The sequence below is a fragment of the Aotus nancymaae genome, unplaced genomic scaffold (assembly GCF_030222135.1).
Source record: "Aotus nancymaae isolate 86718 unplaced genomic scaffold, 86718_ANA_hifiasm-v0.15.2.pri h1tg000014l, whole genome shotgun sequence".
NCBI classification, from domain to species: domain Eukaryota; kingdom Metazoa; phylum Chordata; class Mammalia; order Primates; family Aotidae; genus Aotus; species Aotus nancymaae.
In genome coordinates this window covers 70,221,651-70,293,739 of record NW_026988425.1, presented here as the reverse complement: position 1 = coordinate 70,293,739, position 72,089 = coordinate 70,221,651, and positions in this window count along the sequence as shown.

Below are 72,089 nucleotides of genomic sequence, written 5' to 3'. Positions count from 1 at the left end.
GAAACTTGGTGTGGTGGATACGAGGTGCACCACTCTGAGCCCCTGTTTAAGACCAAGGCATTGATTCCTAGAACTGCTGGAAGTGTTGCTTGCTGAAAGCTCTTAGCAAAATCTCTCTCCAGGAATTGTCCTATGCCAATGAGAGCTGCATTGCCAAAAGTGACATTCCCTTCCGGGAGTCAGCCTGCATCCAGTGGCTGTCAAAGGGAAAGCAACTGCTGGATCATCCCGGCTCCTGAGCTCTCTGTAGACCAGCTGAGGTGACCGCAAGCTCTCAACTTCTTCCACCCATTCCTGTTTTCTGCCCTCCCTGTTCAGGGGTAACTCCAAGAGCACCCTCCAGTAAACCTCTTACAAGAAATCTTCATTTCAGAGCCTATTTCCTGGGAAGCCTGACCTACAACTCTCAGACTAAAAATGATAGAAATAATATGAAGCAGCATAAAGTGAGAGTTTTTTTTTTTTTACTCCTAGTAATAATATAATAATTTGGTTAAAATACAATGAAGAACTTTGAAGTGATGAAGAACTTTGGGATATCAGTTGCAAAATAGAAAAAGATATTAAAGCATCTGAAAATGATGTCAACAAATGAGAAATGCATTTTAGAACGTTCTTTTTTAAGAAATTCTGAAACAGAGCTGTTTTAGTACCTTGATGTTTTTACCATTGTTTTAAAGGAGTGAATTGCTCAATTCTTGTAATAAATGCTTAATTATTAAAGCAGCTACCTACCATGGTCAGTGAGAATAGGGGATGAAGGAAGAAGAAATCAGCTTCCAATGAGACAACTAAGGCACCGAGAGAGGTTTGTTTTAACAGTTTGCTCCCCATGCACACCTTATCAGGACTGTAATTTTTCAAACTTGTTTTCAAGTAGTTTATTATAGCAACATTCAATGATGACTATCTTATTCAACACACAGTTATAACAAAAGTAATCACGACTGATGTCTTTTTAGGCACAATGTATGTATCAAGATAGGGAATAGGCCTCTTTTTTCCTTAAAAACAAACCTTTACTGGAACTCTTTGAAAATTAATTTACCTAGTTATATCTCAAACATTATGATAATAATGTTATTATATATATATATATATATATATATATATATATATATATATATTTTTTTTTTTTTGAGATGGAGTTTCGCTCTTGTTGCCCGGGCTGGAGTGCAATGGTGCGATCTCGGCTCACTGCAACCTCCGTCTCCTGGGTTCAAGCAATTCTCCTGGCTCAGCCTCCTGAGTAGTGGAGACTACAGGCGTGCGCCACCATGCCCCGCTAATTTTTGTATTTTTAGTAGAGATGGGGTTTCACCATGTTGATCAGGATGATCTTGATCTCTTGACCTCGTGATCCACCTGCCTCAGCCTCCCAAAGTGCTGGGATTACAGGCGTGAGCCACCATGCCCGGCCCAATATTATATTATTATAATAAATAAAAATCAAACAACACCAGAGTATATAAACAGTTAAAATACCCTCCTCAGAGGTAATCACTGTCCTGTTCATTTTCAGATCCTTTCTTATGGGGTCATGGTTATTCTGGGATATATATATATATATATAGCATGTCTTTCATTTTGTTTTTTCATGTACTTTTACATTAATAGGACCATACTATTGTATTGTAACTTGTATTGTTAACTTGTTTTTATTAATATTCTTTTTAACCTATTCAAAATCACACTGTGATATTCCTAACTACTATATTAAAATTAAATTTGATGCTACATTGACCCTAGAGATGTTAACTGTTTTGAAGAATCAAACTGCTTATCTAAGTGAAACAAATTAACTATTTCAGTTTTCTAATATAAATTATAATTTTCTCAAATTGCAGAGAATTACATTTTCCCTTTTCAGACTGATTCAGTTATGCCTGACATCAAAACTAATTATTTTTTAAAATATCCAAGCAAAATTAAATCCAGTTCTAATCCTATTCTCAAAATGATCTTAATATATGTTTGTTTCTTTTTTTGCCTTGATATTACCCTGCCTCCTCCATAGATATGTGTTAAAGGAAGACTGGGAGGGAAAAAACTAGTTTCAACCACTCAATTTTTGCTTATATTTGTTTTCCAATCCAAGCAGTCTTTCTTTTTCAGTAGCAAAGGTCCTCTCTCCTGCTCCATCACTGGTCTGTAAAGTAAATTGCAAAAAGCTACCAAAGTCTGGCTACATCCTCATAGCAACTGTTTAAACCCATTACTTTCTCTTTTAATCAAATCACTGTTGTGTCAAAATATACGATTCTCGCCATGAATCTCCCCAGCTTGTTACAGGTCACCGGTTGCACCTTGAAAATGTTTGCTCTCCTAAGCGTCTTCTCTCCAGCCTCCGGCTAAATTGCTCCACACCAAGCCTGATCATTTTTCTATACACATAGGCCTCTAATTAATATAAACATAATGGCAATGAGAACCTGTACTTTACAAAGAGAGGAAGGGAAAATACCTGGCCAGTAGGTACGTGAAGCATCATTTGGATGATGGCAAATGGGCATTTAGGCAGATATAAGCATTCAAATCATATTAATAAAAAAAAAGCAACCCCTGAAAATTCCTTATCTCTGAATTACTGAGAGATTTCAGCCTTTATTCTTTTCTGCTTTAAGAAATGTTTTACATAAAGCCGCCAGAGGGCCAGTAAGGAAAATAGTAATTATGTTTAAACAGCCAACACTTCACTAACATAAAATATTTGTACAGGCTCTTAAACATGAAGTTAAGTGCCAGAGGCTATTTTCATTGTTTAATGTATTAAGTAAATAAAAATGTATCTAAGATGTGGACACGCAATTAGTTTTGAGTTATTTATCCTGGAGTTTGTATGGTTTAGAAAAACTCCATCTTCTTGGCTGCTGCTGTCCTAATGCATTTAACTTCAGCCATCAGCTATGATTAAACACCTGCTGTTGTGGGGAAACAAAGCACACTAATCCAATATGTATTTCTGACATCTTAAATATCACCCAGTCCCCTGACATCAGGCACAGCTTTTCAGCGGGATGGAATTCCAGAGCATATTTTTCTAATTTATGGATGGACAATAAATCAAAATTAAGCCTTGGGCAATGAAATATACATCAGTGCAGAATGAACTGACTGCAAACGAGGACCCGGCACAACCGAGGGGAAAAGGATATATTAATGGAATCCTAAGCTGCAAACACCGAAGTGAAAATTAAGGAAGTTTATTTCACATTTTATCCTTATGAAAACAAAAGACAGAAAATGAAAAGTTTTCTATTTTTTCATGTGCAGCACCAGAGGAGCACATTTACATTTTTTCAAAAGTGTTTTCAAATGCTGGTATGTGAGTGATTAAAAAATCTCCTCTACTCTTTTCTAATTTTCAATATTTAAGAGAGTTTGAAGGGCTTAATATGGCTTTGGTTTTGCGTTTCTGGAAGAATGAACAAAGGCCATTGTTGACAGTCGTCAGCTTCTCCTGAGAATGATCAAGAGGGCGGACAGCCTTCCATTCAGCAGGACTGGCTGGGCTGAGAGCTGTCCAGTGCTGAATGAATCTTCCTTGGACTGACCTCCAGCTATCCTGGAACCTGGAGACAAGAGGTGACTTGATAGTTTTGTTCTTATCAAAGGCCCTCAGGAACCTCATGTGTGGGGCCACTACTCTGCTCTGGCCGCCTGGCTCTGTCCACCCCAGACTCTGGACTGAGGTCACATTGAAGCTGCAGAGGTGGCTTATCCTTCTCGCCCTTGATGCTGCCAATCACCATATGTCTTCAACAGGCCTGCCAGGGCAACAATCATCATCTTTATCAGGGATAATGTTTTATGTTTATGAGCATGTCATGGCTCTTAACAAATATTATCTCTTGAATCCTCACAGCATCTCTGTTAATGGAATAAGTGGCAAATACTTATGTAATTGTTAGAGACAGGGATACACAGCCATAGCAAAATTGAGAGCTTTGTCTTGGGCTGTATGAAAAATGGAATTGGTGAAAGGATCCCTACTGATTGGTTTCCAGTGCTAGGTCTCACCTAGACGGCAACCCTACCCCCAGATGACAGAAGTATCTTCAGGTTATTTTCCCTAAGGCACTTGCATCTATAGAACCATTATTTCTGTAGATTCCTATGTTACTGGTTTACTGACATACAGTATCTATTTATGAATAATTATATAGAATTGTGTTATTGATAACATTTTAAATTATTAAAATTAATATTAAAGGAAACAATGTAATTTGGGAATTAATTTTTTCATGTATCTCAGAAAGAATATGAGTTTCCTGATCTTACATTCAAAACTTCTAAGTGGAAGAATGAGTGATGTTTTAAAATTGGTGTCCTTTGGGGTCAGTGATTACTGGCGCCAATATCTGTAGCTGCTATGAAGCATAAACATGAAGTGCATATTCCCTCCACCATTCCACCATTGTGGTTTTCATTTTTGCATTAAAGCCTCTTTCTTTCTTTCTTTCTTTTTTCTTTCTTTCTTTTTCTTTCTTTCTTTCTTTCTTTTTCTTTCTTTCTTTCTCTCTCTCTTTCTTTCTGTTGGCCAGGCTGGTCTTGAACTCCTGAGAACTCTCTCTCTTTTTTCTTTCTTTGTTTCTTTTTTCTTTCTTCTTTCTTTCTCCTTCCTTCCTTCTCCCTCTCTCTCTTCCTTCCTCCTTCCTTTTTCTTTCTTTTTGTTCTTTTTCTCCTTCCTTCCTTCCTTCTTTCCTTCCTTCCTTCCTTTCTTTTTGTTCTTTTTCTTTTTCTTTCAAGACAGGGTCTTGCAATGTTGCTCAGACTGGAGTGTAGAATCTATTCAGAGGCACGATCATAGTGCACTATAGCCTTAAATTCCTTGGCTCAAGCAGTCCTTCTTCCTCAGCTTCCCAAGTAACTGGGACTGACTTTTCTTTCTAGTTCAAATCCTTGAAATAATTCCTTATGGGAAATATTCATAAGCCTGGCAGGAAATTCTTTTTATAAAAACATACCTTAATGTTAATCAACTTACCAGTTTTTGAGGAAAATATTTGTACTTCAAAGAAAGTTTTTTGTTTGTTTTTGTTTTGACAGAGTTTTGCTCTTTCACCCAGGCTGGAGTGAAGTGGCGTGATCGCGGCTCACTGCAACCTCCGCCTCCTGGGTTCAAGCAATTCTCCTGCCTCACCCTCCCAAGTAGCTGGAATAATAGGTGCCCACCACTAAGCCTGGCTGATTTTTGTATTTTTAGTAGAGACAGGGTTTCGCCATGTTGGCCAGGCTGGTCTCGAACTCCTGACCTTAGGTGATCCACTTGCGTCAGCCTCCCAAAGTGCTGTGATTACAGGCGTGAGCCACAGTACCCAGCCAAGAAACAGTTTCTAAAAGACCTCTTTTCCATTTAATTATCACAGGGTTACAAAGTAATCTTGGTAGTAGTAACACAAATGGTTGACGTTAGTTGACAGCCCTGTTTTGGATGCCTTAGGTGAATTACTTCTAGGTGTGTGTAATTCTGTTCTTCATCATTGGAAAAATATGTTATGAGAAAAGTTGGATAGCATGAAGAACGAAGAAATGTTCCTGACTTAAGTAAGAACTTTATTTTGGCATTGTAATCCACATAAAATTTCCTAGAAAAATAGTCTTAACATTCTTTGATATCTACTTTTCTACATGTCAGCATTTTTATTTCTAGGCCTGCAGACTCCTAGCTCCTGCTCATTATAGTTTCTTGTCAAGGATGTGCCTGGAGGATAGTTAGCCAATCTGTTCCTCTAGATCTGTTTTTTCCTACTCTGTTTCTTGGCTGAGACTCTTGTCCTCATGAACAGCCTGTGGGGTCAGTACTGTTGTCATCCTTCTTGAAGGCTGAGGACATGAGTCCAGAGGATCAGACACTTGCCAGAGGTCACATGGTGATGAGTGGAGAAGAGAAACAAGCTCTGGCAGTCTGTTTGCAGAGCCTGCCTTCCAAGTACATTGTTATTCTAAAAATGTTTAAAAGCCACAATTTAATCTTCTATTTAGTCTCTCCTTGAAAATAGGTATATACATAAAGGAAAGTTTGATTTTTACATGTTTTAACTTTTAAACTCTCCAGGCTAGTTTAACCTATCTCCTCTAGATGCAGGATTTTTCTTTTATAAATCACTAAAGGGATGACTGGCTATTGTTTATAGTCACTGCCACATAATGACAAGTAGAATTATAATATTAAAAATTGCATCCTCAAGGTTCAGGTAGTAACTCTATCCACATTGTAAGCTAAAAAATTTCTTAGGTCACGCCTGTAATCCCAGCACTTTGGGAGGCCAAAGCAGGCCGATCATGAGGTCAAGAGTTCGAGACCAGCCTAGCCAACATGCTGAAACCCCATCTCTACTAAGAATACAAAAATTAGCTGAGCATGGTGGCGGGTGCCTGTAGTCCCAGCTATTCGGGAGGGTGGGGCAGAAGAAATGCTTGAACCTGGGAGGCGGAGGTTGCAGTGAGCTGAGATCACACCACTGCACTCCAGCCTGGGAGACAGAGCAAGACTCCATTGGGGAGAGAGAAAACGGGGGTGGGGGGAAGAAAAAAAATTCTAAGGCTGGGCATGGTGGCTCACACTTGTAATCCCACCACTTTGGGAGGCTGAGGCGGATCACAAGGTCAAGAGATTGAGACCATCCTGGCCAACATGGTGAAACCTTATCTCTACTAAAAATATAAAAACTAGCTGGGCGTCGTGGCACACACCTGTAGTCCCAGATTAGTCTCGAACTCCTGAAGCTCAAGTGATCTGCCCACCTCAGCCTCCCACAGTGCTGGGATTTCAGGTGTGAGCCACCATGCCCAGCCGTATTCTTCTTCTTTTTTTTTTAATTGGGGTGAAATTCACATAACATAAAATTAACCATTTAAAGTGAACAATTCAGTGGCATTTAATATATTTACAATATTGTACAACTACCACCTCTATCTAGTTCCAAAACATTTTTATTACCCCCTCAAAAAAGCCCATACATTTTAAGCAGTAACTTCTCCTTTTTTTCCCCTCCTCCCAGCCCCTGATGACCACCAATCTGCTTTCTATATGGATTAATCTGTTCTGGATATTTCATATAAATGGAGTTATATAATATGTGACTTTGTGTATCTGACTCCTTTTATTTAGCATGATGTTTTTTAGATTCATTCACATCATAGCATGTATCAGTAATTCACTCCTTTTTATGATGGAATAATATTCTATTGTATAGATATACCACAATTTGTTTATCCATTTATCCACTGATGGACATTTAGGTTGTTTTAACCTTTGGTTATCATAAATACTGCTTGTTATGAACATTCACATATAAGCATTTATTTGAATATCTGTTTTCAATTCTTTGGATCATATTTTTTCTTTTAAAATAATCTTTTTGTTTTGGAATAGTGTTAGATTTAAAGAATAGCTGCAAAGATAACACAGAGAATTCGCATATACCCATCATCCAGTTTCCCCTCTTCCTGTTTTACATACCCATGGTACATTTGCCAAAAATAAGAAACTAACATTAGTACAATATTATTTACTAAACACCAGACTTCTTTCGGATTTCAATCGCTTTTCTAGTAGCATCCTTTTTTTTTTTTTTTTTAAATTCTGAGATCCCATCCAGGATTCCACATTACATTTAGTCTCCCTAGTCTCCTCTGGTCTGTGACAGTTTCTTGGTCTTCCCTTGTTTTTCATGATCTTGAGAGTTTTAAGAACTACTGGTCAGGTATTTTGCAGAATGTCCCTCAATTTGGGTTTGTCTAATTTTCTTCTCATGACTAAATTGGAGTTTGGGGAAGAATACCACGGAGGAGATGTGCCCTTTTCATCACATTACGTGAGGGGATAACTGCTACCACCATGCTCATCACTGGAGATGTTAACCTCGATTGCCTGGCTGAGGTGGTGTTCGCTGGGTTTCTCCGCTGCAACGGTACTTCCCACTGCCCTTTGTCTATTCTGTTCTTTGGAAGCAAGTCACTAGATTCAGCCACAGCCAAGATGGGGGTGAGTTGGGGGTGCTAGAATCGATCTCCACCTCCTGGAGGGATGAATATCTATGATAAGTTATTTGGAATTCTTCTATAAGGAAGTTTTATCTCTTTCTGCTGTTTATTTTTACTTTAATAGCTTCAGAGGGCACAACTGCAGTTTTGTTAAGTGGAGATATTGTGTAGTGGCTTTTAGCATATTTATCACCCAAATAGTGATAAATCTATTTCTTGGCTTTTAGTGTATTTATCACCTGAATAGTGAACATTGTAGCCAATAGGTAATTTTTCAACCCTCACCACCCTCCTATCCTCCTATTTATTTGATTATGTATTCACATCAGTGTGAACTCATGGATATTTATTTTGTAGTTCATATTTTTTAAAAGTCTTGTCACCAATATCTGTCAGTAAAGTGATAGATGAAGAGTGAGTGCAGTTTAGAGTGCTTTGAAGGCAGGGAGATCTTGAGTTTACTAAAAGATACAGTAGCACAGAACAAGATGAGGTAACTCATATACAATTCCTGTAGGATAGGAGCTTTGAAGACATTTACTAAGTACAAATATAACACATTTTGGTGCAAGCCTTTTAATGGAGGCTACTTTTTTTTTTTTTTTTTTCTTTGCAGGGCTTCTTTGGTTAGGACCTAAGTTTTCTGATTCGTTGTTCTGTGTTATTTTCATAAATAGGTATTCCATAGAGACAGAAAGAAGAACTCTGTTATTGTTTTCAAGAATTGAGATACTTAGTATAAAATTAGGTCTCAAATAGGAGGCATTTAAAGAACTGACCTTTAGATACATTGTAATGAAACTGTAAAACACCAAAGACAAAGAGAAAATATTTAATGCATTCAGAGTAAAGAAGATAGGTAATTTATAAAGGAACTACATTTAGACTTGCTGATTTCTTTATAGCAAGAATAAAAACCGTAAGACAATGAATAACATAGTGAAAGTCCTCGGAAAAGTAACTGCCAACCAAGAACTGTGCATTCAGCTAAGTTACCATACAAGAGTGAGAAAAAAATGAAAATGTTTTTAGACAAACCTTGAGAGCATATGTTACTAATGGATGCTCAGTGAATAAGAAAATTGAATCCAGAAGGAAAAATTGAGATGAAAGAATAGGAAGCAAATAAGTATGTGAATGAGTCCAAAGAAGAACTGACATAAAGCAATAATAACAGTAATTTACTGGGGATTAAAAAAAACCTAAATCTAAAATACTGAGCAACAGGCATATGGAAAGCAGGAGGGGATTATTTGAAGTCAAAGTGTCCCTCGGCTTTTTTTTTTTTTTGAGACAGAGTCTTACTCTGTTGCCCATGCTGGAGGGCAATGATGCCATCTTGGCTCACTGCAACCTCTGCCTTTTGGGTTTTTTGGGTTCAAGTGATTCTCCTACCTTAGCCTCCTGAGTAGCTGGGGCTACAGGTTCATGCCACCACGTCTGGCTAATTTTTGTATTTTTAGTAGAGATGAGTTCCACTGTGTTTGCCAGGCTGGTCTCAAACTCCTGAACTCAGGTGATCTGCTTGTCTCAGCCTCCCAAAGTGCTGGGATTACAGACGTGAGCCACTGCGTCCAGCCTGAAGGTAAAGTGTTCTAAGCTCCATGACTTGTTGAGAAGGCAGAATAGATATTGATTAACTTTAGATTTTGTTAAGCACATGGGCCAAATTTTAAGAATAATAATTATTCTTAAAGTTAACTATTCTTAAAGTTGGTTTAGATTTTGTTATATATTCATGTTATTCAACATTTTGAAAAAGTAACCTCTATAAATGGCTACTGACACTGATACAACTTCCAAAACCAGGGCAGTTGGGGAAGAGAAGGAAGGCAGGCAAAGAAAAGTCAATCAATTTGCTAGAAGGCAGGAAAGAAAAAAAGAAAGAGAAGAAAAAATAGAATAAAAGAGTGTAGAATTAGATGGTAGAAATAATTTCTAACATATTAGTAACATGTGTATGTAATTTGCCTAAACTTGCCAGTTCAAAGAAATTATTAAACTGAATTTTTAAAATCTAGCTATATTTTGCTTATAAGAGACAAATCAAAATTATTAGGAAACAAGACTAAAAGACTGGAAAAAAAAAGTTGGTAGCTACATTATTACCAAACAAAATAGACTTCAAGGCAAAAAGCAGAGAGAGGAGACATATGGACACAGTGTGTGGAACCAGACATTTGAAAAGCTGTTGTATCATATGAAAGACAGATTCTGCATCAAAAACACACGTGATTTTGTATGGCTCAAAAGGACAGAACAAAAGGTAGAAATTATAGAGTGGCGGGTATTGACTCAATGTATTGGAAGGAACTTTCTGACAATTAGCTCTCTGCAATGAAAGTTCCTGTTTCTGAAGGTGTTTAGGTTGTGGCTGTGGATGCATGAACAGAGCTAGACAGCTTGTGTCCAAATTTGTGCATTCGAATCACCTGGAGAGCCTTTTAGAAACCTATATCAGGGCTTCTTTCTAGACTTAATGAGAAGATTCTACACGCTAGGGATCTGCCTTTGAAATGCACCCCAGGTGATTTTGATGTAGCCAACTCAGAACTGACCCATGGAATAGCATTTGGGAATGCTGGTCAGATGAATCCTAAAGATCCCACTAACTGTGATGTTTAGTAATTGAGTAATCCCTTGCTAGACATTTACCTGTGAACTAGAGGGACTACTAGAAATGGCAGAGATGGCATTGAGGTTTTCAGTGTACAGAATAATGAAGGCGAAGAATATCTGTGCAATTTGTTGTATCTGGGAGAACAGCCCATGTGCTTTCTCCACTGTTCATAAGCTTTTCAGAGATGTTAGTAAAGATGATGGAAATTAACAGTCTACTCAGAACAAATGGCCTAAGAGGCCCCACATGACTTAACTGTTCACATCTCCGACACCCTCAGATTTCATTATGGAGAGACTCTGTTACGTGTCTAGTGGCCCAGAGCACTGTGCCTCAAACTTTTCCTAAGCACACGGATCACCTGAGAATCTTGATAAAATGCAGATTCTGCTTCAGTTGGACTAGGGATAGATATTCATCTCTAACAAAGCTTTCTATCTTCTCAATTTACTGCTCAATATTCAGGAAACTTCTTTTTCTTTAGACAAGATAAAGAGAGAAGGTCTCTGGTCTTCCAACGACACTTTCCCTCCTTATTTCAAATGATCATTTTGTCTTTCCTTTTGCTGTGAGTTGATAAGTGGAAGAGGCTGGAAATGGCTCCATGGGGACTGGATTTTACAAGAGATATGGGAGTCAGAACAAAAGTTCAAGAGCTGAGAATTGCGACATCTTAAGTGCTTAGACTTCTATTCCTACCAGAACAGGGTAGAAACCCTTCCTGGCCTGTCAAAAGACTGGCATCCTCATCTAAGAATAAATTTCTTCGTTTCGGCCGGGCGCGGTGGCTCAAGCCTGTAATCCCAGCACTTTGGGAGGCCGAGGCGGGTGGATCACGAGGTCAAGAGATCGAGACCATCCTGGTCAACATGGTGAAACCCCGTCTCTACTAATACAAAAAATTAGCTGGGCAAGGTGGCGCGTGCCTGTAATCCCAGCTACTCAGGAGGCTGAGGCAGGAGAATTGCCTGAACCCAGGAGGCGGAGATTGCGGTGAGCCGAGATCGCGCCATTGCGCTCCAGCCTGGGTATCAAGAGCGAAACTCCGTCTCAAAAAAAAAAAAAAAAAAAAAAAAAAAAAAAATTTCTTCGTTTCATTTTGAAAGTTTTTGTGCTATTTTTTTTTTTAGTTGGAATATTGACCTTGTTGTCCAAGCTGGAGTGCAATGGCGCAATCTCAGCTCACCACAACCTCCACCTCCCAAGTTCAAGTGATTCTCCTGCCTCAGCCTCCCCAGTAGCTGGGATTACAGGCATGCGCCACCGCGCCCGGCTAGAAAGTGTTTGTTCTTTCATAAGTCCCTTAATCTTCCTGAGCCTTTTGTCCCTGAGATATGCTAATTAGGATTTTCATGTGCTTTCTAATTTATTATTTTTTTATTAAGGTAAAATTCATATAACAAAATTTACCTCTTTTAAAGTGCCCAATTCAGTGGCATTTAGTACATTTACAATGTTGGGCAGGGCCACCTCTAACAAATTCCAAAACATTTTAATCACCGCAGAAGAAAACCCTGTAGGAAGCAGTCACTCCCTCTTCCTGCTTCTTCCTATCCTCTGGCAACCACCAATCTGCTTTCTGTCTCTATGGATTGACCTATTTTGAGTATTTCATATAAATGGGATCATATAATATGTAATCTTGTGTCTCGCTTCTTTCACTTTGCGTAATGTTTTCTGTGTTCATCCACACTGTAGCATGTTTCAATACTTCATTCTTCTTTTCTTTTTTTGAGATGGAGTCTCACTTTGTTGCCCAGGCTGCAGTGCAGTGGCACAATGTCAGCTCATTGCAACCTCCACATTTTGGGTTCAAATGACTCTCCTGCCTCAGCCTCCCAGTAGCTGGGACTGCAGTTACACGCCACCAAACCCAGCTAATTTTTATATTTTTTAGCAGAGACAGAATTTTGCCATATTGACCAGGTTGGTCTCAAACTCCTAACCTCAAATGATCTCCCGGCCTCAGCCTCTCAAAATGCTGAAATTACAGGCATGAGCCACTGTGCCCGGCTCATTCCTCTTTACGGTTGACAAATATCCTATTGTGTGTGTGTACTACATGTTGTTTATTCATTCATCTGTTGGCAGACATTTTGGGTTATTTCACCTTTTGGTTATTGTGAATAGTACTGATAGAAACATTCATGTACAATTATTAGTTTGAGTAACTGTCTTAATAATTTATTATTATTTATTTATTTTTATTTTTTATTTATTTTTTGAGACAGAGTCTTGCTTTGTTGTCCAGGCTGGAGTGCAGTGGTGTGATCTCAGCTCACCACTACCTCCACCTCCCAGGTTCAAGTGATTCTCCTGCTTCAGTTTCCCAAGTAGCTGGGATTACAGGCATGCACCACCACACCTGGCGAATTCTTTTATTTTTAGTAGAGACAGGGTTTCACCATGTTGGTCAGGCTGATCTCAAACTCCTGACCTGAGGTGATTCACTCGCCTCGGCCTCCCAAAGTGCTGGGATTACAGGCATAAGCCATCACACCCAGCCTCATAATTTATTATTTTTAAATGTACCACCTCATTTGTTTTTCAAATTGGGTTGAGAAGAAGTATTTTACAGACAAAGAACAAGCTCAGAGTGATTTGCTCAAGGTTTCAAAGGTAGTAGGCGACCAAGAAAGTCAAAACTTCTGATAGAAAGTCCACTGCCCTTTCAACTTATACCACGGCTGTCTCAGCTGGCTTGAGAGTCAAAAAGGAGAATGTCTGTAAAAATGGGTAGCAGGCTGTGAAGCACTGTGAACGTAAGGTGGTGTTGGTAGTTAGTCTTTGATATGCCAACTGATGCTACGGGAGCAGTTTCCCACATGGGAGGTCAGCGTGTGCTGTCTCTATTATGGCCAGAAGAGAGATTTTAGAATTGCAAAAGGTATAACAGAGTGGTTGGACACCAGCAAAGGAGTTTGACAAGGCTGTCACATCTGTTCAATATTTCTACTGAAATAATCATGGGTATTGCTGTTGATGGTTACCATAGTGGTATTAAGGTTGGCAGAAGGAGATGATGTAATCTCAAGTATGCTGATGACATCCTGGCTGCTGAGTCTGTGGTTTCTGCACCAGGAGAGCTGGCGCCTTGGACTGGGGATGATTTAGACGCTGATAATGGCAGCTGAGAAGCAGAATATTTTAGCTGCAGCACAAACTGGGAGTGAATAAGAAAAGCGGGTGAAGGGTTATGCTGCGATAGTTTATGATAGGTAGTGAGAGCCACAACCGTCTGGCCTATAAAAGAGAGAGCCAACAGCCCAGTGAGTATTCATGAGGGGTGATCCAGAGCATGAAATGTCTGCCGTGGAGGCAGCCGGCTTCACCCTATCTCACCATAGGCCTTTTCTTGGTTCTAATTCAGTCCCAGTGTCTGATTAGTAAGAAATAGCTGTTAGCTGAGCCTGAATTTGCAGACTTTTACCAAAAGAAGAGATGAAGAGCAACACGGAAATGTGGCTACTGTCAAGCTGAGTTAAACCCAGAGTGATGACGACAATATCTTCATGAAGGAGAAGAATGACAACAGGCTGAAAGAAAGCATCATCTGTTTCCAGAATCCTGGAACACTTCCTGCTGAAATAACTCATTCTGTGTGTCTTGATTTTCTGACAAGTAAATCTTGAAGAACAGAACTGGCATTCATCAGGACAAACACTAGTAGTATGTGGGTCTCCAGAAGGATCTGTGACAGGGCTTGTGAAAATTGTATTTTTGAAGAATTGATCGCCACGTGAAAGTTCTCAGAATCTTCCTTGAAAATAAAAATGAAAATAGATCTTTAAATCAAAGTGATCTTATGATTTTGAAAATAACACCCACTCATTGTGGAACACTTACTGAAATATGAATAAGAGGAAAAAATTATGCATATGTTCACAAGAAATAATGTTATGCCATTTTTTTCATTATTTTATCTATTTATTTTCTATGTATTTGGGATCTTTATGTTCAATTGGCTTTCTGCTTTTAAAAATTATATGTTTGTTCATGGTATGTTTCTGGCTGCTTCTCTGGATCCAAGGGTCATTCTGGGGGTTGGGTTTCCTGTAGAATGGCTGTAATATTCCCAGTTAGAGCTGAGGAAAATCGAGGCCTAGAATTGTCCATTCTTTTAAGAAAGGACATGAGGCCAGGGATAGTGGCTCACTCCTGTAATCCCAGCACTTTAGGAGGCTGAAGTGGGCAGATCACTTGAGGTCAGGAGTTCAAAACCAGCCTGGCCAACATGATGAAACCCCCATCTCTACTAAAAGCACAAAAATTAGCTGGGCGTGGTGGTGGGCACTTGAAATCCCAGCCACTCAGGAGGCTGAGGCAGGGGAGTTGCTTGAACCTGAGAGGCAGACGTTGCAATGAGCCGAGATCTCCCCACTGCACTCCAGCCTGGGTGACAGAGTGAGACTCTGTCTCAAAAAAAAAAAAAAAATATATATATATATATATAGGACATGACCGATTCCAGCAAACCTCTCTCTCTGGTATAATTCAAAGGTGTTGATTTTCCTTGAATACCTAATATGGTGATGAGCTGGATTTCTTCAGAAACTTCCATTGGAAAGGTAGATTCTGCTTTGCAAATTTACACTCGAGATTACCATGGGAAGATTAAAGTGTGGGTATCCTCATAGGATGCTGGAAACCTAACGTCCAGGGTGGAGAGGGATAGGGAAAAAGGACAAAGAAACAAACCGGGGTTAGGCCTAGAAATCTCTCTTGGATGCCTTTCTGTTTCTTTCTGCTTATCCAGCCCCTATTCCGGTTTCCAGGTCCAATTTGAGTCTCATCTCCTGTAAAGCCTTTTCCAGTTAATCATCTCCCTTTTTCTCACCTCAGATATTATTATTACTTTCTTTTTCAGTTCAAATGTATTAATCCTGCCATTAAGACACCTGATCACATTTTCTGGAGTCCATACTTTGACAAATTAAAATTAAAATTAACCAACATTTAATTAACAAATCAAAATTAACAAATATTCATTGAGTACCTACTGTGTATAAACAACTGTTTTAAACACAAGTGGGGTAGAACAGAACAGCAGGCTCCTAACCTCAAGAATCTAACAGACTAAGCCATTGATAGTTAATTCAGTCCCATTCTGGGAGAAAAGCATGTGTGGTGTATGAGTTGTGGTGGCAGTGGTGGTGTGTGTATGTATGGTGTGTTTATGTACATGTGTGGTGGTGGTGGTAGTGGTGGTATGTGTGTATATTTGTGGTGGTGGTGGTGGTGTGTGTATGGTGTGTTTGTGTATGTGTATGTGTGTAGTGGTGGTGGCAGTGTGTGTATGTATGGTGTGTTTGTGTATGTGTATGTGTGTAGTGGTGGTGGCGGTGTGTGTATGTATGGTGTGTTTGTATATGTGTGTGGTGGTGGTGGTGGTAGTGGTGGTGTGTGTGTCTGTGGTGGTGGTGGTGGTGTGTGTATGTATGGTGTGTTTGTGTTTGTGTATGTGTGTGGTAGCAGTGGTGGTGGTAGTGGTGGTGTGTGTGTGTATTTGTGGTGGTGGTGGTGGCAGTGTGTGTATGTATGGTGTGTTTGTGTATGTGTGTGGTGGTGGTGGTGGTAGTGGTGGGGTGTGTGTGTGTGTGTATTTGTGGTGGTGGTGGTGGTATGTCTCACCTCAGATACTATTTGTGATGAAGACCTCACAGTTTGGCTCTTTGACCATTGACTGGCTTGAGGTACTTCATGAACCTATCCATTTGCCATGCACAGTTAATAAGCTCTGTGGCTAATTAGAGATGGCCACAAATTCCTCTTCCATTGAAAATTGGGGTTCACATTCCCTTCCCATGAATTTGGCCAGGCTCTATGACTCCATGAACAATGATCTATGGAGGAAGTGATGTTGTGCCAGTTTCTGAGCCCAGCTTTTAAGAGATTGGCAGCCTCCAATTCCGGTCTCTTGGATCCCTCAATGGGAGGAAAGTCAGCCACCATGTACCACTTTGCATGGAAATAGAGTGATGCTGGCTACTCCCCAGCTGTTCCACTCATCCCAGCCTAGATGCCAGTCATGTGAATGGAGGCACCATATTGCACATTTCAGGTCCAGCACATACCATGTTGAGAAGAACCAAGGGCCCGGATATATGGATCTAGTTGAGCTGACCCATCCATCTCTAGATGTTTGAGCCATCCCAGCTGACATCATGGGACAGAAAAAATCACTTAGGTGAGTACTAACCTAATTCTTGACCTATCAAATCATGAGATAGAACAATGCCATTGTTTTCATATAGCACAAGCTTTTGTGGTAGTTTATAGTAAAGCAATAGATAACAAGAACAAGTTGGGGCGAGGGGTGGACCTTTTATCAGAGCTTCTCAAATTTTGCTGTGCATTCAGATCACCTGAGGGTCTTGTTAAAATATAGGCTTTGATTTAGTAGGTCTGGGGAGGGGCTTGAGAGCCTGTATTTCTCACAAGCTCCGAGGTGATAATGATGCTGCTTGTCCATGGATCATACTGTGAATAAAGACGTACAATAAGGAGTGAGATGTATCAGTTAGGGCACACTGGAGGTATATTTATACAACTTTTCAAAGGGCTTTCACGACTGGATCAATTACTTGAATAGCTTAATAAATTGAAAAGCATAACCCATAAGACATTTGACTTAAAGCACAATTTCTCGAAATGTGCTCTCTGGATCTACTTGATTCACATTGCCTGAATTTGTTAAAAATGTAACTACATCTCAGTCCTATCAAATCAGAATAGAAGGGGGTAGGAATCACCACATTGAACAAGATCCCTAGGTAATTCTTAAGCATTTTAAAGTTTAAGCACAACTGGTAAAGGAGAAAGAACATTGAATTGAAAGAACTGAGTTCTAGTCTTGATGTTTGCCCTTAATTAAAGACAAGCAAATAGCTTCACCTTTCTCTGAGTCTCAGTTTCCTCATCTATCACATGGAGCAGAGATTCCTGGGCTATATGCCTTCTATCTCTGGTGTGGGGTGTATCCTACAGTTCCCACACCAGGCCAGCTTGACCTCTCTTTCTCTTGCCCTCTCTGTACATTGAAACCTTGAGGGCACCAGGCACTCTCCCTTAAGGCTGCTTCCACAGTATCATTGTGTTTCCCATTGTCTTCATTGGCTCACAAAGAAGTAGATATAATCAGACACATAATGCAAAGAGTGCCATTTCATTTTTTTAAAACAAATATTCGTGTCAAGACCAATGTATCCTCAGAATAACATATACCTGTATTTGATATTATAATTAAACTAAATCATTTTGAAATTATGTTTTTAATGGTAATTGTGCAGCCTTTAAGATTTCCTCTTACCTTGAGCACCAGTGGGTAAATGTGTTCATGATTGAATTAGCAGACCTTTGATTTTAAAAGGACTTTTCAGTGATCTTTTATGGTAGATTAAAAAGCAATTTACTAATTTACAGTTCATAGGAATTCTGTGCCCTCCTTGAGTTTTTAAAAATCAATTCTGTGCTAATAAATGCAACTATTGCTCCAAATGTTTCATTTGAGGACAGCTGTTGTCATATACAACTCTAAACTCACAGTTAACATAATCAATAAAACTTTATTTTGCGTACTCCTTTGTGCCCAGCATAAGCCCCTCTTAGGAATCCCTCAATTTGTAGCTGTCAACTTCTAGTATTTGGGTAGGAAAAGTTTAACCAACAGGGCTGGAAAGTACCACTTTAATTATTTGCTCACCTTTTTTCTAATCTGTCCTCTTTATTGTAGTGAGTAATCACAGTTGAAATACAATTGGAAAAAGAAGTGACTTACCCAGGGCTTTTCCTCCTGGAAACAGTTCTCTTAGCGACTGGAAAACTAGTTCCATACTAGAGACTCTTGTTCCAAAGAATGTATAATAATAATAATCACAGTAGTAGTAGTAATGGTTAATATAAGTGGAGTTTACCATGTGCCAGCTAATTATCCACTTACTTCATCCTCCCAACTCTCTGAAATTCATAGATTTCATTGCTAACACTTGCATTTTGAGGTTGAAGAAATTGAGGCATAGATTAAATAACTTTCCCAGGGTCCCAGAAATAGTAACTGGTGGACCTGAGATTTGAACTTAAGAAGTCTGGCTCCAAAGCTTGTGCTTACATTAATATACCATACTGCCTTTATCCTTCATGTCAGATGGGCTCTTTCCACACAAATTTGCTCAGTTTCAACCTGATGACTGGTTTTCCTAAAGGAGATATCTATTATTTCTACTTGGGGCAGGTGTAAGAAATCGGCAGAGAAAGCTTTTAAAACTCAATGCACATGGAAAGAATATCTGACAACTTGTTTTATTATTTTTCTTTTTTCCTTTCAAACTCAACTATAAACTATAACTCAGCCTTTGACAAGTCAACTCAGATCTGTCAAAAATGGAAGTGAAAGGTTCAAGCCACTGATGGAGAGGTAAGCATTTCTCCTTGGTTGGTTCCTGGGAATGAGTCTGGCTGGTTTGGAAATGGGGAAAGGCTCTTTGCCCTCTGACAGTCCTTCTGCAGGAGGAAGGTGGCTGATGAAAGCTGGCACTGAGTTTGCACTTTTTGTGGTAACAAAGCTGGGGCTGGGGCTGAAGACAAGGTTTTCTCCTGGCTTTCTTGGGTTTTTGCTAACAAGGAGGGAGTTTGTGTCACAACAGGACAGTAGAAGAAGGGGATGGAAAATAAGCATTTGGCGTGTGGTAGTTCGAAGGATAGCTATTGGAAGAGTGGAGTGAAGCCACATAGTCCAAGTGTGGACACCAGGGCCCCATGGTGAACCCCGACATTACCCAAAGCTGCTCATCCAGAGCCTTTCACAAAAATTATAATTCTGTTAAATTGGAAAAAAGAGCTCAATGTGCGTACTTCAGTGTTAATACTTCCGTGTTCTAGGTCTTCTTGGACATAAAAGATTTGTTGAAAAATAAATTGTTGGCTGGGAGCGGTGGCTTACGCCTGTAATCCCTGTACTTTGGGAGGCCAAGACAGGTGGATCACTTGAGATCAAGAGTTTGAGTCCAGCCTGACCAACGTGATGAAACCCCGTCTCTACTAAAAATACAAAAAGTTAGCTGGGTATGGTGGTGCATGCCTATAATCCCAGCTACTCGGGAGGCTGAGGCAGGAGAATCGCTTGAACCCAGGAGGTGGAGGCTGCAGTGAGTCGAAATCACACCACTGCACTCGAGCCTGGGTAACAAGAGCAAAACTTGGTCTCAAAAAAAAATTGTTTATTCCAAAAGCAGTTTTTTATACTTGCTGAGACAGAACTGGTTGGAGAAATAGCTAGAAATGAGAGTTCGGATTTCACAGCCTGTTGTCCTCCATTATTTATCTAGTCCATTTTCCCTACCAAATTTTGCGTTTCTTTTTTGCCCTTCTCCTAGTCAAGGCAACCCTTACCTTTTCTATGGGAGTTGAGCAGCCCCCTGGGTGTGGGGAGGTTGGCAGGGCATCGTGTATAGAGGCAGAGACCTCGAGTAAGGGAGGAAGCCCTGCTGTTCAATATCAGGAGCAGCATGACGGCCTCACCTGCAGTACCTCCTCTGGAGGGCCAGCATGCAACCTAGACCCCCAATACCTCCCTTACTTAAACCCATCTGTGGGTCCTGGCCATTCCAGTGTGGCCACACCCGGTGGGAGATGGATCGGAATTTAGGTTTCGAGAGTTGGAGTCTAGCCTTCCCAGAGTTACCCATAGACTCAGAGCTGTTGGCAATAACTTATCACCAGAAGCTGGAATGAAGGCATGAGGGGAGATGTGTGCTTAATATTGATACAAATAGCACTCTTTCCAATGTTCAAGGTGCTAAAAAGAGTCTAGACTGAGATTTGGCTCCTTCATTAGTTTGGAGATTATCACTATATGTCTTCTCCCATCATCCTTATCTCATTGTCAGAGGGAAAACGGAAATGACTCCTCTTCTTCATGTGTCTGACTTCCCCCACTTTTCTTTGAACAGTTTCCTTCTACCTAAACTGCATTGCCCTTCCCTCTGCCCCTGCCATTCTCTCCCCTCTTCTCCCCCTTTTCTCTGGCATCTCCTCCTCCTTTGCCAGTCTGGCCCTACCCCCCTTCCCTAGCTCTCCGCAAGCCCTCCTCTCCTTATCTCTTCTTTTTATTCTCTATTTTCAAAAATTAACATATTATTAGCATTAACTGGCAGCCACCCTGAAAAACAATGAGGCAGCGAGGGGAAAGGAAACATTCCTGCCAGGTTTTGCTAATTCATACTGCCGGCCGAGTTCTGTGGCATTTGCCACAGCTGTGAAATTGCAATAAACAAGGGGCTGCACTTATATTTGTAACCTTTCCTCTGTTGGTGCTGAAGACATGAATTGAATGTTGAACAGTCATACCACACTTTCGCTTGTTAAACGTATTACATATCCTTTCAAAAGAGAATTGAGAGACGCTCAGACTTGGAGGGGGGTATGGAGGACAGGAGGGAAGTGTCTAGTAATACAGCAGGAAAATAATAATTTCTTTTATTGAAAGAAATTTATCATCCTAGTAACCCAGTAATGAGCCAGTATCAAAATGAGGTATTCATAATTTTCTAAGAATTAACCTGATATATATACACACACATACACCTGCATATACATACATGCACATACATATACACACATACGCACATATACATCCTCCCAACTACAAAAGAAATTTTGTGTCTTTAAACAAAAATCCTTTATTCTTTTTCTGCTTAACTTTTATTTTAGGTTTAGGGTACATGTGCAGGATTGTCATACAGGTAAACTGCATGTCACAGGATTTAGTGTACAGATTATTTAGTCACCCAGGTAATAAGCATAGTACACAATAGTTACCTCTTCTGAGCCTCTCCCTTCTTCCTACCTCCACCCTCAAGTAGGCCCCGGTGTCTGTTATTTCCTTCTTTGTGTCCATGTGTTCCCGTTGTTTACCTTCATTCTTTTAAGAAAGATGAGTTGAGAATGGTGAGAAAGTATGGTTGTCAAATGAAGATTAAAATATAGCCTACGACATCATTACTTTCTGTCCTAGAAGCAATAGTTTCTCTGCCTCCACTCAGAGGTCGATGGCATTCATGAAGCAGATACTGTCTTCACAGTGTGATGGCACTTAGTACTTGAAGGGAAAGAGTTTGCCTGTACTCAAATCTTCCATAGCATCTAGCCCAGTGACACAATAAATGCAACATGTATTGGGCTCTTGCTCTGTGCCAAGTGCAGTGCTAATGTTTATACATACCCTCTCACTCCATTCTCAGGCCAGCCCTGTGAAGAAGTAAAGGATCACCCCGTCTTAGCGATGGGAAAACAGAAGCATAGAGAAATTAAGTAGAATCCCAAGTTACAGAGAGACAGATGGTTATACATACAGGTATCCAATACAGGTCTTCAGCCTGCCCTCCTTCCCTCCCTCCCTCCTTTCTTTCCTTCCCTTCCTTTTCCTTCCTTCCTTCTTCCTTTCTCCTTCCTTCCTTCCTTCCTCCCTTCCTTCCCCCAGTTATTATAAGAGTATTTTATGCTCAGTGCAGAAGTGAGCCATCAAGGGCTGGCAAGATGGCTGTGCTCTTCGAGGACTGCTAGACAGGTGGGCTCTGCTGCCTTTTAACATGTGGCTCCCATCTCCATTTCCAAAGCAGAGGCTCATGTTTCCACTTGCCAGCCCTCAGGAAAGGGAGGATAGGGAGTCTAAGGCAAGCGTGTTTTTCTTCCTGAATTTGACCAGAAGTTGAACTCTGGTCATACTCATGTCTACTCATAGTTTGGATTTGCCCAAACTTGGTCATGTTGCCACACCTAGCTTCAAGGGAGGCTGGGAATACAGTCTCTAGTTGAGCAGCTTTGAGCTCAGCTAAAATGTTGTGTTTGGGGGCTGTTGAGGGTGCTCCTTATTGCTAAAGGAAGGAAGGTTTGGGGTGTGGGAGACGGCAGGCAGCGAACGGGCAATTAACGGATGCTACCAGAGCGCTAAACTGAAAGTTTGCCTTTACAATGAAAAAAGACTTAGCTACTCAAATAGCATAGCTAAGGTTCTCTGTCTCTACTCATAGGTCAATGGCATTCATGAAGCACATACTAAGATCTTACACTAAGTGTAAGCTCTTAGAAGAGGTCCGTAAGGTCTTAATCCATTTTCAAGCTATATGTAAGTGTCCATATAATGTTATTCAAACAGCTCAAGAACCACTACATGGACCTGATTCTAGCACTCATTAGCTGTATAACTTTGGACAGATGACTGGTAATTAGTTTCTCTTGGTTTATTTTCTGTAATTTTTTCCTGATAATACCAGCCCCAACTATTGTTAGGAATAAGGATTGAATGTTAACAGTCATGAAAAGATTCTGGAAGAGTAATAGCTCAAAATTGTAGTTCTTTATTACTGTTCCATCAGTCAACTCTCAATATTCTTTGGTAGATAGAAGGAGAAGAGAGACAGAAGTGGGGTTAGGCAAGTGGCAAAATTGTGCACAGATTAAAGAAGCTGAAGTGAAATGAAGTAGCAGAAAAGTTGGGAATATTAATAGAGCAAAATAAGTTTATATCCTAAATAAACACTGTTAATAAGCTCAGTTGCAATTAGTAAGGTATATTTTATAAGGTATTGTATTCCTTAGTGTTCTATTGTGTTTATCTGAAAACATCTTTATTTTGGCTTTATTCTTAAAAGATATTTTTGCTGGATATAAAATTCTGCAGTAACAGCAGTGTTTTTCATTCACCACATTCATTCATTCATTCATTTTTGAGACAGAGTCTCGCTTCATTGCCCAGGCTGGAGTGCAGGGTTGCAATCTTGGCTCACTGCAACCTCTGCCACCACATCTGGCTAATTTTTGAATTTTTTTTTTTTTTTTTTGTACAGACAAGATTTTTCCATGTTGCCCAGGCTGGCCCTGAGCTCCTGTGCTCAAGCAATCTGCCTGCCTTGGCCTCCCAAATTGCTGATACTACAGGGGTGAGCCACTGTGCTTTCACCACTTTAAAGATTTCTCTTGGTCTCTGATGTTTCTTTTCTTTTCTTTTCTTTTTCTTTTTCTTTTTTTTTTTTTTTGAGATGAAGTCTTATCCTGCTGCTCAGGCTAGAGTGCAGTGGTGCCATATTGGCTCACTGCAACCTCTGCCTCCTGGGTTCTAGCAATTCTCCTGCCTTAGGCTCCTGAGTAGCTGGAACTACAGGTGCCTGCTACTATGCCAAGCTAATTTTTATATTTTTAGTAGAGACGGGGTTTCACCATGTTGACCAGGCTGATCTTGAACTCCTGGCCTCAAGTGATCCACCTGCCTCAGCCTCCCAAAGTGCTGGATTACAGGCGTGAGACATGGCACCCGAGCAGTCTCTGTTGTTTCTGACAAGAAGGCAGTTTTAATTCTTACTTTTTTTTTTTTTCTCTAGCTGCTTTCAAGATTTTTCCCTTTTCTTTGTTCTCAGCAGTTTGACTATGATGTACATAGATGTGATTTTCTTTGTATGTATTCTTCTTGTGGTTTGCTTAGCTTCTTAAATCTGCAGATTTGTTTCTTTAACCAGATTTTGGAAAATTTGGTCATTATTTCTTCAAAGATTCTCCCCTACACTTCCTCTCTCTTTAATTCTTGAGCCTCAAGTTTTACATGTGTTATGCTTTCTGATATTGTTCCAGAGATCTCTGAAATTCTGTTCAAATTTTTCCATTTTTTTCTCTCTGTTCTTCAGAATGAATAATTTCTCCTGATGCATCTTCAAGCTTATTGACACTTTCCTTTGTCACTTCTATTCTTTCTATACTAAGCCCACCCATGAATTTTTATTTTGGATATTGTGTTTTTCATTAACTTTCCATTTGGTTATTTTTATAGTTTTCATTTCTCTGCTGAGATTTCCTGTTTGTTCATTCATTAAAAGCATATTTTCTTTTATGCCCTTCAGCATAGTTAAAACAGCTGTTTTAAACTCTGTCTATGCTAATTTCAACATGCGGGTCACGATTGCAATTGATGTCACTTTCTCTTGAGTCTGGGTTACATTTTCTAACATGCTTACATATTTGGATCGTATCCTGAACATTGAATGATACATTGCTAATACTCTGGATTCTGTTTTGTCCTTCTAAAAGTTATTGCTTAAAAAAAAATAAAACAGCTAATTGCACTAAAAAGAAGCTGAAATCTCAACACTTTTGTCTCACCTGGGCTGTTGGAGTCTGTCCTATATTTGAATAGTTCAGAGTTCAGCTAAAGATTTGGGCAGAGTTCATATGCAGACTTTGAGACTGTCTCTTTCTCTTGCTTGCTCTTTGGGGCATCCCACCTTCCCTTTTAGGCTACTGTGGCTGCCCTGAACTATTTTTTCTATTCTTCAAGCCAGAAAGACATAAGACTTTCTATCCTAGTGTTAGCTACCCTGCTTGGCATAGATTAGGGCCCACCCTTAGATATAAAAGTGAAAATTTTAACTAGTGCCATTCCCTCTCCAAGTATTGACTTTCCTCTCATATCTGCTTTTGGGTGATCTTCAGTACTTTCAGGTATTTATTTATGTTTTGTCCAGTATTTATATTGTTATCTTTGGGAGAGTTGGTCCAATAAGTGCTTGTCTTAATGCATTTTATGTTGCTATAAAGGAAAATCTGAAACTGGGTAATTTATAAAGAAAAAAAGGTTGATTTAGTTCATGATTCTGCTGACTGGAAGACTGGGCATCTGGTGAGGGCAGAAGGTAAGCAGAGCTGGCATATGCCGAGACCACACAGTGGGAGAGGAATCAAGGGTGGGTGCTGGGCTCTTTTAAACAACTAGCTTCTATGGGAACTAAATGAGGAAGAACTCACTCACTATCACCTGGATGGTACCATGCCATTCATGAGGGATCCATCCCCAGCACCTCCCATTAGGACCCACCTCCAACATCAGGATTAAATTTCAACACGAGGTTTGTGGGGGTCGGGGGGACACACATTCAAACTATAGCAGGGCTTCTCTTCCATTATCAGAAACTACAGGGTCTGCTACATTGTAAGGCCTGCCAGGATATAATTAACTGTGGTGGGTTAAAGATGCCTCAGAGTCTTCCAAACTCCTCCTATTGAGTCATGGGATCTATATTCCTTCCCCTTGAATCTAAGTAGACTCTTTTTTAACCAATAGAAGTAACACTGTGCCATTTGGGGCCAATATCTTACGAGTCTTACACCTTCTTGTTTCTGTTTATGGGAACAACTTTCTGGAGTCCTCAGTTGCCATGTAAGAAATATGTCTACCTGGAGGTTTCCATGCTGTGAGCAAACCCAAACCAGTCACATGGAGAGGCTTTGGGGAGAAATAGATTCTGGCTTTTATCTTGAAGGAGGTGGGGGGAAGAAGAGAGAGACAGAGACACAGAGAGCTACAGCGTTTCCGAGTTATTCCAGCTGTGGTCCCAGGCATCATAAGGCAGTGATGAGCTACCCTTACTGTCCTGTTGGCATTTTGTGTGTGTGTGTGTGTGTGTGTGTGTGTGAGAGACTGAGTCTTGCACTGTTGCCCGGGCTGGAGTGCAGTGGCACGATCTTGGCTTACTGCAACCTCCACCTCCCAGGTTCAAGTGATTCTTCTGCCTCAGCCTCCCAAGTAGCTGGTATTACAGGCATGCGCCACCACACCCAGCTACTATTTCGTATTTTTAGTAGAGACAGGGTTTTGCTATGTTGGCCAGAGTGGTCTCAAACTCCTGACCTCATGATCTGCCCGCCTTGGCCTCCCAAAGTACTGCGATTACAGGCATGAGCCACCGCGCCGGCCTACTGTTCGCATTCTTGATCCACAAAATCACGATGTATATGGTACCAATAATAAAGTATTGTTTGGAGCCGCTACATTTTGGAGTAGTTTGTTACACAGTTAATAGGTAACCGGAATATTAACAAAGTCATATTATTTTAAACAACAAATAGAGTTTTAAAAGTGGAAATGACCACAACTGCCCATATTATACCTGAGACATCCAGTGTTCGCTCTCAGTAAATCTACATGTTGTAACTACACTACCTTTCTCTCTCTTAGCTGCTTCTGGAATTATAGGCACAGAGTATCTGGAGAAAAGAATTAGACATTAGGGGTTACACTTTGTTAATCAACTTATTTTTGTGATGGCAAAATCAGTAGTACCATTATTGATAGATGAAAAATCTGAGATGTGGTTTAACTAAGGATAAGTGGCTGGAGTGGGGTCACTATGGTGGTGCTATGATTTTAATTGAATGTTCCCAAATTCACTGCTTAGTTCAGAGAACATATTGATTGATTATTGATTGATTTCTGACAAGTTAGATCAATGAGCGCAGATGAGTTCAAAAATAGCTACTATTATCCAATTGTGGGTCTTAAAAGGAAAATCAAATAGAAGACTTTGGGTCTCCTTTTTTTCACTGATCCCTGTTAACATCAATGAGACTGTGCCCTGCTGTGATATTCTAATTTTTAGCACATGGAGAAAAATGAATTGATTTCAGGGTTGATATCTCTTAATATTTAAAAGGAAATACTTCCATTGAAAATATGGGCACCCGAGCGATAGAATAAATGGCTTGACATTTATGAGGGCAAAACTGTCAATATAAAGAGAATTTTCCTGTTGGAAAATAAATCATTAACCTCATATTTCTAAGTTCGATTTAAAAAGCTTGAATATGTCATTAATATACCTTTTCTTGTACTTTCTAGATTAAGGCAGCCTCTGTAGGGGGAAGGAATCGGCTGCTTTCCTTAGTATCCCTGACTCTTGGATGTTCTAAGAGTCCAGTTCTTTTCTTCCTCCTTACTGCTTAGTACCAAGGTAGGAATCTCCCCCAGAGTGAGCGGGAGTGATTTGGAGAGACAGATTCAGTCATGTAGCTTGACGTGGTGGGTAAAGGTAATACCCTCACAGAAGCATTCTGCAAAAAGCTATATTCTTTCTTTCCAATGTCTTGACAATGGAGGTGAAATCAGGCTAGGAATGAATTCATTTCCAGAGTCCTCCAAAAGCATGTTACCATGTCAAATTCTTCAACGCTTGTATCAACAGAGAGAATCTCATTCTCTTCTTAAATATGGGTTGGCCTTAGTGACTGTGGTTAGTCCGTTTCGTGTTGCTATAAAGAAGTACCTGAGGCTGGGTAATTTATATAGAAAAGAGTTTATTTGGCTCACAATTCTGCAGGTGGTATGAGCATGGCACCAGTATCTGCTCAGCTTCTCAGGAAACTCTTTTTTTTTTTTTTTTTAAATTGTTCTCAGGAAGCTCTTACTCATGGCATAAGGTGAAGGGGGAGCAGGCAGGTCATAGAGGGAGAGAGGTAATGGGGGAGGTCTCAGACTCTTTAAAAATCAGATCTTCTGATAACTCATTACCATGGGGAAGGAACCAAGCCATTCATGAGGGATCCATTCCCATGACCCAAACACCTCCCCCTAGGCCCCAGCTCCTATGTTTAAGACCATATTTAGCATGAGATTTGGAGGAGACACGCACGTCCAAACTATATCAGTGACTCAACTGATTGATTGATTGAGATGGAGTCTTGCTCTGTCACTTTGGCTGGAGTGCAATGCCGCAATCTTGGCTCGTTGCTACCTCTGCCTCTCAGGCTTAGGCAATTCTCCTACCTCAACCTCCCAAGTATCTGGGACTACAGGCATGAGCCAGCACACCCAGCTAATTTTTGTAATTTTTTTTTTGTAGAGACAGGGTTTCACCATGTTGGCCAGGCTAGTCTCGACTCACCTGCCTTGGAGTCCCAAAGTGCTGGGATTACAGGTGTGAGCCACTGTGCTCAGCCGAGTGGCTCACTTGCATGAACAGAATGCAACATAAATGGTGCTGTGTGACTTTCGCAGCTAGGTTAGAAAAGACAGTACATCTTCTTCTTGGTATTCTCTTTTGAGATGCTTGTTCTAGGAACCCAGTCATCATACTGTGAGGAGGCCCAGGCCACATGGAGAGGCCACTTATAGACATCTTAGCTGACACCCTATGCTGAAGTCTCAGTTGGCAGCCAACATCAAATTCCAGACATATAGGTCAGGAATCCTTAGAGATGATCTATCCTATGGCTACTCTGGATCTGCAATCGGGTAAGTGAGTCAGCCTCCTGAGTTATTGGCCTCCCGAAGAAACAGCCAGAATTGCGTGCACCAGCTCTTTAAAGTGAACCTGGCTAAATACACTTTATATTCCAGAACCCTTGAAAAAAAATGTATGTTTAGCTGCCAGAATGGTCCAGAATTTCTCAGTGTGTTTGGAAGCTAGAAATGTGGATGAATAAAAGGGAAGGAGAAAAAAACCTAACATTTTAAACTTTCAGAGTTTGAAAACAATAAAGACAGTATAAACACTCCCATTTAGATACGCTTAAGAAGAGGGATTGAATATAAATCCAGAGAATTATCCCAGTATCTGTAAGCGTTGGTGAGGCCACATTTGGAATACTATGCACAGTTCCAGTCACCTTACTATAAAAGGATATTCTAGAAATGGAGAAGGTACAGCAGAGGGCAATGAGAACCACACGGGGATTTAAGGATCTTGGTTATTCAGCATGGTATTCTTTGGCAAAGAAGAGATTAAGTGGGAACTCATTAAAGTATAGACAATTCTGAAGGGAGTAGAGAGGATAATTGTTTCAAGGCTATTTGAGTTAGTGTCAAATACAAGAACAAGGGTTTAGTAACTTAAGCTAAGAAAGTGAATTTAGACAGGCATTTTCTGAATTAAGAGTAGATGATATAAAACAAAGAACCAAGGATGGTAAAAATAAGAGACATAGATTTTTCTGAGGAAGAAACACATATTTTTTTCCACTTTGGTTTATTTGCATTAAATAATGAAGAGTGATTTTTTTTCTTTTCCACTTTTAACAATTATATTTTATCAGTGGGGTTAAAATTAAAAAGGGTTAGTCCATTTTGACACTGCTGTAAAGAACTGCCCGAGACTGGGTAATTTATGAAGAAAATGGTCTAACTGACTCACAGTTCTGCCTGGCTGGGGAGACCTCAGGAAACTTACAATCATGGTGGAAGGGGAAGCAGGCATCGTCTTCACAAAGCAGTAAGAGAGAGAAGAGTGAAGGAGAAACTTTCAAACACTTATAAAACCATCGGATCTCCTGAGAACTCACTATCATGAGAATAGCATGGGGCAAACCACCCCAATGATCCAATCACCTTCCTTCCTTGACATGTGGGGATTACAGGTCCCTTGCTTGATATGCGGAGATTACAATTCGAGATAAGATTTGGGTGGGGACACAGCCACACCATATCAAAGGGCTAGAGTGGCTATGTATGATTTTAAAGAATCTAGAGGGGAAGTTGCCAAATTCAAAGAAAGAACACGTGGTTAAGAACTTATTGTCTTTTCTATGCCTCAAAATGTCATAGGTTTCTGAGCTGCACTTGCCAAAATACCATATTACCATTCATGGTTTTGTATCAACATCCAGTTGTAATGAAATTATACTTTTCTTCTGGCTGTAACATATCCAAACAATGAATTCAGTGTGCTAGATACTATTACTTGGATAAAAATGAAGGGGGATAATTATATGGTGTATTTAAAAAATTGACTCTAAGCATTGGTTTGTTTCATCTTGATCTTAATAAATGTGATGCCATTCAGGCCACATTTATGAAGCACCAGCTGTGTGCTGGGCACTGTGGAAGATTCAGTGCCTCACATAAGGTGCCTGATTGGTATTCGCTGAACAGACACCATTCCTACCCTCGATGAACTTGAATGACATAATGGCATTGATACCAAAAACTGAAGGTATAAACAGTGTCATGGGAGAACAGAGGAGTGTCACAGAAGGATCATTTGAACTGTAGATACAGGATGATGATTAAGAGGCAGGCTTTGGGGTCAGTTTGAAACCCTGCTTTATTGCCGGCTGTGTCATCTTGGGCAAGTTTCTTGTCCAAACCTCAGTTTCTTCATCTGTGAAAGGAAGGTGATAACATCCCCCCTTGGAGTTTGAGTCAGGATTAATGTGAATTGATGTACATACATTACACATCGCTAATATTAAATACATACTTGGTGCTGAAAAATGACAGCTGTAGCTGAGTGTGGTGGCTCATGGCTGTGAGTCCAGCACTTTTGGAGGCTGAGGTGAGAGAATGGCTTGAGGCCAGGATTTCGAGACCAGTCTGGGCAACAGAGGGAGACTCTGTCTCTACAAAAGAAAAAAAAATTAGCTGGGCCCAGTGACACATGCCTGTAGTCCCAGCTACTGGGAGGCTGAGATAGGAGGATAGGTTGAGCCCAGGAGTTTGAGGCTGCAGTAAGCTATGACTGTGCCACTGCAGTGCAGCCTGAGCAGCAGAGTCCCTGTGTTAAAAAAAAAAAAAGGCTGGGCGTGGTGGCTGATGCTTGTAATCCCAGCACTTTGGGAGGCTGAGGCAGGCAGATCATGAGGCCAGGAGACTGAGACCATCCTGGCTAACACAGTGAAACCCTGTCTCCACTAAATATACAAAAAATTAGCTGGGCCTGGTGGCACACGCCTGTAATCCCAGCTACTCGGGAGGCTGAGGCCGAAGAATCGCTTGAACCCAGGAGGTGGAGGTTGCAGTGAGCCGAGATCGCGCCACTGCACTCCAGCCTGACGACAGAGCGAGACTACGTCTAAAAAAAAAAAAAGAAAGAAAAAAGCTGCGATTATAAGGCTGAAGCAACAGAATGGGTGAAGACCACAGAGGTAAGAAGCAGATTGGCCTGATGTGTTTAGCGTATTTGTAGCTGGAAGGGGGGTGTCACTAATTCTTTAGTGTTGTATGTACTATAAAATGCTTAGCACGGTGACTAGATTTAGTAAGTGCTCAATAAGGGTTAACTATTATTGTTAGTATTCCCATCTGCTTCCATGAGAAACATCAAGCCCGCATTAAGCTAGTTTAGTTCTTTCTTTGTTGTTATACAGTGGCTGGAAGAGAAACCATGTAGCTTTTTTGCCACCCATTTGTCTTATTTCCATTCTCTTTATATGTTACTATGTTACTGTGGAAAACAAGGAAGAGTCTTCCTTCAGTCTCAGAGTCTCTCATTCGTGGGGTACATTAAAATTAAGTGGGAGACAAGCTTTTTTTTTTTTTTGAGACAGAGTTTCGCTCTTGTTACCCAGGCTGGAGTGCAATGGCGCGATCTCGGCTCACCGCAACCTCCGCCTCCTGGGTTCAGGCAATTCTCCTGCCTCAGCCTCCTGAGTAGCTGGGATTACAGGCACACGCCACCATGCCCAGCTAATTTTTTGTATTTTTAGTAGAGACAAGGTTTCACCATGTTGACCAGGATGGTCTCGATCTCTTGACCTTGTGATCCACCTGCCTCGGCCTCCCAAAGTGCTAGGATTACAGGCGTGAGCCACCGTGCCCGGCAAGTGGGAGGCAAGATTTTATTTTATTTTTTTTTGAGACAGGGTCTCACTCTGTTGCCCAGGCTGGAGTGCAATGGCGTGATCTCGGCTCACTGCAACCTCTACCTCCCGGCTTCAAATGATTCTCATGCCTCAGCCTCCCGAGTAGCTGGGACCACAGGCACGCTCTACCTTGCCCAGATAATTTTTAATATTTTTAGTAGAGATGGGGTTTCACCATGTTGCCCAGGCTGGTCTCGAACTCCTGGTTTCAAGTGATCTGCCTGCCTTGGCCTCCCAAAGTGCTGGGATTACAGGTGTGAGCCACCATGCCCAGCCAGCAAGCTCTTTTACTTGTTTTATTCCTATTGATTATAATCTTAGCATGCTAATTATGGCAGGAAAGCCCATTGCTAAAAACTTTTGGGAAGCTAGGGTTTTACTTTTTATTATGGAACATTCCAAACATATATAAAAGTAGGAAGATAATATACCATATACTCATCATCTCACTTGAACAGTTAGCAGCACCTGCCCCATCTTGCTTACCTGGACACCTCTCCCTCCTCTCCTCCTCCTCTGGGCTATCTTAAAACAAATTACAGACATAAAGCATTTTTTAAAAAAAATACTCCAGTATATACCTCTAAAAGATAAGTACTTTTTAAAAACATGACCACCCTACCATTATCACACCTATAAAGTAGTCATTCCTTAATATCACTAAATATCCAGTCAATATTCAGATTTGTCCATTTTTGTTGTAACATTTTGTCCTATTCAGAACCCAAGCCAGTTACATGCTCTGCATCTTACCGATGCATCTCTAAAGCATTTTTAAGTATCTAGGTCCTCCCTTCTTTTATTTTCTTGCTGTTTATTCATTGTAGAAAGCAAGTGATTTTTCCTATGGCATTTCCTGTATTCTGGATCTTGCTGAATGCATTCCCACAGTTTAACACATTCTTCTGTTCTCTATATGTCCTGTAGTAAAATAGAGCCTCTTATTCAGATTTAGGCTCTATTTTCTTTTTTTTGGCAAGACCACCTCAGTGAACATAATGACATGTGCACTTCATGTTTCGTTGAGTCAGGAGGCACGCGATGTCCAGCTGTCTCTGTTTTTATAATTTTACAATTGATTGGTAGGTTCAAGTGTCGTTAGCCTGATCCGTCACATGAAGTTTCCCACTGTTCCTTTACTTAATGGTTTTAGCGGTACTGGAGATGGTTGTTTAGATCCATTATTTTGTTAAAACGTTACAAAATAGTGATATAATTCTATTGCTCCTTCTGTATTTGTTAGCTACAATTCTTCTGTGGAGAAGAACTTTGCCTTAACACCTATTTGGTTACCTTGAGGTGTTGTTGGAACAGAAAAGTCAGGGTGAATGTTTGATTCTTTCTTTTTCTTAATCGAGTTCCTGACTAATAAGTTGTTTCCCAAGCATCCTCTAAAGTTATCAATTATGTCTTTATCTTTGTGCTCTTACCGGTTTTAATACATGTGATATGTTTCAATCCATTCCATGTGTTATTATTCTTTTTGATGCTTAGGTCCTTTCATCTTTGAACAGGGGTAACCCCTTCAAGTTGTCTTCTGTGTCTTTTGATATTACCCTGGCTGACTTTGATAGCTTTCTTGCTTTCTGGTATGACAACATATTCCAGGCTCACCTTATACAGACCTAAAATAAACCACTTTTCAAAGGAGCACTGATTCTTTTTAGTAGAAAATTGCCTTTAAGACCACAATCTGGGTACTAGGTAGCTTATTGCTACTGGATTAACCCTGGCAGACTAGGTTCTAAATACGTACCTGTAGAAGCAAAGGCCAAGAACTAGAAGGCACCAGTAAAAAGTCACTCCAGCAACTAATTTGATTTGCTGTCCTAGTAAAAGTAGTTTTTGAATATTGTCAGAGTATCTGAAAAGTACTTTAATTTCCCTAAGCCAGCTGAAAGACTATAAAATGTTGTAAGGAATTAGAAGCAGCCCAAGGGAAGTGAAGGACAAGCTAGATTTGGGGGACATAGGGTCAGAGTTGAGGTGGGAAGCAGATGAGGGTTTCAGGAACTAGACGGCAGCCAAGAAGGTCCTGGAGTACTCAGTTGGCTGTGGATATTGTTAGCACGTGCTCAGATAATGTTGGCAGATGTCTACATGTGGTCCACGATGGCCCCAATACTTCTCCCTTCCAGCCATGCCTTCATCTGGCCTCAAATTCCTACTCTTAAAGTCACATAGATCAATGGTTCTCAACGCTGTTCTTTGGCAGAATTTTGACCAATCTGCAGCACAATGGAAAAAAAAAAACTAAGAAAAACTATGTATTTACCAATTGGGCTCTCATGGAAAGCATCCTTCCAACTTCATTCTGAAAACCTGTGCTTCCTACTTTGGAGAGATTTTGTTGTGGTGGTTAAATGTTCTTTCTCATATGAAATTATGACATGGCATTTTTTGGTGTTTTTATTAAGTTGGCAAATCATGGTTTCACAAATCCATCTTTTGAAATATAAATGGTGTGGGAAATCCAAAACTGTGGGACCCATGAGGGGCATTATCTGAAATGCTCCCGCCACCTGGGAAAGAAGGGAGTGCACTGGTTGGAGAAGATAAAGGTGAGATTCTCCTCAGGTTTGAGAGGACAAAAATACACTGGCATGTGGAGGGTGAGGGTGAGAAGACTGACGGGACTGGGAAGGGGTGAAGCCTCGGCTGAACAGGAGCTGGCGAAGGGCCTAAACCAAAATGCAGGCCCAGGAGACGGCCAGGAGGAGGCTAGCTGGGGAAGGAAGCCTGGGGACAACCTGACCGCCTCGGGCTGCCCCCAGTTAGCTCAATCCTCCTGAAAAGCATTTACTTGGAACCTAAGAGCTAGGGCTGTAGAATGAGTGTGAAACTGTTCTGTTCTGGAGGAAGTCACATCTTAGAAGGCTGCTGTGAGAGCCTGCATGATGGGTGTGGCATGTGTATACAACAGTACTGAGGACAGGGCAGACCCTCCATTCCCTTCCCCTCCATTTCTGCGCCCATTCTCTTCCCTGCTCCCTGATTCCACCCTCCCCAGCCTCACTCCAGAGAGAATAATGCTGTGGTAATTTGGGCATAAAATAGATAAACTGACAGACAATTTACAACAGCTTTACTGTCCTCCATGTGTCTTAGAAGCTAGGTTGGTGCAAAAGTAATTGCAGTTTTTGCCTTTTTTTTTTTTTTTTTCGAGACAGAGTCTCACTCTGTCGCCCAGGCTGGAGGGCAGTGGTGTGATCTCAGCTCACTGCAACCTCTGCCTCCCAGACTTAAGCGATTCTCCTGCCTCTGCCTCCTGAGTAGCTTGGATTATAGGCATGTGCCATGATGCCAGGCGAATTTTTGTATTTTTAGTAGAGATGGGGTTTTGCCTTGTTGGCCAGGCTGGTCTTGAACGTCTCACCTCGAGTAATCCACCTGCCTTGGCCTCCCAAAGTGCTGGGATTACAAGTGTGAGCCATCATGCCCAGCCTGCCATTACTTTTAATGGCAAAAACTGCAATTACTTTTGCTCCAACTGAATATATTCTTACTTGGGTGTATTAGGCCATTCTTGGCTGTAAAGAAATACCTGAAACTGAGTAATTTATAAGAAAACAGGCTTAATTGACTCATGGTTCTTGAGGCTGTACAGGAAGCATAACGCGGCCTCAGGAAGTTTCCAATCAGGGTAGAAGACAAAGGGGGACCAAACATATCACATGATGCAAATAGGATCAAGACAGAGAGAGGTGGGGGGAGGGGCCACGCACTTTCAATTGACCAGATCTTGAAAGAACTCACTCACTATGGTGAAGACAGGACCAAGCCATGAGGGACCCACCCCTGTGACCCAAACACCTTCCCCCAGACCCCACCTCAGCACTGGGGATTACAATTCAATATGAGATTTGAGTGGGGACAAATATCCACACTGTATCAATCAGAGTGTTTCCTGAGGGCAGGCTGGCAATGGGATTGTGCAGCTGTGGCCGGCACATTTCCAGGGCCCACAGATTGCTGATGGATGGACACGTGAAAGGGAAACAAAAGGGCTCAAATGGAGGTGAGCGGAGATATAATGGGATCATGGCGGGCTGCAGGAGGTGGGGAACATTCTCTGAGTCAGCATGGAACCTGGAGAATTTGTTCTAGAGTGGACCAGGCTCCAGTTGAGTGAGGCCTGCTTCCCCTTCCTCAAGCCTCTGACCTTGCCATCTCCCCCATTCTCAGCAGGTAGTAGATGCCCAGCTGCACGTCAGTAGCTGTCTCCCTCCTTTCTCAAGCCCACCCACTCCCCTGTATCCTCCCCTAACCTCCGACCTCCCCTCCCAGTTGAGACTGGAGGACAGTAGTCTCCTGGCCCCTGCATCTGTGCTCTGCATTGCTTACCACTGCCTTTTTCAGCCTTGACCAATCTTCCTCCTCAAAGAACATGCCAACCCTCCTGGTGCAACGCATGCCTCTCTGCAGCTCTTGGAATTTTCGTGCTTTCTGGTGACTTCCAGCAAGCTGTACCTGCTCCCTGGACCACAGAAGGCCACTCCGCCCAGCAATGGAAGTGCTGAAGAGAGAATTCACACTGTGGGGGCAGGCCTTGACCAGGGACTCCAGAGTTGGTGTATAAATACCCCAGCTTTCTTGCCTGGGCAGGACAATATTGAAGTGTGTGCTCACACCACATACCAGAGTCCCTTGAGGATTCAGCTCTGGCTGACAGCTGGCCTAGTGGTAAACACATGTGCTCTTTACCTCAGAATCTGTTTCTGGAGAACTCTGACTGAGATGGCTCCCTGCAGCCCATGTTAGTCTTGGCAAAGTCATTGAGCACCTTCCTGCTTGTAGCTCTTCTGGGCACTTTTTAGTCCTGCCTGACTTGTTCTCTGACCGAATTGGCCACTGATGACCACCTCCTCCTTCGTGAAACATTCTGTGACATGGTGTGCTCCTGGTTTTCTTCATATCTCTGACCATTCCTTTCCAATTGCCTTTATGGGGTTTTTCTTTTTTTCAAAGGTCAGTTTATTGACATGTAATTCACATACCGTACAGTTTACCCATTTAAAGCAGACCATTCAATGTTCTTTAGTATATTTACAGGGTTGTACAACCATCACCACAATCAATGTTATGACACTCTCATCACCCCAAAGAGAAACCTGAGACCATTCCTTATTTCCCACTCTTCCAAGTCTAAAGCAAGTACTGGTATATTCTTTGTTTCTTTACATTGGTCTATTCTGGACATTTTATATAAGTGAAGTCTAACAATATGGGTTTTTGTGTGTGTGTGTGACTGGCTTCTTTCACTTAGGATAATGTTTTTAAGGTTTATTCATGAGCCTTACATCAGTACTTCATTCCTTTTCATAGCCAAATAATAATCCATTTTCTGGCTATATCATATTCCTTTTATTTATTCATGTATCAGTTGATAGACTTTTGGGCTGTTTCTACTCTTTGGCTATTGTGAATGAAAACTCTATGAACATTCATGTGCAAGTTTTTGTGGGGGCTTATATTTTCATTTCTCTTGGGTATATAGCTTGGGGTAGAATTGCTGGGTCATATGGTAACTCTGTTAAACATTTCAAGGAACTATCAGACCATTTTCCATGGAAGATACAGCATTTTACATTACCACTAGCCATATATGGAGATCCCAGTTTCTTCACATCCTCTGTAACACTTGTGATGATTTGTCTTTCTAATTCTAGCCATCCTAGTGGGTGTGCACTGGCATCTCATTGTGGTCTTGGTTTGCTTTCTCTAGTGGCTAATGGTGAGCATCTCTTTATGTGCTTACTGGTCATTTGTATATCTACTTTGCAGCAATGTCTCTTCAAATCATTTACCTGTTGGCTCATTTTGTGAATTTGGTATAATTCTGGATTGTCTTGATGCTCTTTCTCTTCTCTCTCACATGTACACACTAATACCCATTTCCTTCTCATTCCCCACTCATTTGTCCAATCATGTTTTCATTCAACAAATATTCATTAAGCTTCTAAATGTACCAGGTGCTGTGCTCAGTGTTGAAGTCAAACACTGTAAGTAAACAGATGAGGTCCTTGCTATTGGGAAGCTTGCATTCTTACAGAGGATGAAGACATTACATAAAGAAGGAAATGGGTGAGCTAATGCAACTATTTGCTTCTTTATTTAGTATCTTCACCCCCCACAAGAATCATGACATCCATATGATAGGGTGGGGGAAAGTACTGGTGGCTGGGCAAGCAGGTCGGCATTACTACAGAGTGGGTGATCAAGGAAGACTTCTCTTGCAAGGTGACATTTGAGCTGAGACCGACATGATTAAAAAAAGCAAGTCACAGGATGGCTAGGAATGAGCCTTCCATGGAGAGGGAAGCAAGTGAGAGGAATGAGCTCCGTGTGTTCCACGAGGAATGAGAAAGGCCAGCATGGCTGGAGCGACGGGGACAAAGGGGAGCTTGCAGGAGCTGGGGTCGGAGAGGCAGGCAGGGCCTTCTTTCTTTCCAACAACCATCAGGAAAAACTGGACTAGACCTGTGGTTCCTGGGGTTATCCCTGATAGGAGTTTGGAGGGAATAGCCAATAAAACACAAGCATTCGGGCATCCTCAAAACTAGAAATTAAAGCTTCTCTGTGCTTATTCCTCTGTACCTAATTATAACTCTTACCACACAGAAACAAAAAGATACGATATCTGAGAACAGCTAATAAATTAAAAAACTGGCACAAACAGTTATTTAGTTTAAAATAGAAAAATAAAACTCAAACCAGTACTGCGAGGTGGCAATTTATGGTGTTGGAAATGCCTTCGGAAGTCTTTTTAGAGTTCTGTGTTGAATGTTTATAGAAGGTGTAAAATTCTTATAATGCCAGCGTTTTATGAACAGTGCAGTTGGCAATTCCTTTTAGCTTGATCTCTGCTTTCAGGAAATGTGAATTTTCCTTCATTTATTCATATTGTTTCCAGTCCATCAAAAATAGACAAGATGTACCGGGACAGTCCATTTGTACCATTCTTTTTGGAAATAATTGCCAGAAGCGCTTTACGGTTGTCAAAGCCCCACCGATGTGACTCCCTGGCGGTCCTCTGTGTTAAAAAGCACACGCTTCCCGCTCATCTTTGTATTCCTCTCCCATTTCCACCACCTCGAGGATAATCAGGCTGGGAGAAGTAGCCCTTTAAAATTCAGTGCTATGCAAAGGGCAAGAAGAGGGGTGAAAATGATCTATACAGAAGCCCCCAAAGAAAAGGGAGGCATGGATGCCCTCTGTTTAAGAAAGAGCTTTATGAAAGAGTTAGGAAAACTCGGGTTCACCAGATATGCAGAACCATATGCATGCATTAATTAAAGGAATGTGAAGGAGGAGGAGGGGATCTGAGAAAATAACAAAGCTGCAGTGTATGCGTGCAATGATTTTTCATTCTGTTTCGCTTCAGCTCTGCCCCTGCAACAGAGGATCTAATCAATCTGCCGGCTATTAAGTTTGTTAATTGATAATGCATACTAATTAGGCTGTGCGCAGTTACTTAAGAGACTTTGCTAAGGTGATTGTAGGCACAAGTCCAAATGGAGTTTAAAGTATTCTGTGTGAGGTTAAAACCCATCAACCAGAATAGATGGATTTTATATTATAACAGAAGGCACAACATACCCGTAAGTATTTAATGTATTGCACAGTTATCCATTATTACATATTTTAACACTACAAAATAATTAAAAATGTAAAAACAGCTACTAAAAACTATAACTAAATCACATTGGTGAGGGTGTGAGGAAGTGTCAATGAGAGAGAGCTATTTTCTCATCAAGGTAAATGTTTAATTTTCTCATTTATGTTTGGGAACAGTCAGGGTTAGCAGGGGAGATGGCTTTGTGAGAAGCAGGACTTACTAAGCTATGTGGACACCAGAGGCACTAAATCGTCTCACACATCAGATTGTGATGCTCACATTTCAAAGGTCAGCACTCCTGAGGCTGCCCAGTTGACCCATAGAAACACATTATCTGGGAGCTCAAGGTTGAAACATGTTTATCAACCATAAAATTAGCTGCTGGTGGTATGGTTGGTACCCTTCCTTGGGAGCAGTTACTTTGGGAATGAACTGAAGAGGACATCCAGGTATCTTGCAAATGTCCATTGGGAAAATGTTCTCAAAAAGGATGGCTTATCCTTCTCTATATCTTAGGGAATGAATCGGTACCAGTTTAGCTCCAAAAGATATGTGTAAGTGGGACTAAACAGATTTCTCCAGGTCAGGGCACTGTCTCCCTCTGCTCTAATGAATTTCTTAGAAGTTCAGATGGGTCAAGGACCTGCTACTAGTGCAGAAATCAAATCACAGGGCAAACCTTGAGGAGGTCACACTTCTCCATGAGGTCCCGGAATCTTCTCTATTCCTCTGGAAGATTTGGAGATTAGCTTCATGGACTCTTTCTTTATTCATCCAGTGGATATATCTTGAGTAGTTCCGATGTCCCAGGCACTGTGTTCAGTACCGAGGATACCACCATGAATAAGACAGGCAGTGTCCCCTCTCCCAGATAGTTTAGGATCCACTGCATCTAGCAGATGTTGCCAGAAAGAGCTTTCTAGAGATGAAAATTTGTTCATGTACCTCCCTTACCTAAAATTATTGCTGGGCAGGGTGGCTCATGTCTGTAATCCCCACACTTTGGGAGGCCGAAGAGGGCGAATCACAAGGTCAGGAGTTCGAGACCAGCCTGGCTAACATGGTGAAACCTGTCTCTACTAAAAATACAAAAATGAGCAGGGCGTGGTGGTGAGCGCCTATAATCTCAGTTACTTGGGACGCTGAGGCAGGAGAATCACTTGAACCTGGGAGGTGAAGGTTGCAGTGAGCTGAGACCATGCCATTGTACTCCAACCAGGGCAACATAGTGAGACTCCATCTTAAAAAAAAAAAAGTACTGATTTTTCCAGGATGAAGTCCAAGTTTTTTTTACATGATGTGTTAAGTTTTCTAGCCTTATCTCTTGATACTTCCCTCTTTCAACAAAATATTTTTTGAGCCATATTTGTGTTGTAGATGCTGTACTGGATGCTGGTATACATCAAAAAACTAAATAGATAGAGTCCCTGGCTTTGAAGAGCTCACTATTACACAGACTTAAGCCATATTCAGAACAAAATCTGTCTACAAGTCTGTGTTCAAAGTAGATTGATCTCTGCAGCTTCTGGGTAGAACCATAAAGCAGTAGTTGGTGGTTACTATCACTAGACTGGTGTTACTATCAAATTAAATTATTGATCTAATGTTTTTCCTTTTTTTGGAAACAAGTGGAGGAGTTAACATTCAGAAAAATTTCACTAGATTAATCTACAAACAAACATTTAAAAAGTAAGCATGGGAGAAAAGCTCCAAGGACGACTTTAGCAAGAGCAGAGGGAGGTGTGTTTTATTTCCATTCCTTAGACAAGCCAACAGTTCCCACAGACAGAAATTTGAAGCTAGCAGGAGGCAGTGGTGTAGCTAGTGTGCATTTAATTAACAAATGAATTGTGTTCCTACAGTGTGAACATTGAACCTGGAGCTGATCCATACTGCTTTGTTTTAGCTATTTTGAGATGACTGAGTTCAATGACTCTGTGTGGGGAAAACTAATCTCCGAGTAGTCTATTGAAAGCATCTAAGAGAAAAATAACTGGAGGTTATACTTATGAGCCAAACATTCTTAATTTGGTCACATAGAATAATACAGGATTGGGATGATAAAATACACTTTGTGATGGAATAAGTCATTTCCAAGAGCCAATTATGCAAGTGAGAGTTTATCTGAATATACCGAGCATATATTTTAAAAATAGAATATCTATTGTAGTATTGCGTAAATGCAATAATTAGTGTTTAACAATCAGAAAATCATTTCTTGTGAGCATGTGCCAATGGCACAAGCATTTATTCTTACTGTAACAAAAGGTAAGATTAGATTTTAAAAATTAGAAGAATGAAAAATTCCATATGCAGTCATTTTTTTTTCCTTGTTAAGGAGGAGTGACAGGGCACTCCTCCTTGTATTCTAACACATTGATGTGATCATTTGGTCAGTGAATAACTTTCTGAAAACTGAAAGGTTTTCACAAATGGATTCCAGGAGAAGGAAACAAATGAAATAAATAGCCGTAAGTTTTTATGACATTTATCCACCAAAAATGAAGTCTGGTATTTACAAGACTATAGAACTAAATGTTGACATCTGTTAAAGTCATTAGGGAACAGGCATGTTCTAGACTTTTCCTGGAATAATCAGCACATCTCTTATGCTTTACTTTTATTTGTATGTATAAATTGAGAAGATAATTATAATAGTATTCTTTTCATATAAAGATCATAAGATTTATTAATCAAGGTGAGTAAACTGCTCTAACAAATAGTCCTAAAATCTTAGTGGTGTAACATATATGGGTTTTGTTGTTGTGTGTTTGTCTTTCTAGTTCACATCAGAGCTCACTAAGGGTTAACAGGGAGACTCTGCTCCACAGGGTCTTTCAGAGACCCAGGCTTCTTGCAGCTAATGGCTCCACTTGATCTTCGTGTTGGGCTGACATATAAAGAAAAGAGAGGGAAGGGAGGATTGTTACGATCAAGGCCTAAAGTGATATGCGTGGCTTCTGCCCACATTCCATTGGGCAAAATTTATCACATGTCTGCATTTCTGACCAAAAATGTACTTCACGATACAATCAGACAGCAACAGCTTGGGATTTTCTACACCAACCAATCCTCTAATTCTCTATTAACTGGGTGTCTGACAATTTATTTCTGACACTACCTGGAATTAGTGGGAACTCCACAGGTAGAGGGCTCAGTCCCACAAGACTGCCCCCACTTCAGGGGTCAGTCACAAGCAGTGGGTTGCTCATACTGCTCTCCAACGTGGCTACAAATTAGAGGGTCCCATGACCCCCTCCTCAGGTTTGATAATTTGCTATAACAGCTCATGGAACTCAGAGAAACACTTACATTTACTGGTTTATTCTAACAGATGTAAGAAAGGATACAAACAAATAGCCAGATGAAGAGGAACATAGGATGAGGTCTGGAAAAATCTCAATCACAGGAGTGTCTGTTCCTGTGAAGTTGAGTTATGCCACCCTCCTGACATGTGAATGCCCTCACCAACCTGGAAGCTCTCCAAACGCCACCCCTTAGGGATTTTAATGGAGGCTTCATAACAGGCATGATCAGTTATTAACTCAGTCTCTAGCCTCTCTCCCCTTCCCTGAGGATGGGAAATGCCGCTGTAAGTTTCAAGCTTCTAATCATGGTTTGGCTTTTCTAGTGACCAGTCTCCATCCTGAAGCTTTCCAGGAGCCCACCAAGAGTTATCTCATTCAACAGAAGGCACTCTGTCACCCAGAAAATTCCAAGGGATGTGGGAGCTCAAAGACCAAAATGTCAAAGATCAAATATTAGAACTAAAAATGCTCCTAATATCCATGTTACTTAGAAAAAAGCAAGGCTTTAGGAGCTCTCTGCCAGGAACCAAGGGCTGAGATCAAATATTTATTATTTATAATGTCACACTGCCCCAATAGAGACTCCACTTGACTCTCAAAACCATCATCTCCCATAAACCTAGAAAGAAGATAGGTTGAAATGATAGTATATTCTTTAAGACCAGTTAGAAATAAACCTTCAGAAACAACATCTCATCTAAAATTTCTGAGAGAGGCCATGAAAATGTCAATCCCCACCCCCAGCTTCTGCTTTGCCTGGTGCAATAAGGGAGGGAAAGCATTCACTGTACAAAAATCTGCCTAGTCCCCGTCCCTCACCATCCCAACATACACAGGGGTTTTCACCGCATCATTGATTCGAAAGAGTTTTTCAGATATGAGTCCCAGCTATTCCCATTTTAAGTCTGAAGAAAATAGCCTGAATTCTACCCTTTTTTCATGTGGCCACACAGATTACATTTTATCAAGACTTGATGCAGGAGTGGCTCATTAGTCAGATTGCTTTTAAATGACAGAAAATCCATTTTCTCCTACTACCTAAACCTAGATTTGTGCCTGACTTGCATTTCCCTTAAGGTAGGCAGCAGCCAAAAAAAAAAAAAAAAAAACTAAAAAGAAACCTACAAGAAGCAGAATAGATGATTATAGCTTCACAGTCATTGGTGTCTACCACACAGGGAAGAGCCAACTAGACACAGGTGGGCTTACCACGAGGCTACCAGAGCTTACTCTGCAGTAAGCTGCAGCTGTTGGAGCCCCAACAATTTTAAATTTATGATTTTATATTCTTTATCTGAAGGAGGGACCTCTAAATTATATGAGCGTAAGGACCCGCCAAACCTGGATCTGCCTTTGAACATACACATTGTCAAAATACATAAAGCGTGAATCCATTTCATAATAAACTATGGACATTGGGCCAAGCTCTAGAAGAAATCCTAGGCCACCCTCAACCTGGGGTTAGGAGCAGTCGGACTGACTTGGGGTTTGGAAATTAAACAAATGATTTCAGCTGCATTTAATAGCCAATTGTTTTGTTGCAGACTTTTTGAAAGGTGCCAAAATAATATTTATGAAGATTAAATTTTAGGTTTTTCTGCAAAATGGGTTAGTGCCGAGCACATTTAGGCACTCAGTTTTACCTTAGAATCAGAATATGTTATAGACTGTCTGTTTCCACTCCTATTTAGTTATGAATTCTGAGTCAAAAAGCTCAAGAAGAACCTTAATCAGATCACACATCAGCTTAGAATAGTGATTTTAGTGATTTAGACATCTGGGTCTTTGGAACTGGATAAGGGCCACCGACTCACTTGACAAAAACTACCGAACATCTATCAGTTTGGAAATAGCTCTCCTAGCTGACTTGGAATCAGATTTCAACAGCCGACCTTACAATGAAAGGGCATCTCTTCTCCTATTATCCAGATAAGTTGGTGCATCCAGAAATAATCATGCTTTTAAAATATATTTATTTGATACAAGTGCAAACAGTGTTAATCCATTTTCTCTTTGACCTGTACTTGTCTGCCTTGGTATAAGACACATACAAAGGTGATATAAAGAATATTGAACTCAACTCAGGCACTGAAGCAGGGTACTGGAGAGATTCTGTGTGGAGTTGTTGGGAAGGTGTTTTAGGGAAGGAAGGAGCAGGTACATGGAGGTGGGAGACACTCTTGGAGTTTGGGACAACAACCGTTTAACAAATGTGGAGGTACTTCAATACTTTAACAGTATGGCAGCGTCTATGTGAACCGGCAAACCAGCCCTGGACATAGACGGAGGACAACTTAAGCTATATATAGTCTGGCTCAAACAGGAAAGTATGTAGGGGACAATTTCAGATTCTATGAGGCAGTGTCATTAGTTGGTGTGAAAGCAACATTTATTAAACTCCTTCTGTGTGTGGGCATCACGTGCTGTGCTGCACTTACCACCAGGCAAGAGATGGCCTTGTTCTGGGGCCTGTACTTCAGAGGGCCCTACGGTCACACACACATGCATGTGAACAAACACACTAAGGAACACTTGGGATCTGGTGCTCAGTGCTGACATACAGCACCCGAACCCCTAAACATCAGCTCATGTGACTTACACCTTTTTGGCCCCAGGACACACTTTTCTTTTTTTCTGAGACAGAGTCTGGCTGTTTCACCCAGGCTGGAGTGCAGTGGTGCCGTCTCAGCTCACTGCAGCCTCAACTTCCTGGGCTCAAATGATCCTCCTACCATAGCCTCCCAAAGTGTTGAGATTACAGGCACACAACACCATGCCTAGCAATTTTTTTTGTAAATTTATAGAGATGGGGTTTTGTCACATTGCCCAGCCTGGTCTTGAACTCATGGGTTCAAATGATCCACTCTTCTTGGGCTTCCAAATTGCTAGGATCATAGGCGCGAGCCACTGCGCCCAGCCAAGACACATTTTTCTATACAGTTTGCCCTATGTCCTCAGAACAAAAGGTGACTGCATCCCAATGCTGAGAAAACTTGTGGGTTGTGCCACTGCTACATTCAGAGATGGACTCTGCTTCTGAGTGCAGAGGAACTTAAGTGGCTGAAGCGCTTAGGTAAGAGAAAAGACAAATTAATTAACTTGTCAAATCCTTCCTGTCAGCATGAATGCACTAGACTCTTATGAAGTATTGTTTCCAGTAGTGCTAAGCACCCACTTTCTTACTTCTCTTCATGTTCCAGTTGAGTTCCAAGCCCTGGTTCACAAGGTACTGCCGTAGTTCTAATAGCTACACATGGTAGCTTAGAAAGTTTTACAGTATTAAAAAGTTTATATTACTCTTTTATACATATATTCAAGCACATACATATATATAGATATTTGTCTAGACATATATGTGGAAGCGTGATGCCTGTTTTTTAAATTGTCAACCAAATGGAGGTTGAACTCTGTAACTGCAAATAGTTTTATCTTTATAAAATACTCGGAAAAATTTAATTAAAATTTCAAAATATTGAAGTTTTGTGGCTGAATATGGTGGCTCATGTCTGTAACCTTAGCACAGGCAAAGGTGGCAAAGGTAGGAGGATCACTTGAAGCTAGGAATTTGAAGCCAGCCATATAGTGGAATCCCTTCTCTACAAAAAAAATTAGCTGGGCATGGTGGAACATACCTGTAGCCTCAGCTGCTCAAGACGCTGAGGTGGAGGATCGCTTGAGCCCGGGTAGTCAGGCTTCAGTAAGCCATGATTTTACCGCTGCACTCTGGCATAGATGACAGCACAAGATCCTGTCAAAAAAATAAAAGAAAAGAAAGAAAAAACCCACCAAATTTTCAGCATTTCTTAAGTAAATAAACTAAAATTTGTAATATTTACTAATTATAATTTTCATCTGCCTTTTAAGTTTAACAAATAATTCTGAGTATTTTAGAAGAAGAATAATTTTTAGAAAATATATATTTAAAATAATATTTTAATATTTAATTTGTTATAAAAATATTAGACTTTCCATACTATATACTTTCTATTTTTATTCATTTAGGTCACTGCCATTAATAGAATACAAATTATGTTAAAATGTTTATTACAGCATCTTTAATAATTTTGCTGAAATTAAAAAAAGAAATTTTATTGGCTAAATTTTAATTTTTTTTTTCTTTTTTTTTTTTGAGACGGAGTTTCGCTCTTGTTACCCAGGCTGGAGTGCAATGGCGCGATCTTGGCTCACCACAACCTTCGCCTCCTGGGTTCAGGCAATTCTCCTGCCTCAGCCTCCTGAGTAGCTGGGATTACAGGCACGCGCCACCATGCCCAGCTAATATTTTGTATTAGTAGAGACGGGGTTTCACCATGTTGACCAGGATGGTCTCGATCTCTTGACCTCGTGATCCACCTGCCTCGGCCTCCCAAATTTTTTTTTTTTAAAGATGGGGTTTCACCATGATGGCCAGGTTGGTCTTGAACTCCTGACCTCAGGTGATCCACCCACCTCGGCCTCCCAAAGTGCTAGGATTACAGGCGTGAGCCACCTCGCCCGGCCTAAATTTTAATTTTTAATGAATTATGTATGTTTTTATTTTGTTACTCATTCAAATTTTACCAGCCCAATAACGGAACACTCCAACACGCACAATAATCAAACACAGTCATTCGGTTGTCTTTGATATTTGATATAACTTTAAGTCATATAAAAAGCAAGGCTTTTTACATATTTTTCTATTTTGTCATTATGAAACGTGTCAAGGTAGAAAAGATCCTATTTTATTTACTAGTTTGTTGGTTTCACTTGTAACTTTCAAACATGTAAACATATGGTGTATGGGCCTCCAATTGCACTCTTCCCTCAGGCCTTGCAAATGATAATCAGGGCTCCAATCATAAGGTTTTAAGAACTGTATTAAGATACAAAAAAACAATCCCTGAAGTGTGATGAAATTTTGAGGAGTCTGTCAACAGCAAGGATTTGGCTTTTGATTCCCCATGTTTCCTTCGTGCTTGATCATGAACACATCAGACTTTTCTCTGTCTGGCTTCCCTCTCTGTCATATCAGATGCCCCCTCAGTCATGGAAGAACAGGATGGCAAACATCAAATGGCACTAGAGCTTCGAGCAGAAATGCGAATCCACAAGTGCAAGGAAAGTTTTGTACTTTCTGTCAAAAATGGACTATAATTTGGAGAATGAATTTGAAATACATCATAACCAAGCTGTTTTAAAGACTGATTTAATATTTTATGTAATATCACATATGTTTTTGAATTCATAGTAAAGACACCTGGAATCATAATGCTTTTTCAGTGGCAAATGTCATATTACGTTTTTAGGGCATTACGTCAATTTAGTATTTCACGTATTATTAATAATGCCTCATTACATAAAATTATTACTAAACTGGCAATTAAGTGGATGTGAAGGATCCATATGCTAAACTGCTCATAACATTTCAATTATGAACTTCACATCAGATGTCTTCTAGTGTACATTAACAACATTCACGAACAACCTCTCTGCCAGAACCACCCAAATGAACTGCTTTGTTGCATGTAATATTGGCATAAAGTCATCTTGCACATTTTCCTGAATTTAAGAAAATTAGAAATGGAAGGAACAGATGAAGCAGCTAGTCCTCTCTCCCAGTAGTAGTAAAGCATTTGCTAATGCTGGAATTTGCTCTCACATGAATATATAAAGCCTTGGAGGTGACTTCTTTGCTTCTTGGTTGACTGAAGAGCTGTTTTCTTGTTCTTTGATTTGCATTTTCTCTTCCAGATAAACAAGCAAACAAACAACAGTGATTCCATTGTTTCTAGATGTATGTTCTCTGCTCACTTTTGTCCCTAACTGACTCAGTCTTCTGGTTGTTTATGAATCTGAGTGGTGTAGCAATAGTGTTTCTGCCTGGGGGCTGTCCTTGAATACAAAAGCCAGTGACGCCTTAAAGAAGGTTTTGGTGCACATCCCCTCAGAGTGTGACTATCGTGTATTCAGTCTCTGCCTTTGTTCTCCTGCAATAGTAGATAATAGAGGCCTCAATCGGAGTCTGATTCTAGGGCCTCTTCCAAGAATTGAGGGTAGGTGACTCTATTTATTAGCACAGTGGTCAGGGATTTGCCCTCTGATTTCCTTAGCACACCCTGCTGATGTGCAGTTTCATAAGGCAAATATACCTTAGTCTCCTCTATTCTCATAGAGCACTGCCTAGTAATGTAACAAGTAAGATCAGCCAGCTCCTAAGCCACACCTTCCAAGGATATATGGCATCTTTTTTTTTTTTTTTTTTTGAGATGAAGTTTCTCTCTTTTGTCCAGGCTGGAGTGAAGTGGCGTGATCTCCACTCACTGCATCCTCTGCCCCCTGGGTTCAAGTGATTCTTATGCCTCAGCCTCCCAAGTAGCTGGGATTATAGGCGCCTGCCACCATGCCTAGCTGACTTTTGTATCTTTTGTATTTTAGTAGAGACAGGGTTTTGCCATGTTGGCCAGGCTGGTCTAGAACTCCTAACCTCAGGTGATCCTCCTGCCTCAGCCTCCTAAAGTGCTAGGATTACAGGCATGAGCTACCATGCCTGGCCAGTATGCAGCATCTTATTGGTGGCTCCATGATTCCATGTTTGGACCCCCATACTAGCTCAAATGAAAATGATCAGATTCTAGCTAAATAAATATTTTACTGGAATATTAATGTATTAATTTACAACTAGAGGGCCAGACGTGGTGGCTCACGCCCATAAGCCCAGCAATTTGGAAGGCTGAGGTGGGCGGATCACTTGAAGTCAGGAGTTTGAGACCAGCCTGGCCAACATAGCAAAACCCTGTCTCTACTAAAGTACAAAATTTAGCCAGGCATGGTGGCACATGCCTGTGGTCTCAGCTACTCAGGAGGCTGAGGCAGGAGAATCGCTTGAACCCGGGAGGTGGAAGTTGCAGTGAGCTGAGATTGCACCATTGCACTCTAGCCTGGGTAATAGAGGAAAACCCTGTCTCAAAAAAAAAAAAAAAATTTACAACCAGCATTTCACTTGTCATGGAAACTAGACTATTTACCCTCTTCTGTTTGTAGCATATGTTTCTTAGTTTCTGGGAACTAGGGAATTTAATCAATAGCCAAAAGGTTGCATTTAATTTGACAAACATTTATTGAGACCCAATAAAGTACTAAGCACCAAAGATGCCAATATGATAAAATGTATTTTCTGCCCTGGAAGAATTCATAGTCTAGGAAGAGTGGCTCTGAGTTTCCATATTGTGTATTCAAGAAACAATGAAGACAAAGACAGACCAGGTGTGCTCAATTCTGCTGGGATGAAGGTGGAAGCTGAAAATTGATCCATGTGTGAGAGGGTTGGTCAAGAAAATCTGAGTCAAGGGCATGAAGAATAAGTGGGTGTTTGCCTGGTGAAGACAGAGGGAATAACATATACAAAGGCAGAGGGACAAGAAACAGCAGAACACATGCAGGGACATGCAGATAGTTCAGAATGGTGTGAGTATAGGGAATGAAGGACACAGCAACAGAAATGAGGGTGGACAGGTGGCTCCGGATGCCAGCACAGAGTACTGTGTTAGGCTTGGGGGAAAGGACATTTGTCCTTAAATACTAGGGTCTGGGCCGGGCGCGGTGGCTCACGCCTGTAATCACAGCACTTTGGGAGGCTGAGGAGGGTGGATCACGAGGTCAAGAGATCGAGACCATCCTGGTCAACATGGTGAAACCCCATCTCTACTAAAAATACAAAAAATTAGCTGGGCATGGTGGCACGTGCCTGTAATCTCAGCTACTCAGGAGGCTGAGGCAGAAGAATTGCCTGAACCCAGGAGGCGGAGGTTGCAGTGAGCCGAGATCGCGCCATTGCGCTCCAGCCTGGGTAACAAGAGCGAAACTCCGTCTCAAAAAAAAAAAAAAAAATACTAGGGTCTATGGAAGATTGTGCTATCGGCCCCAATTCTTCACTCCTCTGTGCAGCCATACCCTTTGCCATGTGACTTTGCAGTTTTTACCACTAAAGAAATGGAATATGTTTCTCTACTTCTTGACTTTGGGAATTTGGGCCTGTGATCAACTTTTTTTTTTTTTTTTTTTTTTGACAGAGGATCTCACTCTGTTACCCAGGCTGGAGAGCAGTGGTGTGATCGTGGCTCCTTGCAATCTCCGCCTCCTGGGCTCAAGCAATCCTCCCACATTGGCCTCCAGAGTAGCTGGACTACAAACACACACCACCATGCCTGGCTGATTTTTGTATTTTTTGTAGAGATGGGATTTTGCCATCTTGTCCGGGCTGGTCTCAAACTCTTGGCCTCAAGTGATCCACCCACCTCGGCCTCCCAAAATTCTGGGATTACAGGTGTGAGCCACCGTGCCCAACCGGCCTGTGACTAGCTTTGGCCAATACAATAAGGTATAGGTGTTGGTGTACCTGCTCCAAGCCTAGGTCTTAAGAGGCCTTGTGTATTTCCATTTCCCTACTTGAATGTGTGCCATCACCGCCAGAAAAGCATGCCCAGGCTAGCAGGATGACCGCATTGTGGACCAGAGCCAACTCATCCCCGCCAAGCCCAGTCTAGGTCAGTTCGGCTGACCACTCAGACTCACAGGCCAAATCAGTGCCTATTGTTGCATGCACTTGATATTTTTGTGGTCTTTTGTTCTGCAGCATTTTTATGGATTTGGCTTACGAATATAGACTCATTAAAGGGCCACAAATGGGTATAACATGCTCCAGTTTTTGTTTTACAATGTGTATTTTATCCGAATGTGATGGATAGGCTAAAAAGAAACAAAAATGGAGACTGGGAAAACAGTGTGACTATTAGTAATCCAAGAAGAATTATCAGGAACTTGAACAAGGCCCTTTAGCCTAGGGATAGGGACGTAAGGGGAGGAATTAAGATTTTTTTCCCCTTAAAATAGTTTTAAATATTTTGAACATATAGGAAAATTCACATAATAGTATAACTAACACCCATGTGACTATAACCAAGAATTAACATGTCAACATGTTTCCACTTTTTAAAAAGAGATGTAGTCTTATCCCCAGTTCTTACTGCTCTCCTTCCTCCTTAGAGGCCATCACTGTCCTGAGGTTGAGTGTATTATTTCCATGCTTGATTTTTATTTTTTATTTTATTATTATTTTCTTTGAGATGGATTCTTGCTCTCTCACCCAGGCTGGAGTGTGGTGGCGCAACCTCGGCTCACTGCAACCTCCACCTCCTGGGTTCAAGTGATTCTCCTGTCTCAGTCTCCCATGTAGCTGGGATTACAGACTCATGCCACCACACCTGGCTAATTTTTGTATTTTTAGTAGAGACAAGTTTTCACTAGTCTTGAACTCCTGATTTCAAGTGATTCTCCCACCTCAGCCTCCCAAAGTGCTAGGAATATAGGCATGAACCACTGCACTTGGCCTCCATACATGATTTTTAGTTTTAGTTGCGTGTATGTATCCATAAACCAAATATACTACTCTTCTGTATATTTAGAATTTTACACATCATTCCATGTATCCTTTTGCAATTTGCTTTCTTTATATTATGTTTTTGAGATTCATTCATGTTGATATATGTAGGTCTAATGCATAGAGGAATTTAGGGATAATAAAAAAGTAAAACCTAACAAGGTAAAATGCAAGAGAGAGGAAAAAAATCTCAGATAACCACCATAATTCTGGCTAGAGTGAACATGCAAATTACAGACAAGGACGAGGACTATAGTAAAAGGAGTAGGTTTGAAATGAGGAGGCCTGCAAGATACTGAGCTCAATCTGAGTGTGGAGGTGTGCTTCTTGTTGGAGCCACACTGATGGAACATGCTCTGTGGGCAGTTGCATTTGAGGAGTGTGCAGGAGCATGATCTGTCTGGAGATGGAGCCTTACCCTTTTACAGTGGTGAAGCGGTTACAATTATAAAAGTTGATGAGATTACCCAGGAAATGCATGCTGGGTGAGAAGAAAAGAAGACCAAAGGCAGGACTCCCAGACACATATACAAACAGTTGAGGGCAAACAGAGGACCAACAGGCAGGGCTTTCCTTACATCTTCGCAGGGAATATTCTCTCCTTTAGATTTAAAGCAACAGCCATAGCAATTGGCCATAAGATATTCAAAGGCAATTTCATCTTGCTCTAAATAATAATAATAATATGGATATTTAAAGAAAAAATCTTGAATTTTCTTTTCTTTTTTCTTTCTTTCTCTCTCTCTTTTTTTTTTTTTTTTTGAGATGGAATTTCACTCTTGTCACCAGGCTGGAGTGCAATGGTGCAATCTCAGCTTACAGCAACCTCCACCTCCTGGGTTCAAGTGATTATCCTGCCTCAGCCTCCCAAGTAGCTGGGATTACAGGTGCCTGCCACCACACCCAGCTAATTTTGTATTTTTAATAGAGACGGGGTTTCACCATGTTGGCCAGGCTGGTCTCAAACTCCTGACCTCAGGTCATCTATCCACTTTGGCCTCCCAAAGTGCTGGGATTACAGGCAGGAGCCACTGCACCCAGCCAAATCTTGAATTTTCTAATGAGAGAAGTGATGCTTTCTCATCTGTAAATAAATTAGTGAGAGACAGTTGACTGTCAGAAACAACAGCTCTTTCTCTTCCACTTGGAGGTTCTCTAGGGGTGAGTTGGAGATAAAGAATATAGACCCAATTTTCTTACATTTTCCAAACACATTGCTGCCCATTTGTAACTTACATGTACAGTTTCCCCCCAGATAAAAAAGAACAATCCATATTCTACCAGATAATATTTGAAAAGGCTTCAGCTGTCAAATCCTGACCATACACATCAAAAAATGAGATGCTTGAGCCAGATCCTCCGGGCTGGGCTGACATTAGGCACTCCCATCAGGAAAACATTTTTGAGCTTGTATCCCCATATTCACATGTGTCAATGATATCCTGGTACCATGAAACTAATGAATAATATATATCATAAAACATAATCTGAGATATATACATATATTCACATAGATATGTATATATGTATGTATGTATGTATGTGTGTATATATATATATTTGAGACAGAGTTTCACTCTGCCGTCCAGGCTAGAGTGCAGCGGCACCGTCTCAGCTCACTGCAACCTCTGTCTCCTGGGTTCAAGCAATTCTCCTGCCTTAGCCTTCAAGTAGCTGGGACTACAGTCGCCCACCACCATGCCCAGCTAATTTTTTGTGTTCTTAATAGAGATGGGGTTTCACCATGTTGACCAGGCTGGTCTCAAACTCCTGACCTCAGGTGATCCACCCACCTTGGTCTCCCAAAGTGCTGAGATTACGGGCCTGAGCCACAGCACCCATCCTACTCTGAGATATTTTAAATACATAGGATATACAATAAGTAGAAACAGGCATTCTACTATTTATCTCCCACTCTCCAACAGATTGTCTTATTTATCCTTGGAAGTGTCTGCCTCACTTTTGAATTCCCCAAACAAAAGAGATCATTTGATTATTCCTTCACATGGAAAAAGATGTTTTGTCTTACTATTATTCTGAAAATGACATTGGTTACTTTTTTTTTTTTTTTTTTTTTTTAGACAGGGTCTCACTCTGTTGCCCAGGTTGGAGTGCAGTGGCGTGATCTCTGCTCACTGCAACTTCCGCCTCCTGCACTCAAGTGATCCTCCCACCTCAGCCTCCTGAGTAGCTGGGACCACAGGCGTGGGCCGCCATGCCCAGGTAATTTGTGCAGTTTTTGTGGAGGCGAGGTTTTGCCCAGGCTGGTCTCAAACTGCTGAGCTCAAGTGATCCACCCACCTCAGCCTCTCAAAGTGCTAGGATTATAGACATGAGCCACTGTGCCCAGCTGGTTACTCTTTTTAAAGATATTTAACACATATGAAAATGCAGAGTTAGAAATAGTTAAGAGCTTAATTTTAAAATTATCTGTGCCATGTGAAGTGGAAATTAGAAACTCATTTTTTTCTACAAGTTTACCCCATCCCCAACATCCCTAACCCCTAGAATGACTAGTCTATTCTTAATCTGTATAATTTTGTCATTTTGAGACTGTTGTATGGAAGGAATCATACAGTGTTTATATAGCAAATTGGTACAACAGTGACTTTCGAGATTGACTTTTTTCACTCAATATAATGTCCTTGAGATTCATCCAAGCTGTGTTATGTATCAATAGTTGGTTCTTTTATTATTATTATTATTATTACTGAGTAGTATTCCATGGTAAGGGTATACCACAGTCTATTTAATCATTCACCTATTACAGGACATTTTGGCTGTTTCCAGATTTTGGCTATTACAAGTAAAGCGGCTGTACACAGGTTGTCATATAGATGTCAGTTTTGATTTATTTGGGATAAATGCTCAATGTGTAATTGTTGAGTAATATGGTAAGTATACAATTTTTTTTAGAAACTGCCAAACTTACATTTCCACGAGCAATGTTGTGATAGATCCAGAAGAAACTCAGTTTTAGCTGGGTTACATATCTAGGGGGAGCCGACTTTTCTGTAGGAGCAGGCTGCCTCTCTCCTTGCTTTGTAACTTCTAATCAACAACTGCAGAGTTTGGAAAAACATAAATTGAGCATCAATGAGTTTAAGTAAAACATTTTCTTCTTAAATAACAATTTTTATCTTACCTATATCCTCTCTACATCGCCTCTTAAGGAGTCTGATTCTTTCAAATCATAGTATATATTTTTGTCTCTCAAAGAAAACAGCCCTATCTACTTGAAATACAGGTGGTTTTTATTTGAACTTAACATTGATCAAAGTTTGTACACAATGTCCTATTATTGTACACAAAGTGTACAATGTCCTATTATTGCTAATAATTAGCAATGTTCTCAATGCTAATTATTTCCTAAATCTAATCTCATGATGCCAGTATATTGGTCATGAGACTGTTAATATTATTATCTATTTTATTTTCTTTTAAAAATGTAATGCCTAGCATCTTCAAAGATAAATGTAATAGGAGACATAATTTTTATTTTTATTTTATTTTATTTTTTTGAGATGGAGTTTTGCTCTCACTCTAGGTTAGAGTACAGTGGCACAATCTCAGCTCACTGCAACCTCCGCCTCCCAGACTCAAGTGATTCCCCTGCCTCAGCCTCCTGAGTAGCTGGGATTACAGGCATGTGCCACGACCCCTAGCTAATTTTTGTATTTTTCATAGAGACAGGGTTTCATCATGTTGGCCAGGCTGGTCTTGAATTCCTGACCTTGGGTGATCCATCTGCCTTGGCCTCCCAAAGTGCTGGGATTACAGGCATGAGTCACCATGCCTGGCCAACTTTTATTTCTTTTTATCAACATTATTTAAACAACTGAAGTCTGGAAATTAACTTTGACACTCCTCAGAAAACAAACTTCAAGTGAAGAGGACTCATTGCAGTGAAAACAAGAGCCCACAGACCCTCATTCTTCTAAATTTGATTGGGAGTAAAAAGTTTCAATGCTTTTCCATCTTCCCAGATGTGAGTGAGAGGCATGCAGGTTTCTTCTTACCCCAATTCCTGCAAAAAGTCAGTACTTCCCTCCATCACCCTGAGTGGGCTTACTTGTAGGCCTGAGTTATGCACGACTCAGCAGAGCCTACTGCCAAAAAGGCCTGTCCTCTGAATGGAGAAGAACCCTTAGAGCCGGCCCACCAAGAACCAAAACACTCACATCCAGGAAGTGTCACTGTGGACAGAGATTTACTAGAATAGAGCCCCTTGTCATCAGGGAGCTTCTAAAGCTCAGAGTGGAAAAATTGGGGTTGGGCTCAGAAGCCATGGCCACCTTGGCCTCTCTTCCTCCCCTCCTGACCTGTGGCCAGAGATTGGTGGTCTGGGGTAGAGCCTACAGAGCATCAGGAGGCCCACGTGTTTGGAGCCTGATGGTTAGGGTAGGTCAGCCTGAAGTAATAAACAGACCCAAGCATATAGTTGCTCAGCACAATGGAATTTTATTTCTTGCTCAACACATATTATAGCAGAGGTGAAAAATAATGTAGGGCCAGGCACGGTGGCTCACGCCTGTAATCCCAGGGCTTTGGGAGGCTGAGGTGGGCAGATCACAAGGTCAGGAGTTCGAAACCAGCCTGACCAATATGAAACACTGTGTCTACTAAAAATGTAAAAATTAGCCAGGCATGGTGGTGTACACCTGTAATCCCAGCTACTCAGGAGGCTGAGGCAGGAGAATCACTTGCACCTGGGAGGCAGAGGTTGCAGTGAGCCGATATCACACCATTGCACTCCAGCCTGGGCAACAGAGTGAGATTCTGTCTCAAAAAAAAAAAAAAGAGAGAGAGAGAGAAGAAAAGATAAATCATGTAGACAAGCAGAGATGTGGCTGGGAAGCAGGGCTCTGCTCCAGATAGTCACCCGGGGACTCAGGCTGATGGTGACACTGCCACCTTTAAAATCTGTCTTCCAGGAGAGTACTTGAAGAAAGGCAGAGGAGGGGAGGCCTTTCCATCTCCCTTTCTCAGACAGAAAGGGAGAAAGAGTGTGGATGAGTATGTCTAGGAGGATTTTATGAGCCCAAGCAAGAGGAGGTACACTTCACTTGTGCTCACATTCTACCGGGGAAACCTAGTTTCATGTCATCTTCCCTCCAACTACAAGGAAATCTGGGAGACAGGGCCTCCTAGTGTGGCCAAAGAAGGGAAGATTTCTGGTGGCCAGCAGTGACCAGTCATCCAGCAGTCTCCACCACAGAACCCTCTGCACTCAGCTGGTATCTGTGAGGGCTTTTGATAAAGTGAGAAGGGGACCCGAGGGGCTGAGCACAGTGACTCTGCAGCCAATGGGAGGGTGAGTTTTCAGAGCTCAGACTGCCATGTCCTTCCCACAAGGAGTGAGAGAGGTAAGCAGCAGCCTAACTAGGCTGACTCTGTCTGCAGACAGAATAGCTGCTCTCTGGAAGGAAATTTGCTATCCCTGGGAAGCTAGGTAACTTTTCTGCCAGAGCAGAGGATCTGTGGCAAAAATTATTTCCAGAGAGATTGTAGAGCATTCGTTCATTCTGTGTGACAGCAGGAGTGGGTGATGAGAAGTCGGTTCAGTTGTACAAACAAAGGAGAATGAAACAGAATCATGTCTGTCTCCAAAGAAGCCCAAGCACCTAACTCTCCAAAAGTGTAGGATGCCCTTGAAGTAAGTTCTTGCTGACAGATGACAGAAGCCAGGCGGGGGAGGGCTGCAGTTGCTCCGATGACATCAGAATGGGAACACTTGCATAGGTGCTCTCCTTTATTATAGACCCACCCCCTGTAAAGGTAAAGAGCTGATGCGGAACCAGCATGTGCAGATTCCCTTCCCCTCTGCCCTTGGCCCAAGGGCAACTGCACAAAATGGGATTAATTGGGATTATGGGGGCTTTGACTGCTTGGCTGCTACTCAAGGATGAATGCTTAATTTATGTCTCAGTGGTCTTGACTCCTGCCTGATTAAACTGGCTCACTCTGGCCATTGTTTGCCAAGGACTTTCCTTTCAAAGGAGTGGCTACAGGTGGTGCTTTTATGTGACAGCTTTTTAGCTTTGATGTGGTACGTGGCTTTAATGGATTGCTGCAATGCCACCTTTCTCTTGGAAATAACTAAGAGCACAAACAAATTCAGTGGCTTCTCCTTCCATCTTTCAGGGCTTTTCTTGTGACCATCTTGTGTCAACAGGTGTGATTGTTCACAAATACACAGAAGGGTTGTGGAATTATTACCAGACAAGAGACAAAGCATTTATTTGGAAAACATTCACCGAGCAGAGATGCTAAGATTCAGAAATGCCTCCCCTTCTCTTAGCAACATGCTCCTCTGAATCAAAAGGTGCCCCTTGGCAGGCCTGAGGCTGATGGTGCCCTGGAACTGATAGAGATGGGGACCCTCCTCCAGTTTCCCCGCACTGTTCCTGCCAGGGCGCTTAGGAGCCTCTCCTGTGGTAGACGAGAAGCTTCGTCTTTGAAGTTTGCTGCAACCTGCGCCAAGCTCTGTTGTTATTTGCAGTGATGGGGGATGATGAGCAGCCTCTGTTCTACTGGGATTTAAACAAAGACTGTCCACAAACCTAAACTGGCTTGATAGTTTTAGCCCATTTGCCTGTTAACTTGGTTTATAAATATATTAAGCAGTTTTGTGGCTGACTTGATATTTTCTTATTGACTCGATCCTTGAAGTCAGTCACAAAGGCCAGATTAATTGGGTAAATCTTCCCTGCAGTGTAAAGACTCTCATCCTTTTTCCAGAAGCCATATAAACATTATCATAGGCAAATAAGCTCTCAGACTGCATAGATAAAGTTTTCTGTCTAAGAGGGATGTGTTTTGAGAAATTCTTGCCTACGACTTTCATGCTAGTTAAAACTAAAGGTTATGGTTTTGAATTAAACTAACATGACAGAGACCTGTACCTTAACTATATGATATTTAATTAATTTAATTAATTCATGTAATTCTAGAAACTTGTTTCCCAATATCAAACATTGAGTACGAATTACTGCAGAGATTATGGGTGCCCTTGTTCTGTATTTGCATGGTGTTAGTTGGGATATACTTGGGAAATGCTAAAATGTATCAGTAGTAGTTCTCCTAGCTTCATAGAAGAAAGCAGCTACAGAACAGACCTCATTAATGGGAGAGGTCTACTATATTATAATCTGGAAAAAGTATAATGAAAAATCTCCAAACTCTACTTTTGATGAGGATTCCATAAGTTTAAAGAACTCTATGGAAAATATAATTATGAGCATAGTATGATGTTAATTAAAAATGACTTTAACTTGCCTGGGTACAATGGTTCATGTCTGTAATCCCAGCATTTTGGGAGGCCTAGGTGGGCGGATCACGACATCAGGAGTTGAAGACCAGCCTGGCCAACATAGTGAAATCCCATGTCTACTAAAATACAAAAATTAGCTGGGTGTGGTGGCAGGCGCCTGTAATCTCAGCTACTTGGGAGGCTAAGGCAAGAGAATGGCTTGAACCAGAGAGGTGGAGGTTGCAGTGAGTGAGATCATGCCACTGCACTCCAGCCTGGGTGACAGAGCAAGACTCCATTTCGAAAACAAGAAATGACTTTAACTTTTATAAAGTATTAATATCTCCCAGAAATACTTAGATGATAAAATTTAGGTTTTATTCAAGTGGAGAGTGGAGGATAATAAAATTGATTGTATAACTTAATCTGAACATGAGAGAGAGTGACAGAGATCCTAGGGAAATAGATAAATGAGAGCATATGAGTTTAGAAAGAAAATTAGGCAACTCCATCAAACAACTTAAAAGTTGGAGAGAACGTAAAGATGTTGCTAGGATTCCAAATTAGCAAAAGTGAGGGATGCCATCTGTCCTGAAGTTTGATGAAGCCCCTCAGGGAAGATGTACCAAGGTAAGGAAAGGTTGCCATAAGCATTATATGAAAATAGCCTCAGGAACTTTGGCTGGAAATGACCTCGTCACCTGCCTGTCAGGACATAGTCAGCATATACCCTCTCCTGCTGAGTAGATTCTTCCAAAAACTGGACCAGTTTGCAGACCTGGCCTAATGCTGTACATGGAGACACAGCCAGAGTCCCTACCCTCAGGATGGCAGAGTTGGCAGAAACCCACAGAATTTTCCAGTTGAACCCCATCTTTTACAGATGAGGAAACTGAGGCCCAGAGGGGAGATGAGCTTGCCTTGAGTACAAGGTAAATCATTCTCAGTGCTCTTAGCTGATTTATGAAGAGCCCATTCGTGCTGTCCACACCCTTCCCAAATTTAGGAGGTATAATTATGCAGCTTTCTTTTTACAAGATAGATATTTAGTATAATCATCCAAAAATTATACCCCATCTTTAAGCAGCTTAACTGACTAAAGTACTCCTCTAACCCTGAATTCACCGAAAGCCAGAACCAAACACTCTTAATCATATATGTTGTTTTGGAAGTTTTCTCTAGCTGTGCCACAAAAGCCTGCTTTGTTTTCCCATCTACTGCCTGTAGGCAGGAACCAGGTCCTTGTCTTTCTTTGGATCTCTCTCAGTAGAACCAATGAATAGGGCATGGGTGGTTCTAAGTACCTCAATGCACAGCCATTCACTGCCCGAGAAACTCTTGCTTTTCTGGCTGTTGGCAGCCAGGGGATGTAGCGGAAGACCCTGTAAAGGATTTTTTAAAAGAGGGATTGATAGCTAGCTATCCAGTGCCCTTTCTACAAAATTTGGTTCTGAACTTGCAGCAAAGCTATGAATTTGCCTTATAGTAAAAAGAGGCATATTCATAGAAGGTAATAAAACTTCTGTTCTAGTTAGTTGGCTGGGCACAGTGGCTCACGTCTGTAATCCCAGCACTTTGGGAGGCCAAGGTGGGTGGATCACCTGAGGTTAGGAGTTCAAGAACAGCCCGGCCAATATGGCAAAACCCCGTCTCTACTAAAAATTAGCCAGACATAGTGGCATGCACCTGTAGTTCCAGCTACTCGAGAAACTGAGACAGGATAATTGCTTGAACATGGGAGGCAGAGGTTGTAGTGAGCCAAGATCATGCCAATGCACTCCAGCTGGGTGACAATTCTATTTCAAGATACTTTGCATATAAGAAAATGTCTTATGTGTTCTTAAATAAGATGATTTTGCTTTTGTTTTGTTTTATGAAATCATTCTAGAAAATTGAATATAAATTTCAAGTTTGCATTCATGCCTGGCTCTCGGTTAAAGATGTGAAATTGGCAAAACTGAATCACAGGCCCTTTGGAGTCTTGCAACCCCAGCCAAGCCCCCTCAGCAGCGCCCCTTGCTGCTACCTTGGCTATCCCTCACACCAACATCTAAATATTTGCTAAAGAAAACAGTGAAGGTGCTCACCCTGGCCCCAGATCCTGCAGCCAGGGCAGGAAGTGAGGTGTTGGGTCCTATAAGAGTAAGTCAAGGCCCTTAATAACCACATTAGGGGTATGTGGAGAGGGGAGTGCATTTTGTTTCCAGAAGAACTTGCTAGGGACACAGACATTCAGTAGGCAGAACTGGGAAATTTGTCTATGAATCTGGCTTTGTAACTGCTCCAAATCTCAACCTCTTTAGTTATATGATTTCAGTGTTGTCCATGTGTCACCAGTAACTTCTCCAGTGATTCCTCCGTTATAGCACAGATCCATCATGGAGGTGGTGATGGGTATCAGTCAAGATGAGCCTGGGCTCTGAAGGCGATGTCATGCTACGACCTTGGACAACTGAATTACCCTCTCTGAGCTCGGTTTCTTCATCTAACCATGAGGGGCTACTAATATTTACTACCTCATAAAGTTATCATGAGAATGAAACTAGCACATCAGAGCATTTAGGAGAGTGCCTGGTATAGTAAGCCCTCAACAAATATTAGGAGAACAAATGCCATTATTTTGACATTTGAGAAGTGTTGTGTGAATGGCTGGATATGTTGATTCCAGTCACTGGAAGTGACAGAGCCCCCAGTACAAGGTTTGCTTTCCCTTATGCTAGCATTTAGACATTAATTTTATAAACTGAAAAACAGAATGGACCTTGAACATTAACCTAATATACCCAAGAAATAAAAATACTAATCAAAGTGGCAGAAATAGCATAAACCATAGATATTATCTTTGTGTAATTTTTAAAAATGGTTACAACAAAATTGCTTCTTTTCATTACACATTTATGAAATTGAGCTGATTTCATGTGACTATACTGATTTTAATGTCTTTTTAGTATTTAGAAAATGTGAAACAACCTTCAACATGAACTATGACTTGTAAATTTCTGTCTTCACTCAGCATGGAGAAAAAGCAACTTTCTTTTCTTTCTTTCTTTCCTTCATTTGCTCGTTCACTTTTTTTTTTTTTTTTTTTTTTTGGCCAAGCTCTGACATGGCACTTGGCTATACACAAGTAGAGAAGGTTCTGGCTGGTGATACAACTCAGAAATCTGAGTTGATAGAGACAGGTTAAGTCTTCACATTGTGAGGTTCTATTGACTTTTCCTGCAATCTTGCCCTTTATCCTTGTCCGTATCTTAGTTTGTAAGAAGCCCTCAAAAGGTAGGGCACTCATTAGTGGTTCCATAGTGGATGGTTATGTTCAGTTGTTATTTCTTTGTATGCTGCTATTGTCTAGGTTATATTATGCAGTGTGACAAGTGCTGTGGAGAGCAAATGAAAGGCAAGGTTTCAGCACCAGCAAAGCTTACATTACAAAGAAAGAGTGTTTTGAGATGGCCTTATAACAGAGCAAAAGCACTATGCCAGGTGTAGTTGAACAATGAGGAACAAAAGCCATCCTAACAAACAGCACAGGTCCATCTGGGAGGAGGTGGGAAGGGAGCAGAGGGAGCCCACCCTTCCAAAGTGGTTCCTTGCCAACAATTTAAAAGATACTGTGCTAGATGATGGTTTTTAGGACTCTAATGGATATTACAAGAAGCAGTGAGAGGTGGGTTGTTAAAGTTTTGGAGAGGGAGATTGGGGTGCCTCCTGCTTTTGAAATTCAAGTTTGCCCCTCCTCCAGCTGACAGTTTCAGATACTGCCCCCAGGCACCCCGCCAACTAAACATTAGAAAATGGTCATACCTAGCCGGGCACAGTAGCTCACACCTGCAATCCCAGCACTTTGGGAGGCCGAGGGGGGCGGATCACCTGAGGTCGGGAGTTCAAGATCACCCTGGCCAACATGGAAAAACCCCCTCTGTACTAAAAAAACTTCAAAATTAGCCAGGCATAGTGGCACATGCCTGTAATCCCAGCTACTCAGGAGGCTGAGGCAGGAGAATCGCTTGAACCTGGGAGATGGAGGTTGCTGTGAGCTGAGATTTCGTTATTGCACTCCAGCCTGTGCAACAAGAGCGAAATTCCATCTCAAAAAAAAAAAGAGAGAGAGAAAATGGTCATATCTTTGGACAGTGGAACTCAAGCCTAAAGAAGTTAGATTTCCTTCTGGTCTACCAGTAAGGGAAAAAGTTGAGAAAGATGTGTAAGGTAATAAGCATATTAGCCAGGATGGTTGTTGTTTTTATTTGTAATATCCTCTTTAGAACGATGAGCCAAGAATGGCAGTCACAACAGAAAAGACAGCTCATGCACAGAAGACTAACTGAAGTTGTAGGTGGGAAATTGGAGAATCGTTGCTAGCTTGTTGTTGTATGAAGTAAGCAGGTGCTTTAATGAACTGTAGTATTTACTCCCGGAAATCTGGCATTTTCTTTGTTTTTATGTCTCAAGAAAAGCTTTATTGCTACAGAGGAGGCAACAATGTTTCGTAGCATGAAGTTAGACTGTGGCATTCCCTACCTCTAGGGGTCAAAGAGCCTAACACTGTAGATGGATTTAAAAGGGGGCTAGATAATTCTGTGGCAAATATTAGCATTTGCTGTCATGCATGTTAAAAGACTGGTAATCAAATCTCATGCCTCAGAGAGTGAATGAATACTGCCAGGGCAAGCCTTCTTTCTCCCGCTTCTCCCTCCCCACGCTCACGTCTCACTACAGAAAACGGGACTGAGTTGATGGGAAGGGAAAATGCTCTTGCCATACCTCATTGAAATCACACAGTCCCATGTGGCTCAGGACCTAGGTGGAGAATTGGGACGTACAAAGAGAGGAAAGAGGTTTCTCAGCCCTGGGATTCTGGCAGCTGCCCTTGAAGTTTCTCTGGACTGACAAGACTTTGAGGTCTGCCAGAAAGACAGGCTTGATGACAACCTCTTAAGTCTGGGCAAGTCTTAGGCTTTTGCTGGGAGAGACAGCCCTCCTGAGAGGCTGCAGCCCCCCGCATATCATCTGGGAGTCAGCCTCACTGTTATCCCGACCACTTGGAAAGGGCAGAAGACCAGCCATCTTTGTTTTCTACTTTTTCCCTTCCTTCCTTCTTCTTCCTTCCTTCTTTCTTCCCTTTTTCGTCTTTTTCCTTCCCTCTTCCTCCCTCTATAGTGGAGAAAGAATATCTGTTTCTCTTGCTGCTTCCCGTTGAGGCTCCATGGAGCCCGGTGCCCAAGACGTCACTGGAAAAATCAGCTCTTTATTCCCAGGCAACAGGCTTGCTTAGAAAGAGTCTGGGCTGCAGGTCCTGGGTAGTGCCAAGGTCAGGTGGCCTCAGGGCCTTGGTTCTCCTCACTCCAGCATCTTCCCCCTTGCTCTCTCTACTTGGCCCTTCCCTAATACACAGAGGAGCTCTGCTTTCCAATGGAAAACAAAACCAGTCAGACATCACCCATGTGCCCATGCGCTCCTCCAGCTGTTCTCTCTCTACTCCCTCAGAGCCACGCTCCTCACCAGGCTGAGCACAGAGCACTATTTCTTTCCTGTCTCCCATTCTCAGCTCGGTGGCTCCCTTCCTTTTCCATCCTCTGCCCTCTGCTGTCATCAGCATCAACAACTCCCTCCATGTGGTCCCAGCTGGTTTTATCTCTCATCATAGGACAGACCTCTCTTCTTTCCAAGCATCCAATTTTTCTTGGCCTGTGACACCTCATTCTTCTGGGTTTCTCCCTGACTCCTTCTTCTGTTTGGAGGTCCGGGCTCAGCCCTGGGACTCCTTTCTGTGTTTTCTCTCCCTAGGCAATCTCACCAGCCCACCACTTACACACCACCTGTGCCAAGTTCTCCCAAGTGTGTATCTAAGCTCCTAACTCCTGTAACCAATAACATCCTCCCATTGGATGTCTCAGAGGCATCTCAAATGCAAACTGGCCAGACCTGAACTCTCTTGATTCCCCCGGATATCAGAAAATCAATTCAGATACCCTGAAACATGAGAGTCCCCTTTCCCTTTCTCACTCTGTATATACAGTTCATCTGCATGTCCCATCAATTCTACTCCTGAAACATCTCACATTTTCACTCATGTCTCTCAGTTCACTGCCAACACCCAAGTTCAAGCCACCCTCATCCTACACCAGGACCATGGCAGTAGCCTCACAGCTAGTCTCCTCACTTCTACTTTTGCCCTCATTACATTGAATCCATTCTTAAGTGACACCCATTCTTCTATTTAGCAGTAGAGAGATGTATTAGGACACAAGTTCAACCATATGATTTATCTGCTAAAAACTTATAAATTGCAATTGAAATACCTACAGGAATTTGGTCCTGGCCCAGCTCCCATTACCTATGTGTGTCCAGTTTCCCTGTGCTGTGGCCTCTAACCTCATTATGGGGGACAAGACAGTCAACAGTTAAATACAGAAATAGAAGTTATGATAAATTAAACGACGGAAAAGACGAGGAACTAAGAGACAGCTTCACTGGAGGGTCTCATTTAGATGAGGAGGTTGGGGAAAGTCTAGGTTGAGAGCTTCAATTCTAAGCTCGCTCCCACCATGGGGCCTCCACAATGCTGATCCCTCTGTCTGAAATGCTCCTTCTCTTCCTTGTGGCCTGATTTCTACCAGTTTTTCTCAGGTTTCAGTGTAGATAACACTTCTTCAAGGAGACTTTCCCCAACCTCCTAATCTAAATGAGATTCTCCAATTAGGCTGTCTCTTAGTTCCTCGTCTTTTCCTTCATTTAATTTATTGTAACTTATAAATATTTTGTGTATTTAACTGTTGACTGCCTTGTCCCGCATAAGTTCCATGCTCAGGGGTTATGCCTGTCTCAGCATTACGGCCTGGGCGTAGGTCCATGCCTGCCGCCTAGCAGTGCTCAGCCTCTCTCTGTTAAAGAGTGTGTACTAGTCAGGCCATAACCGCCTGCCAGGTACCTCATGAGAGAAAACTGGGAGGCTGTCCCTAAAAATAAGAACACTTAATTCATCATCTGAACATTTTAGGTAGTGTTATTCTTTTTCTACCATACCCTAAAATGCATTATTATGCCCTGTTTAATTTCAAACTCAGATGACAAAGTTCCTGAAAACCAAGCTTTTCTCTTAATTGTTAAATGTGCTACTGTGTCCTCTCTGGGTGGACAGATTTGTAAGAACTTGAAAGTGGGAGGCCGGGCGCAATGGCTCACACCTATAATCCCAATGCTTTGGGAAGCCGAGGTGGGTGGATCACGAGGTCAGGAGTTCAGGACCAGCCTGGCCAATATGATAAAACCCCCGCCTCTACTGAAAATACAAAAATTAGCCTTGCTTGGTGGTGTGCACCTATAATCCCAGCTACTTAGGAGTCTGAGGCAGGAAAATCGCTTGAACTTGGGAGGTGGAGGTTGCAATGAACTGAGATCACACCATTGTACTCTAGCCTGGGTGACAGAGTCTCGCTCTGTCTCAAAAAAAAAAAAGGAAAAAAGGAAGAAAAGAAAGTGGGCTAGTGAATCAGCACTTGCTGAGCACCTACCACCGAGATGCAGAGGCAGATCCTCTGAGGGCACAAGACCTGGCCCCAGCTCTAGGGCATGAGCAGCACAGGCAGAAAGGCAGGGTAAGTCACATAAAACACCATCTACAAGACAAGGCGTGTCAGCCCTAAATCACGTAATATATACATCCTGTACAAATATCGCAGTGCACAGTCATTGTCTTCCTGTGTGGGCTGGTGAGGTGGCGTGTTGAAAAGCGAGGTACAAGTTGGGGTTCCAATCCTGTATTTGTGAGACTTTCGGCAAGCCACTTTATCTCTCTGGGCCTCAGCTTTCTCACCTGTTAAATGAAGATAATAATCGCTTCCCTTCCTGCTTCATAGAAAAGGGAAGGACAATCACCTCTTACTATCTCTTCTTCATGTCAAGTCCGATAATAGACATGTTAACATCAGGCTCTGGGCAGGGTGCAGTGGCTCATGCCTGGAACCCCAGCACTTTGGGAGGCTGAGGCAGGAGGATTGTCTGAAATCAGGAGTTTGAGACCAGCCTGGGCAACAAAGTAGATGCCATTTCTAAAAAAAGAAAGAAAGAAAAAACCCATAAGGCTGTCATCACACTCGCAGCAATCTTGAGAAGCTGGCATCACTCATATTTTACAAATGAGATGATGGATGCTCCAGGAGGTGAAGTAATGTGTCCAAACTCACAGCTGCTAAGTAGACCCACAATAAGAACACCAGTCTGACACCAAAATTTATGCTCTTTCTACTCCTGTCCCAGGTAAATGTAAGACTTATTAACTAGAAAGTGTGATACAGATATAAGTATCATTAATTTATGAAAATGCAGGTCAACCACTGATAGAAAACCGAATTTTATCCATTCGTTCACAAATACCATTGAATGTTTTTACTGTGCTTTCTGTGCTGTGCCAGATAACTCTCAATGTTATCAGAAGCAATGACTTATGAGAAAAAAATAAAACCACGAATGATCTTTTGCGCTTTCTCAAAAGACTTTTGTCATTGGATTCCTTTAACTAATGTGATTTTCCATAAACTCAAGTAGTGATTTTCTGGTTTTAAAATTTTCACTCTCTTTTTTTTAAAGGAACATACATATCTATTATATGAAGTGGGAAACACCTGTATGTGAGGCACATTTACGAGTAAACTGTGAGCTGCTGTCACAAGCAGTTAAAAGTAAAATGCCTTTGTCAAAGCGAGTTAACAAAATCTATTGTGTGACGTGGAATCCTTGACACATTCATCGTGCTGGCTGGACTATCTCAAAACTCAGAATGGGTGGACTCTAGCCAGCTTCCTTACCATGGGTACAAATAAGTCTGTTTCTATGAGGACCTGCATCATCTTCTCTGTGCTGCTGGCTTTCATTGGAGATGACCCCACAGACCAGCTCCCAAGCATGTGGGACCTGAAATCTGGCAAATGTAATACATTTGTTCTGGTGCAGAATCAGAGAGGTGACCATCTGTCTCAAGCCATCATTTGCAGAGGAGGATATGGGAGTCCTGGGGTTAAGAGAGAGGACAAGGCCATGAGCTTATACAGCAGCAGAGCCAGTATTAGGATAAAGGCCCTTGACTCTCAGCCCAGTGCTCCTTCCTCCTTGTGACCAAGAGTACTTTTGTAGACATGACTACAGCTCTCTAAGATTTCTGGTTCTTTTCTTTCTCCAGGCATGTGGGAGGGCTGGCTTGAAGTCAGGTGTGGCCATGTGACTCACCTTGGCCAATGAAAGGGGAGGGGGGCCTGTAATCCCAGCACTTTGCAAGTCCCAGGTGGGCAGATCACTTGAGGCCAGGAGTTCAAGACCAGCCTGGCCAACATGGCAAAACCCCATCTCTACTAAAAAAAAAATTACAAAAATTAGCCAAGTGTGGTGGCACATGCTTATAGTCCCAGCTACTCAGGAGGCTGAGGCAGGAGAATAGCTTGAACCCAGGAGGTGGAGGTTGCAGTGAGCCAATATCAAGCCAAGATCCAGCTGGTTGTGACAGAGCAAGATGAGACTCTGTCAAAAAAAAAAAAAAAAAGGAAAGGTGAGGGGATTTATGTCACTTCTGGGTGAGTGCATTTAAGAGTCATGTTGTAACTTTTCATGCCCTTTTTCTTTGCTACGGTGGATCTTGAAGCATTATATTTTGATGTTGATTTAAGATCTAATAATGAGATGGTGGAGTCTCTGTCAGCCTGAGTCCCTGAGTGACTAGGGTAAGCAGAGCCTCCCAGCCAATCTGCTTTGGGTCTGTCCTATGAATAAGACTTGTTCCATAGTGTAACTAGCCCATCCTGACTATTGCAAGTGCCCACAATGACAGGATGGACCAAGGCGCAGAATAGCGTTTGTGACTATGGCCAAGAGGGGAGCAAAACAACTTATTAAGAACAAGCTGGCCGGGTGCGGTGGCTCACGCCTCTAATCCCAGCACTTTGGGAGGCCAAGGTGGGTGGATAACTTGAGGTCAGAACTTCGAGACCAACCTGGCCAACATGGTGAAACCCCATCTCTACTAAAACTACAAAAATAACTGGCATGGTGACACACGCCTGTAATCCCAGCTACTTGGGAGGCCGAAGCAGGAGAATCACTTGAGCCTGGGAGGTAGAAGTTGCAGTGAGCTGAGATCATGCCACTGCACTCCAGCCTGGGCAACAGAGCAAGACTCTGTCTCAAAAAAAAAAGAAAAAAAAAAAAAAAGAATCTCATGGGGCCTGAGAGCCTGTACATTTGGGGTTCTGTAAAATTCAGGGTCTCATAAGAGACATGAGGTGTTACAATGGACCTTCTTCACTTTCTCAGTTCCCACTGGACATGCATAACTGTGAGAATAAAAAGAAGATGATGAAGGCGGGTGATCATTGAGCAGAATTAGTACTATGCATTTTTTTTTTTCTGGTTAGGAGAATGTTAGAAATGGAAGATTCTTTATAAACCAAGCTTTTAAAAGGTACTTCATTTGAAGTGTCAGAAGCAAGGTTTGGGGTGAATTCCTTTTATTCAGAATATAGTTATTGATAAACTATAAGGATCTCTCTAACAAGAATACCATGATCCAGAGAAGAATCTCTGCTCAGTTTTTTATTTACAGTGATCCCCAATATAGTCAAAATTTGTGGAAAGCATTGCTGTCATTTTTAAGAGTCTATTAACCCTATTAAAAAGGCAGAGGTAAGTTCTTCTGTGGTATCTTTCAAAGTGCTCATCCATGCCAAGCTTTAGAATGGGTACTTTCTTTCAATTACGTTCTTATTCATACCGATAATTTCCTACTGACTATATGATTATATAATTAAAGCTAATATAGGCCGTTTACACATTTTAGTTAACTTAATAGCTTTGAAATAGAATCCTTAAGGTCAAAAGAAATGTGGAATCTAGTTAAAGTCCTGCTGGAATATATATAAATATATATATATATATATATATATATAATACATGATTATGCTTTTACAGAACAGGTGAAGTTTGTTGGGAGATCAGGATTTTGAGAATGTCATTTATAGCTTTCAGTTTAATTTTAAGCAGTGGAAAATGCTACAAATTCCAATCTCAACCTAATTCTATAGGTAGATGGGATACATGGCAGGGGAAGTTTGTGGGGGAAAAAAGTCATATTGTGTGTTCTAAGAAAATGGTTTCCCAAATTATTGTCTTGCTCTCTCCCACTTAACCTTCCTTACCTTCTAACCCCCTTCCTTTCCTCTAACTGAGCATTCAGTAACAGGCAGCATTGGGGTAGTTTTCAGAAATTCTTAGCATTTCTAGAACCTCAGAATCCAAGGTGGAAATTCCTGAATTATTAGTTTGAGTGCTTAGTTCCTAAGACCAAGCTCAGATCCCCTAAGTTTTGTTTCCTGCTTAGGTAAAGATTTAACAGAATTGCATGGCTAAGATTTCAGAAATGCCTTGAGTAAGAGAGCTGTAGCTTTTTCCTTCACAAAATTCTGAAGCCTTCATTCTGGGCCTCTAATACTAGATAATTCATCTACTACACAAGAGAAAAAAAATGAATTCTCACTAGGAATCATTTGAAGTGTTTCCTTATTTGGTAGGTCAATGGCTTTTACACCGTTCAGAATACTTTGAGGTGGAGGCAGAAGAAAGCTGGCTATGACAAATCTTAAACCTTTTTAACCCATTTTAGACCTGATGCGCCATAGAAGCTCCCCGTCATGTCCTCAACCATGACAGCAAGGCCATTAAACAGAGCTCGACTGCTTTGTTTTGCGAAAGAGAAGAGTACACACCAACAAAAAAATAGCCAGGCCAGGTGGTGCATGCCCATAGTCCCAGCTACTTGGAAGGCTGGGATGGGAGGATCGCTTGTGCCCAGGAGATTGAGGTTGCAGTGAGCTGTGAGTGTGCCACTGCACTCCAGCCTGGGCAACAGAGCAAGACCCTGTCTCAAAAAGCAAAGCAAAGCAAAACAACAACAAAAGAGAACACATGTCAACACTGCAGGGGTCCCACCTAGACAAGACGTGGGGCTGCCAAGAGACTAGGGCGAGGGGGCGTGTGGAGACGGCAGAGGCAGTGTGTTGCTTCCATTCCCAGGAGGAGCATGAAACATGGATCAGAGGCATGATTGCTTTGGAGAGAGGCTCCAAGGGAAACTCTATGAGATACTGTGCAAGTCTGTGGTGTGTGGCCACCACGGTGTCAAGATGAGTATTAACATATAATTCTTGTAAATGAGAGCCAATTTGGATACCTTCACAGGAGGACCCAATCCAAACACTCAAGCTAACCCATTACCCTGTACAATGTAGTCAAACAGGCTGAAAATTTTAGTCAAATAAAGCTAAGTTGCCTTACTTGCTGTCATAGGAAAAAAATCCAAGACTGGCTAAAATGTTATTCTTCCCTGTGCCTGTGTAAAATATCAACAAAATCACGTTGTCTTTGTTTGAATGGTTTAGATATACTTTCACTTTCAGATACTGTCCACTAAGTCCTTTAGGAAGCAGATTAAGTTGGACTTGGTTGATCAA